The following is a 72,089-nucleotide window of genomic DNA, read 5'->3' on the forward strand; positions in this document are numbered from 1 at the left end:
CTTTGAATAAAAAATGCACTAACGCTTTTCAGGCGGAAGAAGAAGATTCTGAAGATTCAGAATCAGAAGAAGAAGATGAAGATGAACTGTCCATGATCTCCAGAAGGGTAAACCAACTCTGGAAGAGTAAACAAAGGAAGTTCAAGAACTTCAGAAGTTCTAAAAAGCCTGAAAGAGGAGAATCTTCTGGACTTAGAAGATCTGACAAAAAGAAGGTCACGTGCTTTGAGTGCAAGGAGCCAGGACATTACATGAGTGAGTGTCCAAAGCTTCAAAGGGAAAAGCCCAAGAAGAAGTTTCGGAAGAAGAAAGGCCTTATGGCAACTTGGGATGATTCAGATTCATCAGAATCAGAATCAGACTCTGAAGACGAGCAAGCCAACATAGCGCTCATGGTCACTGTTGATGATGGATCAGAATCTACATCAGAATCAGACTCTGACTCTAAAGAGATATCCTTGGCAGCAAAGAAGACAAAGAAAAACATGTCATGGTACCTGGACTCTGGGTGCTTGCGGCACATGACGGGAAAAAGGTCTATGTTCCAAGACCTGGTGCTTAAATCTGCTGGAGAAGTAAAGTTTGGAGGGAATCAGAAGGGCAAGATAATGGGCTCTGGAACCATAAGTATTGGTAACTCTCCTTCCATATCTAATGTACTTCTTGTAGATGGATTAGCTCATAACGTATTATCCATAAGTCAATTAAGTGACAATGGTTATGACATAATCTTCAATTAAAAGTCTTGCAAAGCTGTAAGTCAGAAGGATGGCTCAATCCTATTTACAGGAAAGAGAAAGAACAACATTTATAAGATTGATCTTCAAGATCTTAAGAATCAGAAGGTAACTTGTCTTATGTTTGTTAGTGAAGAGCAATGGGTCTGGCACAGAAGATTAGGCCATGCTAGTTTGAGAAAGATTTCTTAGATTAACAAACTTAATCTAGTCAGAGGACTCCCTAATTTGAAATATAAATCAGATGCTCTTTGCGAAGCATGTCAGAAAGGGAAGTTTTCCAAACCTGCATTCAAGTCTAAGAATGTCGTCTCTTCCTCTAGGCCGCTAGAACTTTTGCACATTGATCTGTTTGGCCCAGTCAAAACAGCATCTGTCAGAGGGAAGAAATATGGATTAGTCATCGTAGATGATTATAGCAGATGGACATGGGTAAAGTTCTTGAAACACAAGGATGAGTCTCATACAGTGTTCTTTGACTTCTGCACTCATATTCAATATGAGAAAGAGTGAAAAATCATAAAGGTCAGAAGTGATCATGGTGGCGAGTTTGAGAACGGATTCTTTGAGATTTATTTCAAAGAAAATGGTATTGCCCATGATTTCTCTTGCCCTAGAACTCCACAACAAAATGGAGTTGTAGAGCGAAAGAATAGGACTCTACAAGAAATGGCCAAAACCATGATCAATGAAACCAATATGGCTAAGCATTTCTGGGCAGAAGCAATAAATACTGCATGTTATATTCAGAATAGAATCTCTATAAGACTTATTCTTAATAAGACTCCTTATAAATTGTGGAAGAACAGAAAGCCCATCATTTCTTATTTTAATCCATTTGTTATATTCTGAAGATCATCTGCATAAGTTTGATTCTAAGGCACATAAGTGTTTCCTTCTTGGATATTCTGAACGCTCAAAAGGCTACAGAGTATACAATACTGAAACTTTGATTGTTGAAGAATCAATCAATATCAGATTTGATGATAAGCTTGGTCTTGAAAAGCCAAAGCAGTTTGAGAATTTTGCAGATATAGAAATCTCAATTCAGAAGCTGAAGAACCCAGAAGAAAAGTATCAGAAGATCAAGTTGCTGCTTCATTAGAGAATCTCAGAATTTCTGAAGAGCCAACTATCAGAAGATCTTCTAGACTCAACTCTGCTCACTCAGAAGATGTTATCATTGGGAAGAAAGAAGATCCTATCAGAACAAGAGCATTCCTTAAGAACAATGCAGAATGTTAATTTGGTCTAGTATCTCTTATTGAGCCAACTTCTGTTGATCAAGCTCTAGAGGATGCTGACTGGATAATTGCCATGCAAGAAGAACTCAATCAGTTTACAAGGAATGACGTATGGGATCTTGTTCCAAGACCAAAAGGATTCAACATCATTGGAACCAAATGGGTCTTCAGAAACAAGCTAAGCGAAAAAGGAGAAGTTGTAAGAAACAAAGCCATACTGGTTGCTCAGGGCTATAGTCAGTAAGAAGGTATTGACCATACTGAAACCTTTGCACCAGTGGCCAGGTTAGAATCTATTCGCTTATTAATTTATTTTGCCACTCAACATAACATCACTTTATATCAGATGGATGTTAAGAGTGCCTTCTTAAATGGTTATATAGATGAGGAAGTATATGTCCACTAACCTCCTGGTTTTGAAGACTCTAAGTCTCTAGAACATGTATTCAAATAAAAGAAATCATTATATGGCCTGAAGCAAGCTCCTAGAGCTTGGTATGAAATATTAAGTTCTTTCCTTCTGGACAATGGTTTCACTAGAGGAAAAGTGGATACTACTCTCTTTTGTAAAACCTTTAAAAAAGGATATTTTAATATGCCAAATTTATGTTGATGATATTATCTTTGGAACCTCTAATGCTACACTTGGAAAGGAGTTTGCTAAGTCTATGCAGGCTGAGTTTGAAATGAGCATGATGAGAGAACTTAAGTACTTTCTTGGGATCCAGATCAATCAAACTTCTGAAGGAACTTATGTTCATCAGACCAAGTACGTGAAAGAACTTCTGAAGAAGTTTAATCTTTCAGAAAGCAAAGAAGAAAAAACTCCTATGCATCCAACGTGTGTTCTAGGTAAGGATGAGGTAAGTAAGAAGGTAGATCAGAAGCTCTACAAAGGTATGATTGGATTTCTTCTATATCTTACTGCTTCTAGACTTGATATTCTATTCAGTGTTTTTATGTGTGCAAGATTCCAATCAGATCATAGAGAATCTCACTTAACATCTGTTAAGAGAATTCTGAGGTATCTGAAAGGTACTACTAATGTTGGTTTAGTCTACAGAAGATATAAAGAATACAACTTAGTAGGATTTTGTGATGCTGATTACGCTAGAGATAGAGTTGAAAGGAAAAGTACTTCTGGAAGTTGTCAATTTCTTGGAAGTCACCTGATCTCCTGGTACATCAAGAAGCAAGCTATGATTGCCCTCTCTACAACAGAAGCAGAATATGTTGCTGCTGCTGGATGTATTACACAGATGCTCTGGATGAAGAGTCAGCTAGAAGATTATCAGATATATAAGAGTAACATTCATATCTTCTATGATAATACTTCTGCTATATGTTTATCTAAGAATCCAATCTTACATTCCAAAGCTAAACATATTGAGATTAAACATCATTTTATTAGGGACTATGTTCAGAAGGGTGTTCTATCTTTAAACTTTGTTGATGCAGACCATCAATGGGATGATATCTTTACAAAACCCCTTGCTGAAGATAGGCTTAAGTTCATTCTGAAGAATATCCGTATGGATTTATGCCCAGAATGAAAGGATGAGAAGTTCTGATATATGGATTAGATTTGAAATGATAAGTCTTATTTTCTTATAAGAAGTTCTGATTGTTGATCAGTTAGATATTTTAATTCTGTTATTGCTAACGTTTCATATGTCTAAGTTGATTCAGAATCTCTTTTAAAGCAAAACAGCTGTCACCAGCTATTCCAGAAGATGAACACGTGTTCACTCTAATTGGAGAAGCATGCGTGCAGTTGATGAGACGCCGCCCTAGGTAACTGTGCAAATCATTTCAAATATCACGTTTTACCCTAACGTCACTCAACATTAAATGCATTTGATTTTCTGCATTTTGTAACTGTTCATTCTCAGAATTTAATTACATTTAGTTTTCAAATTCGTGTCTATTTAAACCGCCCTCATCACATCATTTTCTCTTTTCACGCATTCATTCTCTCTCTTGTGTATGCATTTCTACAATCTCTTTACCCTTTTCTCATACCCTAAAAAGAAACCCAGAAATCTAAGTAAAGTGTCAATGGCTGCTTCTTCATCTCAAAATGCTGGTTCTTTGTCTCAACAACAACAACAACAAGAACTCATTCCTAAGATCACTTGCTCGATTCCTCGGGATCAGTTGGAAGTTATATGTGAACTGATGGTGGATGTTGATAATCTGGAACAACATCAAATTCATATAAAAAATAACTTGGTTTTTCAAGGATGGTCGTCTCTGTTCCTTGAATTTTGTGGACCAGTCTATCCAGACCTAGTGAAGAAGTTATGGGTTCATGCTTTTGTTATCCCTAAAGCCATTGTTTTGTTTGTTCATGGAAGATTCTTTCCCATCACTGAAAACACATTGAGAATGTTGTTTGATTTGATGAACACTGAAGGTGAGACTGAAGCAACTCCAAGAACAGATTGGGATGCAGTCTACGCTGAAATCTTTACTGATGGAAAGAAATCAACTGAAGTAAAGAATCTGAAGGACAATTACAAGATATGGACCAAGATCCTTCTGGGTTGTCTATATCACCGGAAGTCAACAAGTTCTTCTAACTTCATCAACAAGAACCAACAATACATCTTGTATTGTCTTGGTACTCAGAAGAAGGTGGATGTCCCTTACATCATTTTCAATCACATGTGGCATGCTGTAAAGGATTCAAGAGATGAGAGCAGATTGAAGAAGAAGAGAACTGTTATTCATTTTGGGAGGATCATCACCAATCTTCTGGTTTAAACCAAGATGGTTGAAGAACTGGAAACTGATGGAGTTATCAAGGATCCTTACACAATCATTGGGAGTACCTTGAATGCTCTTACTTTGAGGAAAATGGGTCTAATTCAAGCTGTTGGTAATGCTCCTCAGGCTATTCCAGCAGTTAGAAACAGAAGAGGTCCAGTTCTTGCTGAGTTTGAGATGTTCTTCTTAAATGAATGACCAGGAGTTAAGGTTCATTACCTTAATATTCTCAAATAAGATGGTTTTGTTGATGCTCCTATTGGGGTAAGTAAGCAGAAGCTTCCGACTACCAAGGATGGAGTAGAAGAAGTATTTCCAAAAGCTGATTCCCATAAAGAAAGAAGAACAAAGCGAAAGCTAGATCTTCCTTCTATCAGTGAGGATAAGAGAATTGAAGAGAAAGTTATTGAAGAGAAAGAAGTTGTTGAAGAGAAAGTTGCTGCAGTTGAAAAGCAGAATAAGAAGAAAGAAGATGGTGTTGAAAAGAAAAATGATAAGAAAGAAGAGAAGGTTCTTGAAAAGAAAAGAAAGAAGAAGGATAATGAGAAGGATGTATAGAAGAGGAAAAATAAGAAGAAGAAAAAGAAAGAAGAAAAGAAGGCTGTTGAAGGAGAACAAAAGAAGGACGAAGAGGAAAATAAAGAATAAGCAAAGAAGAAGGAAATTTATGAAGGAAAGAAGGTTGCGATTCAGAAGAAGAGGAAGGCTATTGGAGCTGATTCTGAGAGACCTCACAAGAAGAAATCTTTAGGTATTCACATCTCTGAACCTGATTCTGTATCTGTTTTAAATTTAAAATATGTACCAACATAAGTTCCCCCCATCTCTGAACTAGAAAAAGCCAAATCACCTCCACCCACAAAAGTTCTTACTCCTCCTTCTTCACCCAAGACTCAAGGCACTTTGCCTGATCTTGCTTCTGACCATCCCATTTCTGACCCTATCCTAGATATACTACCCCTTAAAACCATCTTTCCTCCTCACACAAATATCTCCACTTCTCAGCCTCCTCCCCATTCAAACTATGAACTTGTTACCTCCCCTGTTCCCAACAATGCCAATGCATCAGAATCTCCTAATTCTGATTCTTTACAAGAATTATTCCGTTCCTGCAACTTTACCCCTAAACCTCGTCCTGACCCTGCCTTTGTTAACTTGGAATCTGAGGATGAAGCAGAATCATTGCTTTCTCTTGATAGAGAACCTGAACCCTACTTCATTCTGAACCCAGATTCTTCTTCCACCCTATTCAAAACCCCTAACCCTGAACTATCTGTTGGTGTAAGTTTTGAATTTCTGAAGCAAAAGGTACAGACAGGACTAGAAGCCTTCAAGGTTGCACATAATGCCAGGACGGATTATGTTGCTACAAGAGGTCTCTGGAGAGCTTTCAGAAGGGAGGTCAATTCTAACTTTCTGAAGCTTCATAAGAAATGTGAAGCAGAAGCTCCTGGCCCATGTGGATTTCTAAGGGATTTTGAAGAAAGCTATTTCTTTCCCATCAGAAGCTGGAAATCTCTTGAAAAGAAGGAATTTTCTGATGAGCTTGAAGAAGTTCACTCTCTTGCTATGGTCGTGTGGAAGCCTAGCTATCATGTTCTGACTGGCGACTTTCAGTCAATATTCAACTGGTTAAGGGAGAATCCCTCTGCTAAAGCACCAAGTATGGTATATCCAGAATTTGAATATCCATCAGAACCAGCTGCTCCTACACCTCCTCAGAATTTGGCTGAAATTCTTCTGTCTCTAGAGAATCCAGAAGCTGAAATCCCTTCTCCTGTGTTTGCTGAAGTTGCTTCTGAATCAGAAGCTGGTGCTGGGAATCAAGATGCTGAAACTCAAGATGCTGAGAATCATCCTGCTATGCAATCTCCTGCTAAGGAAAATCAAGCTGATGTTCTCATGGTTGATGCTGCGGCTGAGAATCCTCTTCTGAGCAATAGCTTTGATGCTTCTTCTGCTGGACCTTGTGTGCTGGTAAACACCATGAAGGCTCTTCAACAGAATCAAGCTAATCTAGCTTCTCGTTTGGACAAGCATGAGGATACTCACAATGAGTTCAGATCTTTCATGAAGACGCAGACAGAAAGCACTATTGAGATTAAAAACCTTCTGGCCAAGTTAGCTTCTAAGCTAGGCTAGTCGTAGTCAGTCTTGGTCTTAGATGTTTTCTTGTTTTATGCATTTGTTTCTTGCATCTGCTTCTATCCCTCTTGTACTTCTGATATATTTTGTTGATTAATGAAATCATTATCTTCTTCACTTTATGTGTCTTTTATCATCTGAATCTTTTAATGCTTTTTGATGTTATGACAAAAAGGGGGAGAAACTTAATTTGCAAGTTCTATGTCTGAGATTTTTGCAGGATTGAAGATATTCTGAAAAAGCTCAACATGAGAAGCAAATACATGGGAAAAGCAATTCTATAAAGAAGCATGTTCCTGGAAAATTGAAGCAAGCTTAGTGCTGTGAAGCTTCAAGATCAGAAGGAAGAAGAATGTTCTGATATTCTCTTTGTAGAATATGCTCTAATACATTTTCTTCTCTTAAATTCTCTGATACATGCTATTTATTAAGAATGCTCGGATACACTTATGTTCTAATATTTTGTCTAGTATGTTCTGAAACATTTCAGGATGTAAAGATGCTCTGATAATGCCCTGATACATTCAAGAATGTTCTGATTCAATCAAGCATGCTATGATAACAAAGAAGAAATTCAAAGCTCTGAAGCTGTCCTATGGAAGCAAGAAGCAGAATCTCTGAATATTCTGAAGTTCTAGGCAAAGTGAACGTCTCTGCTGAAATGGAAAAATACTCAGGGAAGTCTTTTATTTATAAATTCTTCTAGTATTTATTTTAGGGGGAGATTGTTAATCTCAGGGGTAGACATATCCACACACTCTAATTATATGCTTATGCTATATATGAGTAATTGTCTTTTGTCATCTGATATTCTGATTGCAAATTCATATCAATTATATATGTTTTTGTCATCATCAAAAAAGGGGGAGATTGTTAGAACAAGATTTGTTCTTATCAATATTCTTGTTTTGATGATAACAATGTATATGAATTTTGTATAAGAAAATGTGGTACTCTAATCCTTTGCATTTTCCATTTCAGGAAATATATAAAGAGTACGCACAATTCAGCGCTAAGAAGCACTGACTCAGAAGGTTCAGGATTGCAACATCAGAACATGCTCTCACAAGACATCAGAAGATGGTCAAGCAGAATCAGAACATGGTCTATGAAGCATCAGAAGAACATGAGATCAGAAGCAGAAGCACTGAAGTTCTTATGGTATCACGCTCAAGCTCTTCAAAGTCAGAAGACAAGAAGATGCTCTGCATCAAGCTGTGACTCTGATTATTCAAACGTTGTATTCACAAATTTGAGATCAGAAGTTAGTACTAGATGACAGGCTATTAAGTCTAATCTCTGACTCACAAAAGGAACGTTAGAAGCTACAAAAGGCAAAGTCAGTAAAAGCAGGAAAAGCATGGCTCGAGGTAGTTGACAAAACAGTGAAAACATTAAATGCAAAGTTGTACTATTCACGCAATGCATTAAATGCAATTCAACAGTCATCTTCTCAAATGCCTATAAATATGAAGTTCTGATCAGAAGCAGTAACAACAACTCTTGCAAAAATACTGAAACGCTGCTGAATTCAAATCTCACGAACTTCATCTTCAAACTCACAAACTCTTGTAATATTTAGTGAGTGTTAAGCTTAGAACTTAAGAGAAATATAACAGTTGTGATTATAGCTTACTAAGAAGCAATTCATACTCTTGTAAACATTTAATTTTAAATTGATTGTAAAAGGTTCCTAGAGTGATCAGTGAGATCAGTAGACTCTAGAAGACTTAGAAGTTTCTAAGTAGTGATTTCCTAGAGTGATCAAGTTGTGATAAGTATACTCTACAAGACTTAGAGGGTATCTAAGTGGAAAACCATTGTAATCAAGATTGATTAGTGGATTAAATCCTCAGTTGAGGTAAATCACTATAAGGGGGTGGATTGGAGTAGTTTCGTTAACAACGAACCAGGATAAAAATAATTGTGTTCATTGCTTTTATCTTAAGAGTTTTTAAAGTAACACTTATTCAAACCCCCCCTTTCTAAGTGTTTTTCTATCCTTCATCCTTGTGCATCCGACACTAAAGCAGGACTCGATGTCGACTGACTTCCAACCATCAAGGAATAAGGCATTACATACGTGGGGTCAGCGGTTCCAAAACGAGGCACATTAGGTCGAAAAGGAGTCCCTCTAGCCCCAGTTCCCCCTGGTGGTATCTGTAACACCCCATTTCTACCCGGCAAATATATATAAATCAGAGTTTTTCAAAATTTCTCAATAAACAAATGAGGCGTCACATAATCAAAACAAAACAAATCACCTCGTCGCATAAAGCGGATACATAGCACCTTTGAAATAGAATAACTTATTTTATTAAAACACAGTGGAATCACTTAAGAATGTATTCAATAAAATATCTTCAGTTAACTTAACATTTTGTCCAACCAAAATGAAACAATTAAATAGCAACATCAATAATAGTATAAATCGTTCCCCCTAGAGTGCTACGTATCAGAGCGACAACCGACTCGAGACGGCAACTAAATCTTCATACTTGAATACCTGCACGTTGCCAATATAAAGGCAACGGCGAAACAAGAAAAAAGGATGAGATATCAAATCATATAAGTGGGCATATGATAAATTGCATGCTAGGATTCAGACATATAAAATCATCACATCACAAGTATCAATAGCTACTATACACATCATACTTCTACAGTTCATTAATCTCACATACTTTTCATCACACAACAAGTCATAATCATGTAAATAGTATCATCTAATAAATTTCATATATTCAAGTAAGCACAAAATTCAATAGTATAATACTCAAAGATTCAATACTATTATCCCAAATATATACACAATCCATCATTATCACATATTCACACGTTTAACCAATTATATATCAAAACATCACCAATTTCAATTATCACATCTCATGTACACATGACAATTACATAAATGCATATATTCAAACATCACTTAACCTCAATGTGACTCAATGCAAGACATGTGACTCTATGCATGTGGTACCCAATGTGGACCCAAAGTTCCACCGCTTCCGATTCATATAGAATCTAGCCACGCTTCAGATCCGGACAAGATCAAAGCCACCAAATGTAAACATATAGTTTACCGCTTTTCGAATTCACTCTAGAATCTAAGCCCCGCTTTTGTTTCAAAGCAAACCACCTTTTTTTCAAGGCACACCATGACATGAATGCATGTACAATGTTGACAAACATATGCAATTAAGATCATCTCTACCATCTTAATATTTAGCATATCACAATAATTCAACTCGATGAATTATCTACCAATTGTACACAACATCACAACACATACATATCATTCACATATAAAAGGCCAATTAATCAATTACGATTCACAAAATCCAATTAACAATAGTAACCATACTATCTCATGTTAATTCTCATTTTGCCAATTATATATGAACATACACATTTAAAATCAAGCAATTAATCATTAAAATTAATGCTATCCAACAACATCATTGACATAATAATATATATTTCTCAACATACATATTCAAGTCAAAACACAATTACGGATAAATTCTGAAAATATCGTAATTTACCGACAAACCAAATAGTTAATCTAATTCCAAATTATATTCTAATCAATTAAACACATTGAAATTAATTCAACTATTAATTTAATCAACCAATTAATAATCACACTATATTAATTTAATTCACTTCTATTTCTACTCCATCTCCAATTTTCTAGCATTCTATTGCTCAAGACCATTTTTATAAAAAGAATATCGTGCTAGCTTTCTAACGCCTCGAACGGAGACTCAAACGGAGTTACGGTTCAAAAGATATGAATTGTTAAAGTTCCAATAAAAAAAACAAACACCGACATTATACACTGACAACTCTAAACATGTCAGAATTACTCAAAACAAATAAAAGTATGACTCTTTATAATTCAAAACAACTCTAAAAACTTATTGTCAACTCTAACAACTCTATTGACAACTCTAACAACTTTATTGACAATTCTATTAAATTATTATAGTTTATTTATAAAGAACATTTAAACCAAATGAAATTTCGGTCAACTAGTAAAATATCACAATTTCAACAAAATAACGCCACCACGTTAATCTACTAATTAAATTTAGCTATCATGTAAATTTTTATTAAATTCCGGACAACTAATTATACCGCTTAACTCAGCTATTTCGGTCAAACGGAACTGTTTAGAATTACATTTGTTCTATAATTGCTTCTGTTTCACCATTTATTTTCATTCAATAAATAAGGTTCTATTATATATTATAGTTCCATTTTCATTTCTACATGCCATTATATAATTTCTTTAAATATTATATGAAACATGATACAGAGCATATATGTCAACAGTAGAGGAACAACCTTCAGCGCACAATTATTGAATGGAAAAGAAAACAAACTCACAGTAGCATGGAAATGAAAATGAAATATGGAGCTGAATGTGGTTCCATTTCTATATTGTATATCATTATATATATATATATATATATATATATATATATATATATATATATATATACACACACATTACCTATATGCAATTAATGAAAACAAATGCTAGCACACCATGAAGTAGCAGGAGACAAAATGTATGGCCTAAGTGGTGTTCTTCCTTTCCCTCTCATGTTGATACTACTAAGTATCTATATTAGTTAATAGTATGAAAATAATAAACAGGGCAATATATTTGGAACAAGAAGACAACCAACGAAACAACACACTGAATTGCAACCATTTTTTTCCAAATCCAATTTCTATTCCACACAGCATTTCAACATTAGTTCCCAATTTCAATTTTCTATGAACAACAACAATCAACACAAGATAATGCAATAAATCTACACACCCAAATCCCTACATATAATTGTTCATAAGCCCCATTATAGGAAGAGAACCCCACCCTTACCTTATCAATTGAAGCAACTCAATGGGTCTCCAATTGCATCTTCAATTTGACACCATGGATGAAGACTCTAAGCTTGTTCTTCTCCTCCAAAAACTTGCCTCTTTCTCTTCTATTCTTCTTTCTTCATTAAGACAACTCTCCTCTTTCTAAATCTCTAAAACCCTAATATAAAACTAATTGGGCTTAGAGTTTAAACTTTCTCTTTATTTAATATCCTCCAAAAATCAATTTAGGCCCAATAAAATATATTACTCAAATAATCAATTATATCACCTTTAATTAATATTCCAACAATATAATAAATTCCGACTTGTAAATAATATTATTCTTAATATTATTTTTTCGACTTCAATTTAATAATTCCAAATGTGCCCTTAAATAACACCGACAATCCAAATTTGACAAATATATCATATTTCCGGTCTAATCTTAATTACTCAGAAAATTCTGAAAACTTCAAACATTATTCCAATAATATTTCTAATACTGAAAATATCAAAACTCTTGATTAAATATCAATCCGCTATCCCGAACTAATACCGACTAAATCGTCTCAAAATACAAAAACTTCACTAAACACTCTGAACGTCTAGATTAAGCGAATAATTGAATTTCCGGGTGTTACAGTATCACAGGGATATCTGTCGTCCCCATTCTCAGAACTATAGCATATGTCTCTGCACCAGTCATTGGGTCGACTGGAGTGAGCACTATATTTGAGGAGTCCAGAGAGTGAGAAGGGACTTCATCAATGTTATTTGGGTTAGGGTTTTCGTCATCCTATACCTAACCTTTTTGGGTGGGTTTTGATATTGTTTCCCACTTCTAAGTTTCATACATATGACGAAACGAAAAAAACTAGCACGGTGGTCCCACTGGGCGTGCCATTTTGTTTACTGTGGAAATTGGTAAACAACTGTTGGTCCTCCCAAAGCCTCGAAACTAAGGGTTACTTGCAAGATCGACCAGTTGATCTTAAGACCACATGCTAAAGTTCTTTAGGATTGTATCTGTCTCGTCGAAGTGTTTGCCTAAGAAACGGTTTTCTAAGGCTAGTGACAAATACAATGTTTTTCCACGCTAACTGTTAGATTCGACCGACAGGTGACTCGTGACCGACGGGGCGGACCTAGACTTAGATTTTGTAGTATTATGATTATTCTGACCCTAACCTTCTGGGGTGACTTGTGACCACCAGATAGCATTGACTCAAGGGTGGTTTTCCGATGACAACAATCAATTTTGGTTTACTTTGTTGAAGCAATGATCAAAAGACAAAATAAATACTGGTCAAAGAACACAATATAAATGAAAGCTTCGAAGCATATGATTAAAAAGTAAAAGGATTGCATTGAAAATAAAGATGGTGATTCACATACATCAGAACTCTTAGCAACTCTTGTTTCCTGAAGGGCGAAAAATGGGCAGAGTGTAAGCAAGTAGTTTGATCGTAATAGTGAACACACTTTTCTACATTATTCTAGCGTATTTATAGGCTTTACATGAAGTAACCACCTAGTACAATATACGGCTAAGATTCAAATTATCAGCAACCGCCTCACAAGATCTTTCTTTGTGTTTGGCGCCTTTGGCACACAATTCTGGTCTGGTAACCGCTTCCTTAATATTTCAAACTTTGAATTTTGAACTCTCGCGCTTCACTTGTTTCTGATAACCGTCTTCCGTCGAAACCGCGTCCCACTATCGAACGCTTAATCTAAAAATCTTCTAAGTATGGAATCTCCAGGTTCGACTTCTGTTCTTGCTTTAACTCTTAATAATTTTGACATCATCTATTGTCGATATTTGCTTTGTTTCTCTTTTGTGCAGGTTTCTTGTTAGAATGAGGGAATCCTCAGATGAGGACACGTGTCTTGTTTTGCCTCTAAGAATTTTCTTAGGGTAACAACTGGTACTAGTACATCTTCTGAGATCAGAAATATATAATTAGAGTACCATGTGTGCTTATACAAAATTTATTTGCTTGTTATCATAAAAACACTAAAATATGATTAGAACCAAACTATGTTCTAACAATCTCACCCTTTTTGATGATGACAAAACATTTACGTTTTGTTTAGAAATTTTGTATATGTGAGAAATATCCTCCCACTGAGATGTGAAATCTCCCCTTGAAATAAATGTTTAAAGAGAAATATAATAGATAACTTCCCTAAATAATTTTCTCCTTGACTTGATTCTTCAGAAGTTTGATGGATGTGACTATTCATACGCGCATCTTCACAGATGTTCTAAGAATATAATTCCTGCATTCTTTTAACAACAGAAAGTTATGGTAAGCAAGTTATTGAAGATTTATCTTTGATTCCTAAGACTTGTCTAGATAATGTTTAGCTCGTTCAGGGTACTTGATATAAAATAAGATTTACCCTTTTCTGATTCTTCAAAATTTCTAAGAGATTTTAATTAACATGTTTGTTTCTATAATTATTCTCCCCCTTTTGGTCATAATCAAAAAGTGTATGATGATGTATGAGTTATTTTAGTCAGGTAGGACTGCTATAAGCATTAAAAACATCATTTTATCCCAGACAGAAACAGTAAAAAGAAAATATTCATTGATCAAAAAATGACAGATACAGACTCAAGGAACACAGACTCCTAGTTAAATTCATAATACCCTCCATGAAAGAAAAAACGATCACAACGCTGAGCATACAGTGCTTCCCTCTTGTTCGGAAGTTCTGAGGTGCGAAGTGTGTTCACTATTCCCGCAAATTCAAAACAAGCTGACAGGACTCTTCCATAGGGTATGAAGAATTCTTGACCACACTTGAAAGCTATTAGAGACTCTCTCAAGTGTCCAAAGATGATCGCAGCAAGCTTTATTGGTTTATTTGATTCCAAGCGATTGATCAAGAACCTCTATCTCTAGCACACATGATTTTATGGAATTTTCCTCGAGGAATGAGGTTTGAGAGAATCGACCTAAACGAGACTTGTTTGGATGAAGAAAGGTAGTAGGGGTTGTTTCTGAGACGACGAGCTAGTTTACTCAAGTCGTTTGGAATGACAAAAGCATTAGCATAGTCAAAGATAATGAGACATGCAACATTATTCCTGGCTGAACATCCAATTACTTCAGCAATGGATGCTTCAGAAATTGTAAGATGAATTCCATGAATGGAGGAACTAATACTCAGGTTATCTTCACTGACTGAAGCATTTACCCAGAAATTATTGAATAGATTTGGAAGGACAAAACCATTCAGGAGAGAAATGTAGGATTCCCACCCTTGTTTATGGCAGAGGTTTATGTAATAGTTGTCTCTTTTGGCTAGCCATAAGTTTTGTTCTTTTATGACAGCGAGGGCTATTTGTGATGTCATGGTGGAAAGAAGTTTTTGAGTGAGAGAACAAACTCACGCAAATTGGATAGTTGGATGTTAGGAAATTTTGACACAGGAAGACTTTTATAGAGGATTGATGAGGAGAGGAAACGTTTGGCCTAGGTAATCAATGCATAGACTCGCATGCATTATGGAATGAAGAGAAAAAGAAAGAAATGTTTCAATGACCAAGAAATAGTAGTGTTTCGATTAAATACATTTTAGGGATAACATAGAGAAATTAATGCAACAGTTACCAATGACTTATTACTCATTTTACTTTACACGCGCGACCTTTCAGACATTGAACATGTGCTCAAATTCTCAGATTTACGTGGATCGGCAGTTTTATCTACTGAATTTCTGACTCATCTTAGAAAACAAACTTCTGAACCGAGTGGGCCAGATATTTCTAGATGATAACTTGTAATAAGTTGTACTTCAGATAGTTCAACTATAAGCACAATAGATGATTTCGTTCAGGACACAAATCCATACTAATATTCTTTAGAATGAACTTGAATCTATCTTCAGAAAGTGGTTTTGTGAAAATATCAGCCCATTGATGGTCTGTATCAGTAAAGTTTAAGCTTAATATCCCTTTCGCAATATAGTCCCTGATGAAATGATGGTTAATTTCTATGTGTTTAGCTTTAGAGTGAAGAATAGGATTTTTAGAAAGGCATATATAGCAGAAGTATTATCACAGAAAATAGGAATCTTACGCTCATAGATGTGATAATCCTCTAACTGACTTTTCATCCAAAGCATTTGAGTGTTGCAGCATGCAGCAGTAACATATTCTGCTTCTGTAGTTGAAAGTGAAATGGTGGCTTGCTTTTTGATATACCAGGAGATTAGATTATTTCCTAGAAACTGACAGCTTCCAGATGTAGTTTTACATTCTATTCTATCTCCAGCAAAATCAGCATCACAATAACCTACTAAGTTAAACTCTTTGGATTTTCTATAACATAGCCCAACATTAGTAGTACCTTTCTGATACCTCAGAATTCTCTTGACAGCAGTCAAGTGTGATTCTCTAGGATCTGATTGGAATCTTGCACATAAACACACACTAAACAGAATATCAGGTCTAGATGCAGTTAGGTAGAGTAGTGATCTGATCATACCTCTGTAGAGCCTCTAAGATGCAAGTAGGTAATTTAAATTTCTTTACTTTCTGATAATTTAAATTTCTGATAATTTAAATTTCTTCAAAAGTTCTTTGACATACTTTGCTTGATGTATGTAAGTGCCTTCAGAAGTTTGGTTTATTTGAATTCCCAGAAAGAATTTTAGCTCACCCATCATGCTCATTTCAATTTCTACCTGCATTGACTTAGCAAATTCTCTTCTAAGAGAGATATTAGAAGTTCCAAAGATAATATCATCCACGTATATTTGACAAATTAAGATATCATTTTTGAATGATTTATGAAAGAGTGTTGTATCAACTTTCCCTCTTGTGAAACCTTTATCTAAGAGGAATGAACTAAGTCGTTCATACCAAGCTCTGGGAGCTTGTTTAAGACCATATGAAGATTTCTTTAGTTTAAAAACATGTTCAAGATATATAGAATCTTCAAAACTAGTGGGTTGATGAACATACACCTCTTCTTCGATATAACCATCTAAAAATGCACTTTTAACGTCCATTTGATATATTGTAATGTTAAATTGAGCAGCATAGGCAATTAATAATCTAATTGACTCTAACTTGGAGACTGGGGAAAAGGTTTCATTATAGTCAATACCTTCTTGCTGACTATACCCTTGAGCAACCAGCCGTGCCTTGTTTCAGATGATTTCTCCTTGCTCATTCATTTTGTTTCTGAATACCCATTTTGTTCCAATAATGTGGAATCCTTCAAGTCTGGGAACTAGATCCTATACATCATTTCTGGTGAATTTATTTAGTTCTTCTTGCATAGCAAGGATCCAATCTGTGTCTTGAAGAGCTTCATCTACTGAAGTTGGCTCAATCATTGACACTAATCCAAATAATGAATTCTCATTATTTCTTAGGAATGATCTAGTTCTGATAGGATCATCTTTCTTGCCAAGGATGACATCTTCTGAATGATGTGTAGTTAGTCTTGAAAATATTTTATGGGAATTCTCTTTGGATATTCTCATGTTCTCCATGGTTGATGTGTTTTCTGATGCATCTTTATCTTCTGAATCATCAGGATTTGAGAGTTGTTCTTCTGTATCTGCAAAATTTTCAGTCTGCTTTGGCTTTTGATGGCCAAGCTTATCATCAAATCTAATATTGATTGATTCTTCAACAATTAATGTTTTTGTATTATATACTTTGTAGCCTTTTGAGTATTCAGAATATCCTAGCAGAAAACACTTTTGTGCCTTAGAATAAAACCTGTTCAGATGTTCTTTAGTGTTAAGAATAAAACAGGTACAACCAAATGGATGAAAATATGAAATGTTAGGTTTCCTATTCTTCCATAGTTCATAAGGAGTCTTTTCAAGAATAGGTCGTATGGACTATAGCATGCAGTGTTCACTGCTTCTGCCCAAAAATGTTTAGCCATATTAGCTTCATTAATCATAGTTCTAGCCATTTCTTGTAGTGTTCTGTTTTTACGTTCTACAACCCCATTCTATTGAGGTGTCCTGGGGCGGGAGAAATTATGAGAGATTCCATGTTCTTTGAAGAACTTCTCAAAGAGATGATTCTCAAATTCTCCTCCATGATCACTTCTAACCTTAATGATTTTAGAATCTTTTTTATTTTGTATTTGATTACAAAAATCAAAGAACACAGTATGTGTTTCATCCTTATGTTTTAAGAATTTTACCCTTGCCCATATGCTGTAGTCATCTACAATGACCAATCCATATTTCTTACCTCTTATTGATGCAGTTTTTTACTGGACCAAACAAATCAATATGTAGAAGTTCTAAAGTTCTGGAGGAAGAAATAACATTTTTAGATTTGAAAGAGGATTTTGAGAACTTTCCCTTCTGACATGCTTCACAAAGAGCATCTGAGATGAACTTTAGATTGGGGAGTCTTCTTACCAAATTGAGTTTATTGAGTTGAGATGATCTCCTCAAGCTAACATGTCCCAATCTTCTGTGCCAAACCCATTGCTCATCATTTACAGACAGAAGACAAGTTACTTTCTGAGATTTTAGATCAGAAAGATCAATCTTATAAATATTATTCTTTCTCTTACCAGTAAAGAGAATTGATCCGTCTTTCTGACTTACAGCCTTGCAAGACTTTTGATTAAAAACTATATCATAGCCATTATCACTTAATTGACTAATAGATAACAAATTATGAGCTAATCCTTCAACCAGTAAAACATTAGTTATAGAGGAAGAGTTACCATTACCAATAGTTCCTAATCCCATGATCTTTCCCTTTTGGTTCCCTCCAAATCTAACGTCTTCGCCAGATTTAAATTCCAAGCTTTGGAACATAGACCTTATACCCGTCATGTGACGCGAGCATCCCGAGTCTAGGTATCATGACTGGTGTTTTGACTTCACTGCTCAGGGCATCTGCAACATAGATCATTTTCTCCTTAGGTACCAATATCTCTTTGGGTCCTTTGATGTTAATGTGCCTGAAGCTTTATTTTAGCTTAGGGATAGCACAATAATTTTCAAAGTAGGATGTATATTTGATATCATGAGTGTGACCATAGTTAAAATGTGTGTGCAGAGGTTTATATTTTATTTCCATATCATCAACCGGTTTAGGTAGATATGGTTCCTTACCCTTAGGTGTTTTATAGCCAATTCCAGTTCGATTGTTTCTACTTACACCATAAATCATAGAGGCTATTTTGCTTTTGTTTATACTTTTAATAAGATTTTTTTGATATTATCATCATATTCTTTCAGAATATCAGACTTTAAAGTACTGTCTGACTTAAGGGTTTGTTTCTCCATTTCCTCTATGAGTTTATGCTGTTATCTTTAAGTTTAGCATTTTCTTGTTTAAGTTTCTTTGTTTCAACTAGTAGGTTGATCTTTAGCTTTTTAAATCTTGCTCTTAATCTATTGTGTCTTTCTAGAAGTTCTGATAAGCTTTCTTCAAGCTCTTTTCTAGTGAGTTCAGAAAATACCTCATTTGTTTCAGCTTCTGAGTCTGAGTCCTTGTCTGTGGTAGCCATGAATGCTATGTTGGCATGTTCATCTTTTGAGTTGTATTCGTCTTTAGATGATTCAGAGTCATCCCAAGTAGCCACCAGACTTTTCTTCCTTTCAAACCTTTTCTTAGGCCTTTCCTTTTGTAGTTTAGGACATTCACTTTTGAAGTGTCCTGGTTCATTGCATTCATAGCATACATTACTTTTTATGATTGACCTTCTGTATTCAAAGGATTCTCCTTTGTATTCTGGTCTTCTGAAGTTTCTGAACTTCCTTTGCTTGCTCTTCCAGAGTTGATTTACTCTTCTGGAGAGAAGAGACAGCTCATCTTCTTCCTCTGATCCGGACTCACTTGAGCATTCTTCCATAGCCTGCAGAGCATTAGTTTCAAATTTTTTAACAGATTTAAGAGCTATAGTCTTACCTTTCTTTTAAGGCTCATTTGCGTCGAGTTCAATCTCATGACTTCTTAACCCACTGATAAGTTCTTCACGTGATACTTCGTCAAGATTCTTTGCGACTTTGAACGCTGTAACCATTGGCCTCCATCTTCTTGGAGACTTCTGAATATTTTCTTTACATGATCAGCTTTCATGTATCCTTTGTTTAGAACTCTTAGACCAGTAGTCAAGGTCTGAAACCTTGAGAATATGGCTTCAATAAACTTGTCCTCTTCCATCTTGAAGGCTTCATACTTCTGGATTAAGTCCAGGGCTTTTGTTTCTTTGACTTGAGCATTGCCTTCATGAGTCATCTTAAGTGATTCAAATATATCATGTGTTGTATCTCTGTTGGTGATTTTCTCATATTCTGCTTGTGAGATAGCACTTAGCAAGAAAGTTCTGGCTTTGTGATGACTTTTGAATTCTTTCTTTTGTTTATCTGTCATGTTCTTCCTTGCTATTTTTACACCTGTATCTTCAGGATGATTGTAACCATCTACCACAATATCCCATAGGTCAGGATCTTGTCCTAGAAAGGAAATTTCTATCCTATCTTTCCAATATTCAAAATTTTCTCCATCGAACACAAGAGGTTTTATGTAGCCATTGTTGTTTAAATCATTCGCCATAGTGTTTTCCTTCTGGATCTTTTTCTGACATGGTTAAATGTTTGCGCCCAGAACCAAGCGCTCTGATGCCAATTGAAGGTTGAGAAAACACTTAGAAGGGGGGTTGAATAAGTGATTCTTTTTAACTTGATGAAGTAAAGATAGACATAACACATTTATTTTTATCCTGGTTCACCTTCTCAATAAGGCTACCTCCAGTCCACCCTCAACAAGGTGATTTTCCTCTCTCAACTAGGACTTAATCCACTATAATCAGAACCTGGTTACACTTGCACGACCAACTGCCGTGACTCATAATACAGTGCACGAGCCAAACTACTGGTGACTAACAATCCTGCACAAACCAACGGTTTGTGACTAACCAACTTCTAAGACTCAACTAGTCCTAGACTTCTTGAGACTTCTGACCCAACTGGTCTCTCAAGAACTTAGTTACCACGTAACTTCTGATGACAGTGTATAGTATTGCTTCTAGAAAGCTGTAATCACCACTGTGATATTTCACTAAGATTAAGTACAACGTAATGAACTCAGAGTATGAATATGAGAGTTTTGCTTCAGAGAGTTTTTCTTCACACTTGATGATTTTTCAGAGTAATAATGTTCTCGTGTGTGATTGTTATCTTTTGATTCAAGAGATCATGAGTATATATAGCCTCAAGATTTTTCCCATTAACTTCAGCTCCTTTTCGCATCATTAAATGGTTTGCGTGTTGTCTCAGCTTTTGTTTTCTTCCAAGGATTTGCATGTGGATAGCTTCTTCAATCAACCTTAGGAATTGCACTTTTGGAGTGTTGCAGCCATTTTACTAATGATTATGTCTTTAACGGCATTATTTTGAATCAGTATTCGTGATCTTCTTACCAACCTTGTATTTCAGCTTCTGATGTAGATGTATGCGCAGCGGTTTGGTGCAGTATCAGAAGTTCCGTGAAGACTTGAGTATCACTTGCATTTATCTAGCTTTATATATTCCAAGTTCTGATTGTGTTGGTACTGGTACATCTTTTGAGATCAGAAATATATAATTAGAGTACCATGTTTGCTTGTACAAAATTTATTTGCTTGTTATCATCAAAACACTAAAATATGATTAGAACCAAACTATGTTCTAACATACACTACTTTCTAGCTTCTTCTTCTTCTTCTTCTTCTTCTCTATCGCATACAGTCATGTTCATATCTTGTGCATCAATGGCTGCTACCCCAGCTTGCTCCCATGACTTATATGTTCACAATATAAGTTGAACAGAATATGCAGAAACAGAAATCAAAACGCAACAGAGAAATTGAAAAATAAGAACGCAGGAGAATTGATTATGGAGTTCAATCCATTAAGACTGACTTCACGGGGAAAGAGAAACACATTCATTGTCGACCATATTGAATTTAAAGCTTCATAAAGTTCACTTTGGAACTAATGATAGCGTCCAATTTCAAAACTATTAAACATCACAATGACAACAATAATTTATGTCTTTATATTGAAAAGAAATTCAAACTTGTGTCTTTTAAAGTAAAACAAAAAAGTTATCTATTACTAGTTTAAAGATCTATCAACAAGCTATGATGTGAAACTTTGTTGAAGGAGAGTTTTGGAGCAAAATTCCACAAGTAAACCAGGTATGCATGAAGACTGTTTCATTTTTACTTTAAGCAACTTCAGGTTACACAAGGAGGGGAGATGAACCTTGAATAAGTCAGGAACTAAAGAAAGAACCTAAGCAAAAAAGGTGAATTAGTATGAGTTAAAAACAAGTAAAATATTTTAAAAAATTTATAAATACAATTGAAAGGTACATATGCCATAAAGTACCAGAAGAGTCGATGAAGAAACTGTCATTGACTTAAAATTAACAAGCTCAACCAGGCAGTTGAGTAGAAACAACGAATACTCCACAGAGTCTGACATCCATCTAAGATCAATGTCTATGTGTTCAATAGAAGACAAATTGCTTTTGCTCCCATAGAGTTTGTGAAAAGGAGAGCCAATAAAAGAAAAAAATACAAAGATTTAGAGTAGATAACTCGATTTAACAACAATGATCGGGAGGATAATCACGGGTGACTATAGTTAAACGGACAAGTGAGTTACTCAATATGCAAAGGTTTTGTACTTGACAATTATCAATGATCAAAGTATTCAACTTGGGTAATGCCGAAAAAAGGCTCGGCACGATCATCGTTGCCAACAGGAAAGGCGAACGCATGCAGATGTAATTCACTTAATGATGGCAAATTGAGAGAATAAGAAAATATTTATCTAATAGCATAAAAGTTAGGGTGAAGAATTTTAAGAGATGTCTGAAGGAGTGAAAAACACTTAGAAAGGGGGGGATTGAATAAGTGTAACTTCTCAAAATGAAAGGTAAAAACAATGAACACAATTATTTTTATCCTAGTTCGTTGTTAACCAAACTACTCCAGTCCACCCCTGACAAGGTGATTTACCTCAACTGAGGATTTAATCCACTAATCCAACTGATTACAATGGTTTTCCACTTAGATACCCTCTAAGTCTTCTAGAGTCTACAGATCACAACTTGATCACTCTAGGAAATCCTTTTACAATCAATGTAAAAATAAATGTTTGCAAGAGTTTAACTTGCTTCTAATAAAGTTGTAATCACAAAGTGATATTTCTCTTAAGTTCTAGTACTTAACACTCACTAAAATATTACAAAGTTGTGAGGTTGAAGATGAAGTTCTTTTTGCTTTTCAGTTTGACAGCGTTTCTGTATAATTACGCAAGAGTGTTGTAAGCTGCTTCTGAATAGAACTTCTATATATAGGCACTTGAGAGGAAATGACCGTTGGGAGCATTTAATGATTTGCGTGAATAGTACAATGATGCATTTAATGTTTCACGCTTTTGTCAACTACCTCGGGCCATGCTTTTGCTGCTTTTACTGACTTTGCCTTTTGTAGCTTCTAACGTTCCTTTTGTCAGTCAGAGATTTGACGTTATAGCCTTTTGTACTTGTACTTTCTTCTGGACTCAGAATGTGATGAATAAACGTTTGAATATCAGAGTCTCCAGCTTTGGTGCAGATGTAACTTTTGTCTTCAGACTTGAAGTGCTTTGAGCGTGATACCATCAGAGCTTCAGAGTTTCTACTTATGAATGCCATCTTCTGATGCATTCCAGTTCACGTTCTGATTCTGCAGGACCATCTTCTGATGTATTGCCAGACCATGTGCTGATGAAGCCATCCAGAACTTCTGGGTCAGTGCTTTTGAACGTTGATTTGTGCTTACTCTTTTATACTTTTCCTGAAATGGAAAACGTAAAGGATTAGAGTACCACATTCTCTTATACAAAATTCATACATAATGTTATCATCAAAACTAAGAATATTGATCAGAACATTTCTTGTTCTAACAATGTCAAAGTGTGAGATGAAAATTAGATTTCGACCCATTTAGAGAGAGGAAAATAAAGTTGCGCATAACACAACTAAGGTTTCAGTTGAGATTGAAATTGAGATAAATCTTAATGTAAAATAATCATTTTAAAATACACATTAATTTAATATCACGAACAAAACTACACGCAGAGTCGTCTTTGAGGACGTGCAAGGCGGGCTACCGCACATGATCTCAAAATTTTCACGGTTAAACCGTATATATTTTTTTTATAAGGACCAAAATTAAATTTTAATAGTTTTAAAGATAACAAAAACATATTTAAACCTTATTTATTTTCTCAAGAAGTAGAAGTAGTTGTATGGTCTCTTTTTCCTTTTCTTTGCAAGAAGTTTTTTAGGGTTAAGAATTTTAACATAAAATGCACATTTATTAAGCTAAAATAGTACAATATTTGTTTCTAATGATAATTATTAATCAGTAATAATTCAAATGCATCATGTAAATAGTTAAGTTTTACATTCATAATGAATTAAATTAACAGAACTTAACCTTATTTTTCTAGACCTTTCTCACAATCAATTATTTGGTGAAATTACATTGAAAATCACAAAGTTGAAAAGTTTGCAAGCTTTGTTCCTTTCACATGGTTAATTCACATTACTAATCCATAACCATATATAATTATAATTATATTATAATCGATTATTAAAATCAATTGTCATAATTTTAAAACTGTTATATTCACAACCAATTTTATAATTAGTTGTGATTTAATTTTTTAAAAATATTTTTTCTCAAGAATTTTTATTTTATTTTTAGGAAAAATCATTTTTTTAAAACGTGCTTTTTTGTTTTTGCAAAAAAAGTATTTTTTTATGCAAAAAACATCTTTTAAAAAAAAAGCATATTTCTTGTTTTTTGAAAAATTTTTGGATTTTTTATTTTCCAAAAAAATGAATTTTTTTTGGAACATTTTTTTCTCCTAAAAGTAAAAAAAATTATATTTTCTCAAAAAAAAAAATGTATTTTCAAAAAATTTTAAAACATTTTTTTTCAGAAAGAAAAGAAAACTTTCTAAAATCGTTTTTTTTCTAAATTTATTATTATTTTAAATAATTTAAGAATTTTTTTTTAAAATAAACTAATTTATTTTTTATTTTGAATAAGGATGTCAAAAAATATGATTTTATCCGAAATCATATTAATACACTTATCATAAGTTATTGATCTCTAACACAATTCGAGTGTCTAGTACCATTCATTCAAAATAATAAAGCACTTTCAAATGAATGCTTTAATTAATCAGAATTCACTGGTTGAGTCAGATCTCCTAATATTGATGACTGGGTGATATTTACAAATACTTTGTTGCTCAACTTAATAAGTAAGCTAAGAAGAACTAAGATATTGAGAGTCTTTAAATAGATATTTCAAAGAGAGATAATAAAATCCAAATGAATAAAAGTTCACATTAATGGAAATCAATTTCTGCTAGTTACTTGTGTAGGAAAAAAGCTTTAACATGTACTAAGATAAAATAGAGGAAATTTTTGTTGTCTAATCCCTTAGAAACCCATTGTCCAGAGTAATTTTTACTGATATCAATTCAAAATTTCTAATAATATATCTCAAAATTGTATATCCATTTAACGTCTGCAAACTATAAATTACTTTTTGAAATATTCAAATTACAGGTTTTGGAATATGATCTTACAAATAATTAATTTAGAGGGTACAATGGAAAAAAACCTACCCCAGACAGAATATTGAAGACTTTACCATAAGAAAATAAATGTAATATTATTCAAAACTGTAAGCTTACGCGCACGGCATGAAACATAAAACTGTAATATTACGCGCACGGCATGAAACAGATTATGCACAACCAGAAATGCGGCGTGCACAATGCAATTGTAAAGAAACGCACACAGACCAAAAATGCATAAATAAAAAATGCATTAAACCAGTACCGGGAATTATTTAGTAAACCAGAAACATTTAATCACGCAACAGTGCAGAATCGTATAAACCAGAAAAATCACGCAACAGCATAAACGCACAAGTGCAGACTATGCAAAAACATAAATCAAAACACAGGCACAACAGAGAAATTGAAATACAAGAACACAAGAATTGATTACGGAATTCAGTCTTCACAGGGAGAGAACAACTCATTCATTGTCAATCATAAAATATGAATTAAGATTACAAAATGAGAACCCTTTGAAATCTCCCTTTCAATGTTCAGCATGAACAACCAACACACACGAGCCATTCAACCGCTCAAATTTGTGACAAAATATTAAACATCACGATGACCCCAGTAGTTTTTATCTTTACATTGGAAATAAATTTAAATGTGTGTCCTTTATGCAGGCAGCATCAAACACACAGTTGCGATCCAGGGAGAAAACTAAAAAGATCTATCTGTCATCATTTCACCAGCCTGCATACCTTCACTGCACAAGTCAAAATGAACAAAATATTTATAAATACAATTATGATATAAGAATTTTATAATTTTTTGACTGAAAGTAATTATAATCAAAGATATTGAAGGATGCATACAAAAATAAAATTACTAAACCAAAAATAATCTCTCCAAAAAATTGAATGCACGTCTAACCTTAATCAATCTATGATGTCAACCTTTGTTGAAGGAGAGTTTTTGAGCAAAAATTCCACTAGTAAATCCGGTATGAATGAAGATTGTTTCTTTTTCACTTTAAGAGACTTCAAGTTACACAAGGAAGGGAGATGAACCTTGAATAAGTCAGGAACTAAAGAAAGAACCTGAGCAAACAAGGTGAGTTAGTATGAGTTTAAAACAAGTAAAATCATTTACAAAATTAATAAATACAATAGAAAAGTACATATACCATAAAGTACCTGGAGAGTTAGTGAAGAAACTGTTATTGACTTTACATTAACAAGCTCAACCAGAAAGTTGAGTAGAAAAACCGAATATTTTGCAGAGTCTAACATCAAGCTTAGATCAATGTCTATGTGTTCAATAGAAGACAAATTGCTTTTCCTCCCATAGAGTTTGTGAAAAGGACAACCAATAAAAGAAAAAATACAAAGATTTGGAGTAGATAACTCAATTTCACAACAATCATCGGGAGGATTATCACTGGTGACTATAGTTAAACGGACAAGTGAGGTACTCAATATGCAGAGGTTATCTACGTGACAATTATCAATGATCAAAGTATTTAACTTGTGTAATGCCGAAAAAGGCTCAGCACGACCATCATCGCCAACAGGAAAGGCGAACGCATGCAGATGCAATTCAGTTAATGATGGCAAATTCAGAGAATAAGGAAATAGTTCTCTGATAGAATAAAAGTTAGGGTGAAGAATTTTAAGAGATTTCAAAGTGTGAGATGAAAATAAGGTCGGAGGAAAATTTTGAATGTTATATGAGACATAGATGTCTAAGTGTTGGACATTATGTGAAATTCCGTAATTAATGACCCTTTTGAGTAGGCGGGGTTGGACCCCACCATCACGGTAAAAAGTGAGAGTATGTAGTGCGGTTGAATTATCTCGAAGAGACAAAAGCTGAGTTACTAATGGAGTGAAATCCTTGAAATACTTAAAGTTGAACGAGTTTAATCGAAGAGTAGGAAGATGCTTCCAGAGATGGTTCCATCTTGGGGAAAGAATGCAAGTCTGAACTGCACGTTCCGAAGGTAAAAATGATAAAATGAGGAGAAGAATGCAATCTGGTAAATCACTTAATCTGTCTTTGCTCTCTAGCCTTTCTCTCTTCATTTTGACGAACAGTTCTATAAGAAAAATGGGAAACAAAAGAAACAAGAACAATGAAGTGTTATTATGAAAGTTGATGATTAATTGATTATAGAAATTAGAATACCTGTGATGAATGGTAAAATAGGATTTCAAAGAACGCAATCTTGATAGACACCTTTCGCCGCTGCTTTTCACCGTCTGAGAGTGCTAACGGGATTTTCCAATGTTTCTTTGTGTTGGTTGGCGGAAAGAGGGAATATTTATATAAGTAGTAATTTTCAAATTTTATATTAAACTATCTATGTTTCAAATTTTTTTTTTAATAAAAATCATGCGTTAGATTAATTGGTGTCTATGTATGAGTCATATGTATGTGTCAGTTTCATTGATGTTTATCTATATTTATTATACGCATAAATCAATTGGTTTATCCAAAATACAGTTTTGAAAGTACGCGCCAATTAGTCTAACGTATACTCTTTGTTGAGTTTTTTTAAAATACAGTTTTGAGAAAGATAGTTATTTTAAAAGTTAAGTTGCGAAATATGATTATTTTAGAAAAGAATATGGAAATCGTTTGTCAAAGAAGGTATTTGACAAAATAATAATTACAAAAGTAAATTATATTCCTTTCCTCCATATTATACTATTTTTATCTCTTTTATTAAATTATACATTCCTCTTCTCTTATATATATATATATATATATATATATATATATATATATATATATATATATATATATATATATATATATATATATATATATATATATTACACTTAGTAGTTTATAATATTTAATATATGTTTTATAAAAAATTAGCAATTGAATCATCACACCATTAACATACAATGATTTTGCATTTTAATTAACAATTTAATCATCATGATGTCATACATATATGCAATATAATGGAATAAATAGAATATGGATAAATGGAACAAAATCTGACTCCTTTATTACCTCACTATTGATATAAGGACATGAGGGATGTGGGGGAAGATAATTAAAGGTGAGGTTAAGGTCAAGGGTATGAGGAGGTTTGGGAGAAGTGATTTGTTGAGTGAAAAGGTAGGGAAATTGTGTTTCAAAGAAAATGGTGTCCCTAGAAACAAAGATTTGTTTGGATTGGAGTTTAAATAGGATATGAACCTTAACTTCTGGTTTCAAAAATAGATGTAAACATTTGCGAGACCTAGGATCAAGTTCCGATCTATTATGTCTAGGGGTGGAGGTGAAGGCTAAGCATCCAAAACTTTATTAATTCTGTAAGTTTGTATGATTGGCATTAATTTTAGTAAAACAAATTAGACAACAACATGTTAGATAGAATGTTTCAACATGTAGAATATATATGCTAAACATTATATTGAACAAGATGTTCTGCCAACTACAACGGGTATAACATATCAAACAAGATGTCTTATAAAGGATCATCCGACATCGCGACTGAGTGATAAGTTGGGCTTTTTTATTCTGTTTAAGTTATTTCAAATGCAAAATATTTGGAGAATATTATGCAATCCAATCTGGCGCAAAGTTTGAGCATAATATATTTTATCTGTTTTGAAGATTTTCATAGTTTCTAAATATGGAGAATATTTAGGAAACTAATTATTGAAGACCTATTTTTATAAAGAAGATGTTGCAGATATTTAGCAGTCTTCATGAAATGTTTTGAAGACCAAATCCAATTCATATGTTTGCTTTAAAAAGAAGACTACAAACCTAATAGGATTTCAAAGAATGCAATTGTGATAGACACCTTTTGCCGCTGCTTTTCACTGTCTGAGAGTGTTAATGGGATTTTCCAATGTTTCTTTGTGTTGGTCGGCGGCAAGAGGGACTTATTTATTTAAGTAGTAATTTTCAAATTTTATATTAAACTATCTATGTTTCAAATATTTTTTATAATAAAAAGCATGTATTAGATTAATCGGTGTCTACGTATGAGTCTATATGCATGTGTCAGTTTCATTAACGTTTATCTATATTTATCTATATTTATTATACGCATGAATAAATTAGTTTGACGCCAATGTGTATTCATTGTTATTTTATTTGTTATATGCATGCGTCAATTGGTCTGATGCTAAAATACAATTTTGAAAGTACCCGCCAATTAGTCTAACGTATACTCTTTGTTGAGTTTTTTTTTTGTCTAAAATATGAGTAGTTCAGTATATACGATAGCTGTTGAGAAAGATAGTTATTTTAAAATTTAAGTTGCAAAATATGATTATTTTAAATAAGAATTATGGAAATCGCTTGTCAAAGAAGGTATTTGACAAAATAACAATTACAAAAGTAAAGTATATTATATTCAGTAGTTTAATAAGATTTAATAATTTTTTTATAAAAGAATTAGCAATTGAATCATCACACTGATAACACACAATGGTTTTGCATTTAATTAACAATTTAATCATCACGATGTCATACATACTTGCACTATAATGGAGTAAATAGAATATGGATAGATGGAACAAAATCGGACTCCTTTAATTTCTCTAGAGAGGTGTGTGTCAGATGTGTGGGGGAAGAGGTTGCAGGTTCAATAGTGATATGAGGAGATGAGGGATATGGGGAAAGATAATTAAAGGTGAAGTCAAGGTTAGTGCTAGGAGGGGGTTTAGGAGAAGTGGTTTGTTGAGTGGAAAGTAGGGAAATCGTGTTTCAAAGAAAAAGGTGTCCTTAGAAACAAAGATTTGTTTCGATTGGAGATAAAATAGGATATGACCCTTGACTCCTGGTTTGAAACCTATATGTAAACATTTTCAAGACCTGGGATCATGTTTCGATTTATTATGTCTAGGGGTAGAGGTTAAGGCTAAGCATCAAAAGACTTTAATAGTGGAATAGTTAAGTTTAGTGTTGTAAAGTTTTTGAAAGGGAGTAGAGAAGTTTAAAAGCTTGGAAGGTAATCTGTTGATGAGATAAATAGCATGGAAAAGGGCATGAGCCCAAAAAGTTTTAGGTAGATGAGATTGTAGGAATAAAGCACGTGTGACATTGAGAAGATGTTGGTGCTTACGCTCTGCAATTCCGTTTTGTTGAGGGGTATCAGGAAAAGAGATTTGATGAATGATCTCATTTGATTGATAAAAGTTTTTAATGAGAAATTCTGGGCCATTGTCATACTTTATTGTCCTGGTAGTTTTTTGAAATTGAGTTTTGACAAAAGGTAGAAAACATTCAATTAAATGGGAAGCTTCAGATTTGAATTTCATTAAATAAATCCAGCAGAATCTGTTGTGATCGTCCACTATGGTAAGAAAATATTTATAACTAAAAAGGGAGGGGTCAAAATAGGACCCCAAATATCCATGTGGACAAGATCAAAATAGGATTAAGATGTATTAATGCTATTATAAAAAGGAAGCCTTTTCTGTGTAGCCAAAAAAAGTATCATAGACAATAGCAGATTTAGAATTAATGTGTAGAGGAAAAACTTTATTAGTATGAGACAAAATGTCATAAGAAGGGTGACCAAGGCGATTATTCCATAAGTCACAATGATTCACAGTGTTATTACAAGTATTAAATTGAATCTTGTTGTCATTTATTGGGTGATTAAGGCGGTGGTTTGTGGGAATAGTGGGGTAAGTGAGACTGTATAAGCCATGGGATAACTCAGTTGTACCAATCATCTTCAAGGTATGAATTTCCTGTATTAAGCAATCAGAAGAGTTCAAATGAATGGTACAATTGAGGGCAGAGGCTAATCTAGGTATATAGATAAGATTAGTATGTATTTCAGGAATGTAAAAGACATTTTTAAGATAAAAATCATTGTTTCAATACACGGTGCCAGATTGGCGAGTTTTAGTGGTGGCTCTATTGGGGAGCTTGATGGTTATAGTATTAATCTCTATTAGGTGTGTGAAAACATAACTGAGGTGGGAGACATGATTAGTAGCCCTAATATCCATAATCTAGGCAGTGTCAATAGAGCTAAGGGATGCATTAGAAGTGTCTGAAGTGGGAGGGTTTTTGATGTGCAGCTGATGGATAGCATTTGGAGTGGAATCAGTATGTTGTTGAAGTATAGTGTCATACCCCAAAATTTTCTCACTATATTTCAACACTTCTCCAACTGTCTAGAGTGACACAAGAAGCAAGCATGCCTATCTTCTCCTAAATAAACCTCTAAATTAAGGTTTTGTTGTTCTTCAAGGAAAGGGGACATCTGAGAATTTAGAAGGACTTCATGGTATCCCATATTTCTCAAAGTATTCTCATATCAACTTCCAAGCTTTGATTCACCAGATTGCCCAGTCAACTGCTCAATTGATCAATAGTCGACTAGTTTGACCTAAAAGTCAACTATGGTTAAAATACAGTCAAAAGTTAGGATTTTTGGTCAACATCAATAATATGAGGTCACATTCATCATTTGATCAAGGGTTGATCATGATTCATCAAGAAAAGCTCCAAGATCATCAAAACTCAAAGTTTCCAAATTAGGGTTTTTTAACTAAAAGTCAACTAAACTTTGACCAGCCATAACTTTCACGTACTTTATCAAAAAAAATCCAACAAAAACTCATTCTCAAGGAAATGTAATTCTCTACAACTTTGATGTTGGGCTCAAGACTAAGAAATATTTCATTTGAGAGATATGGGCCAAAACATTACATGTCCTTCTAGAAGTTCACAAAAAGCCATTTTTTGTCAGAGCTAATATCACCAAAATAAAATCTTCAAATGCAAAAAATGTTCAAAAGTGGGTTGTAGAGGATATCTTGGTATTTCCAAAAAGTATTAGATCACCTTCATGTGATAAAAATTGAAATAGTTATGAATTGCACAAGTTGGTCAAAATTCAAGAAATGCACAAAACCCTAATTGGTGAATTTTGAATTTTTAAGTAATGGGCCTAGAATTTTGAACTTCCCACGTGGATACAAGGTTATAAGAGGACCATAAAACAATTTCTATTTATTTCATGATTTTATTTCATTTATCTTTGGATTTATTCATTTAAATTTAAAATAAATCAAATTAAATCATGATTAAATATTAAAAGATTATATATTTGATTTTCCAAATCATGATCAACTTCAAAATCAATCCAAGGGCTAAAACAAAGAGAGAAAAACGTGAAAGAAAGCATGGAAATAGAATTGGACTAAAAAAGAAAGTTTTAGTTCAAGAATCAAATCAAAATTTTTCCAATCAAGAAAATGATTCATTTCCCATTCTATTAACCCTAATTCATCCCACTATATATTCACAACATCATCAGACCTCAAGGGGGACGAAAATTGGAGAGAAAGGCTAGGGTTCCAAAAATCAAAAGTTCAAAGAAAGAGCAAAAATTGTATATTTGTTTCAAGCGTCCTCAAAGCCAAATAGCTCTTCCATTCCACTTTTCAGGTGAGTTAGAGTAAGTATGCATGATTGGTAGCATGTGAAAGCATCCCTAATTTGTATTCCATGTTCAACATATCCATTACATATTATTGATTTTCGTTTTCCATGCACTCTTGTGTTTTAATGCGTTTTGATTGTTTGGCTGAGTTAAGGACGCGTATTGGGGCGAGATTGAATCATTAAAACGAAGCTTGGGCGCCTAAACCATGTGTTGCCATTGTTAGGGCACCAAGAATGGAAGCTTTCGTGTTCATCAATCCGGGCCATTCTAGGACCTATAAACCTCACCATTGAATTTGTAGCATCAAAATTAGTGGATATGGGCACTCTTGGTCTTTAGCTAACGTGTTATTTTGAGCTTTCATGTTTTCAGATTTTTGTTAAGAGAAATCGCAACTGAATCCGCAGCAAATCCCATAGAAAAATCTGCAGGTCCAAGGGAAGGAGGTGATGAATAGTGCCTTGGACAAGTGGACTACGTGTGTGTTTCCTTCCTATTGGACGGTCAACGAATTCCTCCTTCTCTCATCATCCAATTGGCCAATCAGTGGAAGCGTGGGACCGGTGGAGCATGAAGACCAATGACTTTCCAAGCCTGGGTTCGATCCAGGTAAAAGACGTTTGTTTGTTTTATATATTATTTTGTCACTTTACTAACAACTAACATATTAACATATAATTGAATACAAAATAATAAATAACCACTAACAACAATTAACCCATTAAGCTAGGATTAGTCCTTCTTATTTTTTAGACTTAGTTAACAAATTCATTTTAACATAATTAATTTAGTGATTTTTACCATAAAAAATATATAATTTAATTAGGATTAGGTTTTTTAGCCGATATAATTAATTGGGTTTTAACCCATAATTGATTAATTAGTTTGGAATTAGGGATTAATTAATTAAATTTAATTTAGACTTTTAAGTTTAAGTTAATTAAATAATTAGTTAGGTTTCTACCTTTTAACCCTAATTTCTTTAACGCTTGATTCTTAACCCTAACTTCTTCTCCCCGTCTTCTCCTCAATGATTGTCGTATGTTTGTTTGTATATTATGTTTAAACTATTTCATTTACATTTAAATTCTAGAAATCGATGTATAGGTTGCAAGGGTATTTTTGTAATAGCATAGATTTATTTCCTCGCACTTTTACTTTTCCGCATTCCCCGTTTTTGGATATTTAACCCCCATCCCAAAGCCTTGTAATAGCGTAGGACTTTCTTTTTTGTTTTTTACTTTACGCACCTTATAACTATTAGATGTATGCATAGGATTGTATGGCAAGACTAATCAATTGGACTTAGCTCACTAATTTCAAGATAAAATATTCGAATCCAACACACTTGCACTCACTCGCCTCTAGGGTACTCCCCTCTGTTAGCTGGAGATTTCGACATGATGTTTTCTTCGAAGCCATTTATCTTCGAAGGAAGAATGGCTTTTAAGGGCCATTCATAGATTTACTATATGTCAAAATTAGTTGCTAAGTCGAAGCAAGGGGTGAATGGGTTGTCTTCGATGTCAAAAGATTAAAAGACTTAGGATATTTTGACATCATTTGCGAAAACACGTTGTTTCGCGTCAAAGCATTTTCGAGCGGGAATATTTGAAATTCAAGGTGTTTAGTTTGAATTAACAAAAACACGTGGAACTCCAGGGATTCGAAGCGCATGTAGACAAGCAACGTGGCATCTCATTAGAGTAAGACCGTTAGGGTCGAAATTAGTATAAATAAGGGTCTTAGTGGTAGGATCCAGGGGTGTTCATTTTGTACAAATTACTCACAAATCACTCAAGTATCAAGCGTAAGAGAAAGATTTTTCGCTAAGAAATGTACGTGTAGCACCGTTGTATTTTCAATATTTATCTTTTGTTTTATAAACACAAAGTCATTTAAATACCTTTACATTTCCTGTCGAATTATTTACGTTTACAACCCAGTCATTTCGAATTTCTTTCTGCAGTTTCTTTTGTTGCATTGTATTTTACATTGTTTTTTACATCAAGACATAGATTAGGATATTTTCCTTAGAAGCGAAACTCAGAAGTATGAATTCAACTATCATAAAAGGAAATTTTTCGACACATGTCCTAGGATCAATCTAGTCGATCCTGCGAGTAACCTAAGTATATTTTATAATTTGGAGGACTAGTGGTTGTTTACCGGAAATCACCGTAAACAAATTAGCATGCCCAGTGGGACCGTGTCAAAAGTTATCATTTAAGTATTTATAGAAGTGTCTCATAGGTTTAGAATATATCAAAACCCTGTATGAACCTTAGGAGTGGTAAATCTACAAACAGTTTACAACCAATTCCTAAACGAAAATATAATAGAAAAATGGTCAATTCAACCAATGATTAAGGAGGACAAAATCCTCCACAAGGATCAGGCACTGTCGTTGCAAGTTCTACCAATGCTTCGACTTCTATGTCTGGATCCCAAGCCATACCCACATCTACGGGATCCATGGCTACAAATACCTCTATACCAATGTCCACAGGGACAATACCCAAAATTAGTTCGACCACAGCACCTCCTTTTGTGAGTACAATAGAAATCCCACAAAACACTCAAGCGGTCCTTTTTCTGACAAATTTTGGAAATCAAGTGCAACCATCAACCCCTAGGCCACCAAGTTTCGAGAGTTTTAGACCCTCGAGGGAACAACCGTGTGGAATGCCATCCTCTTATACGGCATGGTTACATAACGAAACAACTACTTACACACAACCTGCCATGGCCACTTTTTCACCAATTCAGAATGCAGGTTTGGCTGGTCGAAGTACACAAAACCATGGTTCGTCGAACAAATTGCCTACATTGACTACTACTAACAATCAGACAGAGTTTAGGCAACAGATGGACGCAAGCAACCATGAAATGGTTGGAGTACTTGCTCGAGAAATGAACACAATCTTTTCTCCTTTAATCCAAAATATCAATAGGACTAATTAGGACAATATTGTGTCTTATCGACAATTATCAGCGCAAATGGCGCGTATAGCAGATTTTTTGGGGCCCCTCAATCGACATGCCATGGTAGGCAAAATCCTATCGAAACCTAAGAGGAACCAACTATTAACCAGGTACAGCCACCCAGGCAAAACGTTATCGAAAGAGACATGGGGGCAGGGGTAGAACAACAAAGAGTTCAGCAGCAAGTCCCTGAAGAACAGCCTTAGAGAGTAGTCATGGTTAATAGGGAACAAGATGCAGAAGAAATGATCCACAGAGTTAGGCAAGATAACATGGTGGCAGAGAATAACCTAACGACCTTGATCGAAAGGATCATGGCCAATAATGTCCTGAAGACAGGGCTTCGACGCCCCAATTTCACCTCCCTGTTGATTCATTTACGTTTACAGCCCAGTCATTTCGAATTACTTTCTGCAATTTCTTTCGTTGCATTGTATTTTACATTGTTTTTTACATCAAGTTATAGATTAGGATATTTCCCCTAGAAGCAAAACCCTAAAGTATGAATTCAACTATCATAAAAGGAAATTTTTCAACACATGTCCTAGGATCAATCTAGTTGATCCTGCGAGTAACCAATGTAACGCCGGAAAAAATAATTATTGGCTTAATTTAGACATTTGTGATGTTTACTGAAATTTTCGCGTTTTGGGGCAATTTAGTCTGTATTAGTTCGGGATAGGGGATCAATATTTACTCGAAGATTTTAATATTTTTAGTATTAAAAATATTAATGAGTTAATGTTCAGCATTTTGGGAATTTTTCGAGTAATTAAGATTAGACCGGAAATATGAGGCATTGAGTGATAAGTCGGTATATTAAAATAATCAGATTTTATTTTAATGGTATTTAAGTGGAAGTAATATTTTTACATTAAGTGTAGAAATTAAATTGGGCTTATATTAGGGTATCTTTTAAGTATTAAAGGTGTATTTTATTATGCCCATTATGAATAGTGACGAAGTGGTGGTGGTGGTATCATTTTTTTTTATAATTGTAAGAAGTAGTAGCATAGAAAGAAAGAAGGAAAACCGAGGAAAAAGAAGAAGAGAAAAGAAAGAGGGGCTAAGGTTATGAAGAGGAGAAGAAGGAGACCCAAAGTGTTGCTCTCAAGTGCCATTTTTCCCCAATCTTCCATTGATTCTCCTTAAAGCTGCACTCAATCCAAGGTAAGGGGAGATTCTTTCTACCTAAATGGGAATATGATGGATTTTATATGGGTTTAGGGTATAGATTGTCATTGAGTTGTTTAATTTTGTTTTCTGTTTGAAATTTCAATTGTTATGTTCATGTTGTTGTTCAATTGAATTTGAAATACTATTAAATCTATGTGTGCCAGGAATGAGAAAAGAAGATTGTGACATCCGACGGTCAAGATTGACGGTCGCTATAGCCATGTTGTATTCATTCTATATGCTACTTACTGTGTGCCATGGCCTTAATTTCATTTTGTTTCACACTGCATTATTAATAGCTTTCTGTTCCATGTTATTATGTGGTTACTTTATGAACATATAAGATGGAATGGAGATGGAACCATCATGAAATGATATATATTTAAAATAGTAGAAAAAATAAAGTGTGGTACAGTAGAAATTATAGAATAAATGTATTTCAAACAGTCCCGATTGATCGAAACAGTCGAAATAAACAGTATAATTAGTTGTCCGGAATTTGATGAAAATTTACGTGGTAGCTAAGTTTAATTAGTAGATTAACGTCGTGGTGTTATTTTGTTGTGATATTTTACGAATCGACCGAAATTGTGTTTGATTTAAATATTCTTTATAAATAAATGTTGGTTTTGTGATGGAAATGGACACAAATTTTAGGAATATAATATAATGGAATTGGAATTAATATAGTGTGACATTAATCGGTTGATTAAATTAAATAGTAGAATTAATTTCAATAATTCTAATTAATTGGAATATACTTAGACTTGGATAAATTATTCGGTTTATCGGTAAATTACATATCTTGAGAATTTGACCGTAATCGTGATTTGATTGAATATTTATGTTGAGAATAATACATTGCTATGCCAATGATGTTGTCTTGATAAATAATATTATGTCTAATTGAATTAGTTGATAGTTGGAAGTTGATTCGGTTTACTTGATAAATTAACATGTTGAGATTATCTTACGAATTGATCGAAAAATTGTGTTTTTGATTTGGATGACTTTGTTAATATGTGAAATTGAGTAATTGTGCCGATGTGCCGAAACGTGATGATAATTGTAATAATCTTGATGATATGCGAATTGTATATTTGTGACGATTTTGTTAATACATGAAGTTGTATGTTTGTTGTGATATGCCGAAGCATGAGGATATATATGTAATGACTTGTTTATATGCGAAGTTGTATAATTGCGATGATGTGTCGAAACATGACGATGTTTTGTGATGATTTGTAATACGTGATGTTGTATATATTTGTGATGATGATTTTGTGACTAAGTGAAGATGAAATATTATCGTGACGTGAATTACCTCGTATAGATGGTAATTGATTGTGATATAGGCTTATGCCTCGTGACGATATGTGATTGTGATGAGTATGTTGTATTGTATTGTTTTTCGAGTCACATTTCATATGCATACTCTGTGACGGCCTGGATTGGCAAACTAGTGACGAAGGCTTATGCCTTGTGCCTCTGAATTTGGCAATTGGTGACGGGGGCTGAAGCTCCGATTGGTACCACATGCATATGCACAAGTCGTGTCTCATGATGTCTTTTGTGATGTATATGTTGCGATGTTTGGTGATTTGACTTGCGACGTTTATAATGCGATGTCTGCGAATACATGTATGACTTATATGATGATATTGATGCTTATATGTTGATTTGTGAAGATGCTTATATGACGATATAGATGCTTATACGTTGGCATTTTGAAAATGTTTATATGTTGATAATGACGCTTAAATGTTGACTTGTTGAAGATATTTATATGTTGACTTGTTGAAGATACTTATATGTTGACTTGTTGAAGATGCCTATATGATAATATTGATGATTATATGTTGAATTATTGAAGATGCTTATATGTTGAGTTGTCTGAGGATGCGTATATGATGACTGGTTGAATATGTTTATATGTTGATATTATGACTATTCATTGATAATGTTATTGGTGTTGATTACGTTGATGTTGTGCAAAGCGGTGATTCATTTATATTCTTTACCTGATATATGATTTATCATGATCCTATTTATATAGTTTGATATCTCACCCTTGCTGCTGATGTTTCCCCTACCATGGGAAATGGGCAGGTACTCAAGTATAGCTGTGGAAGTTTGTTGCTTCATCGAGTTCTGTTGGTGTGTCGCTCTGATACGTAGCACTCGGGGGGTCGTTTATATCGTTATTTCTATGTTGTCAATGTTTTTAGTTGTTGTTATTATAACCGTTGAATTCAAGTTGAATACTATGAAGTGTTTTTTTTATACTTCCAAGTTGTTTTAGTTGAATAAAGCTGATAGTTGATTGGTATTCAAATGATATGTATCATTGTTGAATGAAATACAAGTTGAAGTTTTTAGTTGATATGTTATACTCCAATTTGTTGTTTGAAATTTTAAATACTCTGATATTTTCCGCATTATAATTTCGGGTAGAATTTGGGGTGTTACATTAGTGGTATCAGAGCAGGTCGGTCCGTCCGGCCAAGTTGTTGAGTCAGTTGAGTTATGTGATAGTTAAATGCTGTCAGTGTTTTATCATGTAGTACATGACATGTGTGTGAAACACTGTTAGTACTTTTTGTTTTGTTGCAGGGAGTAATTTGAGCAAAGGGGGGGAGAAGCTTTGCTTCTCGGATATGTTTCAGTCGTAAGTTGTTGGTGCAATGTACTACTTAAAGAGACAGTGCAAGTATTGTTGGAGCTTGTTGACAAGGATTCAAGGTTTTGGTTGTTTAACAAGCTTGGAGCGTCTGTAAAAGGAGAATGATTAATAATTATTGACGTTTACTCTTTGAAGGATGAGAAACAGTGTAGCAGTTGTTAATCTGCAAGTATGGTGCAAACTCATGATGTTTCGGGAAGTAACCGTTAAGTACCAAGAATAAATTCTGGAAGATGGAATTTAGAAAGTTGTTGTGTTCAACATTGTGGATGAACTATGAAGTTTTCAGTGTGATTAGCCTTGTGAAAGGTTCCGATGTTGGAAAAGTGATAGAGTGATGAAGTTGTGGTGGACTTTATGTTGGACTCACATAAGTGATTGTTGGATATCCGGTTTGAAGCGTCGGAAAGATAACGATGTGAATTTTAATACAAGAATGGATGCCGCAGCTGTAAGTACATTTATTTGTGATAAGATGGTGCTGGAAAGAGGTGAAGTTAGCGGTTACATTTGTCCTTGGAAAACGGACTTGTGCGTTGGTATCGCGCAGGACGTCAGTGTCAGAGATGAGTGAATTGAAGAAGAAATTCGAAGATTTGTTGAGGAGAAATTTTAAGATCAAGTGTGCCATTTGAAGAGTTTGAGAGATATCGTAAGGATTATTGCAGCATGACATTGATGTTTGTATTTAGGATAACGTCGGACAATTGTATCTTGAGCTTCGAGTGTCGGATTGACGTACTGTTTGAGCTTACGAAGAGGTGAGACTACACTCTACCTTATAGGAGTGTTATGGATATAGTAGAAGTGAAGCATGTTAAATATAAACGGTTATTGCCGCAATTGTCCGAAACAAAGTTAAGTCGATCATGTTGTTGTGTAAGTAGTCCTGTGTAAGCTGTTAACGAAGGAACAACAATTAAGTGAAGTATTGTTGTAGACCTTGCTATAGGATTTTGGTGAGTGATTGAGACTATGGTAGAAGCTGTCAAAGTTTTTGAAACTTTATGGATAGCGAGTAAGAGTCGGAAATGCAAAGAGATAAGTATGATTTCAATGATAAGAAGTGTTTATATTAGTGTGAAGAAATTTGGTTCTAATGTATCGTTAGAGGTGTTTTAGTAAGTAGCTGCAACACGTCAGTGTTAGCAGGTTCGGATAGTTTTGCAAGTTGTTGAAGAATGGTATTTTGGTGACGTAAATTCAATTTCTAAAGGAACATTGTTATAGTTGGTAATGATGGTTATACTCCGTTATGATTGTTGGCTGTCTTTTGACAAATTGAGGACTTGATCACCCTTAATCTCTTGTCGATAGTAGACGGGATTGTATTGGACGTTACAGATTTATCTTACTGTCTTAATGGTGCGTGAAGTGATGGATGCTAAAGAGAGACTGAAACTTAGTTGAAGCTTGTGAATCGTGTAAATTGATAGAAACTCTAATAAAGGAAAATGGATTAAGATGGATGATCAGAGTCGCGCAGTTGAAGCATGATGTGCCAGAGTGTTGAGTTTTCTTGTGAATAGTGCTGATTGTAATAGAATGTTCTTTTAAGTTGTTGGTCAATGATGAGTCATATGGTTATTAGTCGAGTTATGTTATTAGTTGGTATTATGATACTTTTGCCGTTGTTGCAGTAACATTGTCGTTGGTGCTTCGTTAGTGAATGACACTTGAGTATGGAAAATACGAATCGTATATGTGTATCGGTGTCGAGTACGTTGTTGCGATGGTGAAGCAATGTTGTATCGTCAATTATGAGCGAGTGAAGATTGTTGCTACGTCGTAAGATGTTGTTCCAAGATATTGCTGAAATTATTAGCAAGCTAGTAACGATTATGTTACAAGGATAATTGAGAGATTGACGTATGAGTTTTGGATTCAAGTCGTGTTGAGATACATATATATCGGAAAAGTAATAGGCGGAGTGCTGTCAAGCTCAACTAGAAAATAAGAAAGTTGGATGCGGACGCGATGTTAGGGATGGATGTGTTGGGAGAATTTTTTAGGACAAAAATATCCTAAGTGGGGGAGAGTTGTAACGCCCGAAAAAAATAATTATTGGCTTAATTTAGACATTTGTGATGTTTACTGAAATTTTCGCGTATTGGGGCAATTTAGTCTGTATTAGTTCGGGATAGCGGATCGACATTTACTTGAAGATTTTAATATTTTTAGTATTAAAAATATTAATGAGTTAATGTTCAGTGTTTTGGGAATTTTTTGAGTAATTAAGATTAGACCGGAAATATGAGGCATTGAGTGATAAGGCGGTATATTAAAATAATCGGATTTTATTTTAATGGTATTTAAGTGGAAGTAATATTTTTACATTAAGTGTAGAAATTAAATTGGGCTTATATTAGGGTATCTTTTAAGTATTAAGGGTGTATTTTATTATGCCCATTATGAATAGTGACTAAGTGGTGGTGGTGGTATCAATTTTTTTTATAATTGTAAGAAGTAGTAGCATAGAAAGAAAGAAGGAAAACCGAGGAAAAAGAAGGAGAGAAAAGAAAGAGGGGCTAGGGTTATGAAGAGGAGAAGAAGGAGACCCAAAGTGTTGCTCTCAAGTGCCATTTTCCCCCAATCTTCCATTGATTCTCCTTAAAGCTGCACTCAATCCAAGGTAAGGGGAGATTCTTTCTACCTAAATGGGAATATGATGGATTTTATATGGGTTTAGGGTATAGATTGTCATTGAGTTGTTTAATTTTGTTTTCTGTTTGAAATTTCAATTGTTATGTTCATGTTGTTCAATTGAATTTGAAATACTATTAAATCTATGTGTGCCGGGAATGAGAAAAGAAGATTGTGACATCCGACAGTCAAGATTGACGGTCGCTATAGCCATGTTATATTCATTCTATATGCTACTTACTGTGTGTGCTATGGCTTTAATTTCATCTTGTTTCACACTGCATTATTAATAGCTATCTGTTCCATGTTTTTATGTGGTTACTTTATGAACATATAAGATGGAATGGAGATGGAACCATCATGAAATGATATATATTTAAAATAGTAGAAAAAATAAAGTGTGGTACAGTAGAAATTATAGAATAAATGTATTTCAAACAGTCCCGACTGATCGAAATAGTCGAAATAAACGGTATAATTAGTTGTCCGGAATTTGATGAAAATTTACGTGGTAGCTAAGTTTAATTAGTAGATTAACGTCGTGGTGTTATTTTGTTGTGATATTTTACGAATCGGCCGAAATTGTGTTTGACTTAAATATTCTTTATAAATAAATGTTGGTTTTGTGATGGAAATGGACACAAATTTTAGGAATATAATATAATGGAATTGGAATTAATATAGTGTGACATTAATCGGTTGATTAAATTAAATAGTAGAATTAATTTCAATAATTCTAATTAATTGGAATATATTTAGACTTGGATAAATTATTCGGTTTATCGGTAAATTACATATCTTGAGAATTTGACCGTAATCGTTATTTGGTTGAATATTTATGTTGAGAATAATACATTGTTATGCCAATGATGTTGTCTTGATAAATAATATTATGTCTAATTGAATTAGTTGATAGTTGGAAGTTGATTCGGTTTACTTGATAAATTAACATGTTGAGATTATCTTTCGAAATGATCGAAAAATTGTGTTTTTGATTTGGATGACTTTGTTAATATGTGAAATTGAGTAATTGTGCCGATGTGCCGAAACATGATGATAATTGTAATAATCTTGATGATATGCGAGTTGTATATTTGTGATGATTTTGTTAATACATGAAGTTGTATGTTTGTTGTGATATGCCGAAGCATGAGGATATATATGTAATGACTTGTTTATATGCGAAGTTGTATAATTGCGATGATGTGTCGAAACATGACGATGTTTTGTGATGATTTGTAATACGTGATGTTGTATATACTTGTGATGATGATTTTGTGACTAAGTGAAGATGAAATATTATCGTGACGTGAATTACCTCGTATAGATGGTAATTGATTGTGATATAGGCTTATGCCTCGTGACGATATGTGATTGTGATGAGTATGTTGTATTGTATTGTTTGTCGAGTCACATTTCATATGCATACTCTGTGACGGCCTGGATTGGCAAACTAGTGACGAAGGCTTATGCCTTGTGCCTCTGAATTGGGCAATTGGTGACGGGGGCTGAAGCTCCGATTGGTACCACATGCATATGCACAAGTCGTGTCTCATGATGTCTTTTGTGATGTATATGTTGCGATGTTTGGTGATTTGACTTGCGACGTTTATGATGCGATGTCTGCGAATACATTTGTGACTTATATGATGATATTGATGCTTATATGTTGATTTGTGAAGATGCTTATATGACGATATTGATGCTTATACGTTGGCTTTTTTAAAATGTTTATATATTGATAATGACGCTTAAATGTTGACTTGTTGAAGATATTTATATGTTGACTTGTTGAAGATACTTATATGTTGACTTGTTGAAGATGCCTATATGATGATATTGATGATTATATGTTGAATTATTGAAGATGCTTATATGTTGAGTTGTCTGAGGATGCGTATATGATGACTGGTTGAATATGTTTATATGTTGATATTATGACTATACATTGATAATGTTATTGGTGTTGATTACGTTGATGTTGTGCAAAGCGGTGATTCATTTATATTCTTTACCTGATATATGATTTATCATGATCCTATTTATATAGTTTGATATCTCACCCTTGCTGCTGATGTTTCCCCTACCATGGGAAATGGGCAGGTACTCAAGTATAGCTGTGGAAGTTTGTTGCTTCATCGAGTTTTGTTGGTGTGTCGCTCTGATACGTAGCACTCGGGGGGTCGTTTATATTGTTATTTCTATGTTGTCAATGTTTTTAGTTGTTGTTATTATAACCGTTGAATTCAAGTTGAATACTATGAAGTGTTTTTTTTTATACTTCCAAGTTGTTTTAGTTGAATAAAGCTGATAGTTGACTGTTATTCAAATGATATGTATCATTGTTGAATGAAATACAAGTTGAAGTTTTTAGTTGATATCTTATACTCCAATTTGTTGTTTGAAATTTTAAATACTCTGATATTTTCCGCATTATAATTTCGGGTAGAATTTGGGGTGTTACATTAGTGGTATCAGAGCAGGTCGGTCCGTCCGGCCAAGTTGTTGAGTCAGTTGAGTTGTGTGATAGTTAAATGGTGTCAGTGTTTTATCATGTAGTACACGACACGTGTGTGAAACACTGTTAGTACTTTTTGTTTTGTTGCAGGGAGTAGTTTGAGCAAATTGGGGGAAAAGCTTTGCTTCTCGGATATGTTTCAGTCGTAAGTTATTGGTGTAATGTACTACTTAAAGAGACAGTGCAAGTATTGTTGGAGCTTGTTGACATGGATTCAAGGTTTTGGTTGTTTAACAAGCTTGGAGCGTCTGTAAAAGGAGAATGATTAATAATTATTGACGTTTACTCTTTGAAGGATGAGAAACAGTGTAGCAGTTGTTAATCTGCAAGTATGGTGCAAACTCATGATGTTTCGGGAAGTAACTGTTAAGTACCAAGAATAAATTCTGGAAGATGGAATTTAGAAAGATGTTGTGTTCAACATTGTGGATGAACTATGAAGTTTTCAGTGTGATTAGCCTTGTGAAAGGTACCGGTGTTGGAAAAGTGATAGAGTGATGAAGTTGTGGTGGACTTTATGTTGGACTCACATAAGTGATTGTTGGATATCCAATTTGAAGCGTCGGAAAGATAATGACGTGAATTTTAATACAAGAATGGATGCCGCAGCTGTAAGTACATTTATTTGTGATAAGATGGTGCTGGAAAGAGGTGAAGTTAGCGGTTACGTTTGTCCTTGGAAAACGGACTTGTGCGTTGGTATCGCGCAGGACGTCAGTGTCAGAGATGAGTGAATTGAAGAAGAAATTCGAAGATTTGTTGAGGAGAAATTTTAAGATCAAGTGTTCCATTTGAAGAGTTTGAGAGATATCGTAAGGATTATCGCAGCATGACATTGCTGTTTGTATTTAGGATAACGTCGGACAATTGTATCTTCAGCTTCGAGTGTCGGATTGACGTACTGTTTGAGCCTACGAAGAGGTGAGACTATACTCTACCTTATAGGAGTGTTATGGATATAGTAGAAGTGAAGCCTGTTAAATATAAACGGTTATTGCCGCAATTGTCCGAAACAAAGTTAAGCCGATCATGTTGTTGTGTAAGTAGTCCTGTGTAAGCTGTTAACGAAGGAACAACAATTAAGTGAAGTATTGTTGTAGACCTTGCTATAGGATTTTGGTGAGTGATTGAGACTGTGGTAGAAGCTGTCATCGTTTTTGAAACTTTATGGATCGCGAGTAAGATTCGGAAATGCGAAGAGATAAGTATGATTTCAATGATAAGAAGTGTTGATATTAGTGTGAAGAAATTTGGTTCTAATGTATCGTCAGAGGTGTTTTAGTAAGTAGCTGCAACACGTCAGTGTTAGCAGGTTCGGATAGTTTTGCAAGTTGTTGAAGAATGGTATTTTGGTGACGTAAATTCAATTTCTAAAGGAACACCGTTATAGTTGGTAATGATGGTTATACTCTGTTATGATTGTTGGCTGTCTATTGACAAATTGAGAACTTGATCACCCTTAATCTCTTGTCGATAGTAGACGGGATTGTATTGGACGTTATAGATTTATCTTACTGTCTTAATGGTGCGTGAAGTGATGGATGCTAAAGAGAGACTGAAACTTAGTTGAAGCTTGTGAATCGTGTAAATTGATAGAAACTCTAATAAAGGACAATGGATTAAGATGGATGATAAGAGTCGCGCAGTTGAAGCATGATGTACTAGAGTGTTGAGTTTTCTTGTGAATAGTGCTGATTGTAATAGAATGTTCTTTTAAGTTGTTGGTCAATGATGAGTCATATGGTTATTAGTCGAGTTATGTTATTAGTTGGTATTATGATACTTTTGCCGTTGTTGCAGTAACATTGTCGTTGGTGCTTCGTTAGTGAATGACACCTGAGTATGGAAAATAAGAATCGTATATGTGTATCGGTGTCGAGTACGTTGTTGCGATGATGAAGCAATGTTGTATCGTCAAGTATGAGCGAGTGAAGATTGTTGCTACGTCGTAAGATGTTGTTCCAAGATATTGCTGAAATGATTAGCAAGCTAGTAACGATTATGTTACAATGATAATTGAGAGATTGACGTATGAGTTTTGGATTCAAGTCGTGTTGAGATACATATATATCGGAAAAGTAATAGGCGGAGTGCTGTCAAGCTCAACTAGAAAATAAGAAAGTTGGATGAGGACGCGATGTTAGGGATGGCTGTGTTGGGAGAATTTTTGAGGACAAAAATATCCTAAGTGGGGGAGAGTTGTAACGCCCGAAAAAAATAATTATTGGCTTAATTTAGACATTTGTGATGTTTGTAACACCCGTATATTTTAATTTTTAATTTAAATGGAATTTTAATTAATAATTAGAATTATTAGTGGTTTGTCGGATATTAATTGGGAAAGGATGGTTATGGTGTTGGGCCATGTGTGATGTTAAGGAATGAGGGGGTGTTATGTTAGTAAAGGCCCTATTCTAATTAAAAGGTTATTTTATAAAGTAATAAGGAATTGAGAATAAGAAAAAGGGATGTGAAAAGAGTTTGGAACACGAAGAACGTGAAAGAGGAGCAATGGAGGGAGAGACCAATCAAGAACTCTTGGCTGAGGTAAGGGGGGACTCTTCCGGTTAATTTCTATTATGTGATTGTGGGTAATGGTATGGATTAACGTATGATTCGATTCGATTGGGTATATTGGGATTTGATATTGTTAGGTATGTTATGATTGGGATAATTGATGAATTTGTATAGATTGTTGGTTATTGATGTGTTGTTTTGATGTATAACGATGTGTGATGAGAAATTCGATGATTATATGCCTGTATGCGATGTCTGGAATCGTTTTTGGGTGAAAAGGATGTGAAATCGCAGAGTCTGAACGCAGACCCGTAATTCTGCAAAATTGCCAGGTCGCGCCGCGAACCTCTGTTTGCGCCGCGAACCGTTGGGCAGAAAACCAGGAAGTTGTGATACGCTCAGGTCGCGCCGTGTCCATGTGTTGGCGCCGCGAAGACGTAACTTTTTCTCGTTCCGCGCCGCGAACCCGGTTGGCGCCGCGTGCTGTAGCGATAGTTGTTTTCTTTGAAAAATGTAAAAATGTGTAACTTTCAAACCGTAAGTCCGTTTTAGACGCCGTTTTGGACGTTGTTCCTTAAATTGAATATTCTACCATATAAAATAAATATAACAACAATAACTTGATTTTATTTTGAAAAGTATCGTTTTCTTCAAATGTGGTTTATTCTTGTTTTGCGTAGTTGATGAGGTGCAATGGTTTGTCGTTTGCATAATTGAATATGTGCAATGATGGGGTTTGTTATAATGTGATTGCTTCTGCTTATTATGCAAAAAGATGTTGTTCATGGTAGATGTGGTTATCATGTATTTTGATGAATGGTGATGTAAATACTCTGTTTTGTTGGGTTGATTTGTGGTACTTAGTACACGTTTGTGAGAGGTGTCATTGTTGTTGCACTGAATGGTGAATGTTCTATCTGTTATGATGTCGTGGTGGTAATTGATGTTTGATATACATATATTGTTGAGGTAAAATATGTATTTTATTATGGTTGAGAAATAGCATAATTGTGTGTGGCTATTGATTATTGTGTTGGTTGATGATTGTGACATTTGGATGGTTTATGTGGATGATGAGCATGTTATGGTTGATACATGCATTTCATAATCATTATGTGGTTGATCCTTGGCGATGGTGGATCAGTGGTAGCTAATTCCCATTGTGTGGAATTAGTGAGTGGGTGTTGCCGTATCCTTGACGATGGTGGATCGGTGAGTTGGGTTATCCCAGATTTTGGTACCACATGCATATAGTTGCATTTGCATTAGGCTACTTGTGTTATTATAACATGAATGGAAGATTGTCCAATGTTATAATATTTGATGATGGTGTAATTGTTATGGTGCTGTCTTTTGGTGATGTATTCTATTATTGTGTGAATTGATGAATAATAGATGTGAATCTGAATATATGACAAATTGGGTGAATGATATATTATGATGTTTTGTTGCTTATGAATGCATAACATTGATTAATTGAGAATGAGACTCACCCTTACTGTTGATATTTTCAGATTGAGGATAGCGGCTTTTGGCTCGGTGAGGATTAGCTCATGAGTCAGTTTGTTTAGTATAGCGTCGGTGTCATGCTCTGATATTGTAACACTGGGGGAACGCTAGCTTAGATTTGATGATGATACTCTATGTTGTTGTTATTGGAGTAATTTTGTGAGATATTGCATAGATGATGTTATGCTTATCTGTTGATCAATGTTCCGCTGTATAGAAACATGATTTTGTTAAATGGATGATTTGCCCCTAAGTGAAGCATGACAATTGATTTATGATAATTTGTTTTAAATTGAATTGTGGCACCCTTGTTTTCATGTTTTACTCTGAATTATTTTATTATTTTCCGCGGGGTTTAGAAGGGTGTTACAATGTTTACTGAAATTTTCGCGTTTTGGGGCAATTTAGTCTGTATTAGTTCGGGATAGCGGATCGACATTTACTCGAAGATTTTAATATTTTTAGTATTAAAAATATTAATGAGTTAATGTTCAGTGTTTTGCGAATTTTTCGAGTAATTAAGATTAGACCGGAAATATGAGGCATTGAGTGATAAGTCGGTATATTAAAATAATCGGATTTTATTTTAATGGTATTTAAGTGGAAGTAATATTTTTACATTAAGTGTAGAAATTAAATTGGGCTTATATTAGGGTATCTTTTAAGTATTAAGGGTGTATTTTACTATGCCCATTATGAATAGTGACTAAGTGGTGGTGGTGGTATCATTTTTTTTTATAATTGTAAGAAGTAGTAGCATAGAAAGAAAGAAGGAAAACCAAGGAAAAATAAGGAGAGAAAAGAAAGAGGGGCTAGGGTTATGAAGAGGAGAAGAAGGAGACCCAAAGTGTTGCTCTCAAGTGCCATTTTTCCCCAATCTTCCATTGATTCTCCTTAAAGCTGCACTCAATCAACGGTAAGGGGAGATTCTTTCTACCTAAACGGGAATATGATGGATATTATATGGGTTTAGGGTATAGATTGTCATTGAGTTGTTTAATTTTGTTTTCTGTTTGAAATTTCAATTGTTATGTTCATGTTGTTCAATTGAATTAGAAATACTATTAAATCTATGTGTGCCGGGAATGAGAAAAGAAGATTGTGACATCCTACAGTCAAGATTGACGGTCACTATAGCCATGTTATATTCATTCTATATGCTACTTACTGTGTGTGCTATGGCTTTAATTTCATTTTGTTTCACACTGCATTATTAATAGCTATCTGTTCCATGTTTTTATGTGGTTACTTTATGAACATATAAGATGGAATGGAGATGGAACCATCATGAAATGATATATATTTAAAATAGTAGAAAAAATAAAGTGTGGTACAGTAGAAATTATAGAATAAATGTATTTCAAACAGTCCCGATTGATCGAAATAGTCGAAATAAACGGTATAATTAGTTGTCCGGAATTTGATGAAAATTTACGTGGTAGCTAAGTTTAATTAGTAGATTAAAGTCGTGGTGTTATTTTGTTGTGATATTTTACGAATCGACCGAAATTGTGTTTGATTTAAATATTCTTTATAAATAAATGTTGGTTTTGTGATGGAAATGGACACAAATTTTAGGAATATAATATAATGGAATTGGAATTAATATAGTGTGACATTAATCGGTTGATTAAATTAAATAGTAGAATTAATTTCAATAATTCTAATTAATTGGAATATACTTAGACTTGGATAAATTATTCGATTTATCGGTAAATTACATATCTTGAGAATTTGACCGTAATCGTGATTTGGTTGAATATTTATGTTGAGAATAATACATTGCTATGCCAATGATGTTGTCTTGATAAATAATATTATGTCTAATTGAATTAGTTGATAGTTGGAAGTTGATTCGGTTTACTTGATAAATTAACATGTTGAGATTATCTTACGAATTGATCGAAAAATTGTGTTTTTGATTTGGATGGCTTTGTTAATATGTGAAATTGAGTAATTGTGCCGATGTGCCGAAACGTGATGATAATTGTAATAATCTTGATGATATGCGAATTGTATATATTTGTGATGATGATTTTGTGACTAAGTGAAGATGAAATATTATCGTGACGTGAATTACCTCGTATAGATGGTAATTGATTGTGATATAGGCTTATGCCTCGTGACGATATGTGATTGTGATGAGTATGTTGTATTGTATTGTTTGTCGAGTCACATTTCATATGCATACTCTGTGACGGCCTGGATTGGCAAACTAGTGACGAAGGCTTATGCCTTGTGCCTCTGAATTGGGCAATTGGTGACGGGGGCCGAAGCTCCGATTGGTACCACATGCATATGCACAAGTCGTGTCTCATGATGTCTTTTGTGATGTATATGTTGCGATGTTTGGTGATTTGACTTGCGACGTTTATGATGCGATGTCTGTGAATACATGTATGACTTATATGATGATATTGATGCTTATATGTTGATTTGTGAAGATGCTTATATGACGATATAAATGCTTATACGTTGGCTTTTTGAAAATGTTTATATATTGATAATGACGCTTAAATGTTGACTTGTTGAAGATACTTATATGTTGACTTGTTGAAGATACTTATATGTTGACTTGTTGAAGATACTTATATGTTGACTTGTTGAAGATGCCTATATGATGATATTGATGATTATATGTTGACTTATTGAAGATGCTTATATGTTGAGTTGTCTGAGGATGCGTATATGATGACTGGTTGAATATGTTTATATGTTGATATTATGACTATTCATTGATAATGTTATTGGTGTTGATTACGTTGATTTTGTGCAAAGCGGTGATTCATTTATATTCTTTACCTGATATATGATTTATCATGATCCTATTTATATAGTTTGATATCTCACCCTTGCTGCTGATGTTTCCCCTACCATGGGAAATGGGCAGGTACTCAAGTATAGCTGTGGAAGTTTGTTGCTTCATCGAGTTCTGTTGGTGTGTGGCTCTGATACGTAGCACTCGCGGGGTCGTTTCTATCGTTATTCCTAAGTTGTCAATGTTTTTAGTTGTTGTTATTATAACCGTTGAATTCAAGTTGAATACTATGAAGTGTTTTTTTTATACTTCCAAGTTGTTTTAGTTGAATAAAGTTGATAGTTGACTGTTATTCAAATGATATATATCATTGTTGAATGAAATACATGTTGAAGTTTTTAGTTGATATGTGATACTCCAATTTGTTGTTTGAAATTTTAAATACTCTGATATTTTCCGCTTTATAATTTCGGGTAGAATTTGGGGTGTTACAACCAAACTATATTTGATAATTTGGAGGACTGGCGGTTGTTCGTAAACACCCTCTTGTTTGCCTTACGAATAAAATGGTCACGTCCCTCGAATGTAAGGGTATCATTAGAAAAAAGTCTCTTGATTCAAAATCATCACAAAGATCATAGTCCCTCGATGACCCTCGATGTTGCCTACGAATATATGATCTCGTCCCTCGATTGTTGCCTACGAAAAGTGATGATCGTCCCTTCGAATTTACTAAAGGTACCTCAACGAGTTGCTTTCAATGACCACGCGATGGCCCTTCGATGACCCGCTTAAATCTAATGGAAGGACTACCTACCCAAACAATTGGTATGGATAGTCCATTTCTCTTAAACGAAAGAAAAAGAACAAGAAAGTCCCAAGTGATTAGTTTTGATGATAACAATGTATATGAATTTTGTATAAGACAATGTGGTACTCTAATCCTATGCATTTTCCATTTCTGGAAATATATGATGAGTATGCACAATTCAGCGCTAAGAAGCACTGACTCAGAAGGTTCAGTATGCAACATCAGAACGTGCTCTCGTAAGACATCAGAAGATGGTCAAGCAGAATCAGAACATGGTCTATTGAAGCATCAGAAGAACTTGAGATCAGAAGCAGAAGCACTGAAGTTCTTATGGTATCACGCTAGAAGCACTTCAAAGTCAGAAGACAAGATGCTCTGCACCAGGCTGTTTGACTCTGATTAATTCAAACGTTGTATCTACAAAGATCAGATCAGAAGCAAGTACAAGATGGCAGGCTACGCTGACTGACAAAAGGAACGTTAGAAGCTATTAAAGGCAAAGTCAGTTAAAGCAGGAAAAGCAAGGCTCGAGGTAGTTGACAAAAGAGTGAAACATTAAATGCAATGTTGTACGGATCATGCAACGCATTAAATGCTCCCAACGGTCATCTTCTCAAAACGCCTATAAATAGTGAAGTTCTGATCAGAAGCAAGGTTACCAATTTACAAACAACTTTTCAATCTTGCTGAAACGCTGCTGAATCAAAAGCTATCAAACTTCATCTTCAACCTCACTTCATTACTGTTGTAATATCTTAGTGAGATTAGGCTTAGAACTTAAGAGAAATATCACAGTTGTGATTATAGCTTATTAAGAAGCATTGTAACACTCTTGTAAGAATTTGTTTACATTCATTTGTAAAGGAACTAGAGAAGATCAAGTTGTGGTCGGATTCTCTAGAAGTCTTAGAGGGTATCTAAGCATTGTTTTCCTAGAGTGATCAAGGTGTGATCAGAATACTCTAGAAGACTTAGAGGGTATCTAAGTGGAAAACCATTGTAATCAAGGTTGATTAGTGGATTAAATCCTCAGGTGAGGTAAATCACTCTAAGGGGGTGGACTGGAGTAGTTTCGTTAACAACGAACCAGGATAAAAATCATTGTGCAATTGTTTTTATCTTAAGAGTTTTTAAAGTCACACTTATTCAAACCCCCCCTTTCTAAGTGTTTTTCTATCCTTCAATTGACATCAGAGCGCCGGTTCTAAGGTGCAAGCACTTAACCGTGTTTAGAAAAGATTCAGGAAGAGAAAAATGCTAAGTCAAGATGGTTGAAACTCCACAACCTACATCTACATCTGGCTCTGCTGAGCAACATAATGGAAATGGAAACAATGGCTACACTAGACCACCAATATTCGATGGTGAAAACTTTGAATATTGGAAAGATAGACTCGAAAGTTACTTTCTTGGTTTAGATGGTGACTTATGGGATTTTCTGGTGGATGGTTACAAACATCCAGTGAAAGCTAGTGGTGTAAGGCTGACAAGACAAGAAATGAGTGATGATCAGAAGAAGCAATTCAAAAATCATCACAAGTGTAGGACTATTCTGTTGAATGCTATTTCTCATGCTGAATATGAGAAGATATCAAACAGAGAAACTGCCTATGACATATATGAATCATTGAAAATGACTCATGAAGGAAATGCCCAAGTCAAGGAGTTCAAAGCTCTTGCCTTGATCCAGAAATACGAAGCCTTCAAGATGGAGGATGATGAAAACATTGAAACAATGTTCTCAAGATTTCAAACTCCAACTGCTGGATTAAGAGTTCTTGACAAGTGTAATACGGTGAACTCAATTTTATATCGAAATGTTGCGGTAAGCAAGAGTCGCCACCGACTTTTATTTTATCCAAATTAATCAGAAAGGCTAAAAGAACAGGAAAACCCTTTTAAATAAAAAAAACTGAGTTCGGGGGTAATTATGCAAAGGGAAGGTGTGAGGCACCCTTTGCATCCATGGTTTTCCATGGGCTCTTAATTGCTTTGCTCTTTGTTTTCAGAAATGTAGAAGAAGAGAATACGGACTTTAGCTCGTAAATGAGTGTAGCCATATTGAAGGTTTATGAGAAAGAATATGAAAAAGTTTTTAGAGCAAGGCAAAGCAATCAGGGGCAATTACCTAGTTAGATGAAAAATGTTCTTTTAGTCTTTCAGGGTGAAAGGGTCTATCCATGCCATAAGAGGGCAGGAAGCCTTTCATTTGGAGGTTGAAGGGTCATCGAGAGTTCGTTCGCCATAAGACTGGCCCATTCCATAGAGAGGCAGGTAGTCTAAGGGAAGAACCAGAATAGCCTTTCGTAGGCAGCTAGAGGATACCTCAGCCTTTTCGTAGGCAACTTCCGAGGGTCGAGATCATGTTTAGTGTATCGAAGGCAGCATCATTAGGGACCCATGATCTTAATCGAGGCAACATGGCTGAGGTATCCTCGTATTCGAGGGATATGGCTATTCTGCAAGAAACACAAAAGGCAACGAGGCAACAGGCAACAGGCAGCAAAGAGGTTACCCCAAAAAGTGTGCGTGGGTGCAACAATCACGTGATTTGATTCAAATATTTATCTTATAATTAGTTATTATAATTTAGTTCAAGGCTTGCACTCCCTAAGATTACTAACCACAACAATTAATATTATACAGTTTAAGTGCCTTTAAGGCCAATCAATACAAACTAGAAGCAGATACATAAGAATATGGGGAGGGGAGTAAGAATCCAGCGGGTTTGAAACAAGTAATAATTAAGAGAGAAAATAAAATAAAAGATGAATTTCAGGGTTACCGATCATTGAGCTTTGACTGGTTGGCTAACCCTGCAAAAATTGGAAAAGGAAGAATAAACAGAAAGGGGTGAGTGTATGGCTAATTCAACGACAATTAAAGCTAACCCTAATTGGATGAAAGAAACAAAAATAAAATAGAATGAATATTTAAAGTAAATATGAAATAGGACTTAGCTTTTGATTTGATCTAATATGGTTGGCAGTCGGAGATAGCCTCGAGGTTAACCCTGAAAAATTGGGCATAAAGAAAAAATGCGTGAGTGCAAAAGAGTCCATTGACTTTTGAGGTTTTAACCCTAATAACAATTTTATAATGCAAATAAATATTTAAAGGAAAATAAAGTAAGGACTTAGCTTTATAAAAGGCGTAGCGCACAGTCGGGAGGTATCTGAAGATTGCCCTGAAAAGAATGCACAAGGCTTGAAGGTGATTGTAAATCGTTCAGGGGTCCTTCAAGAACGTGTTGGAATCTTCCACACGACTCGAATCGAACTCCAGCACCAAAAGTGATTTTGATTTTTTCCTCCCTTTGTATGCACTGAGTTAAGGCTCTTAAAATCTGCCAATCCTTTTTTTTTTCTCTCCCCTTGCAAGTCTGCATATATAGTGAATTCAATTAGGTTTCCAAAACATGAACCAAATCTTTGATTGGAGAGATATGGATATTTCATTTGGAATTTGTATAGAATCTTTCCGATTTTGGAAATTTTGACCCATCCTTATGCCTTGCACGATTTCTTCCAATATTTGATGCTTGGGTCTTTAGGTATGATTGGAAAATTAATCTCATGACTTATTCCAATTCTTTATTATTTTACTTGAATTATTAATATTTAAAATGAATAGAATTCATATAAATAAATAAAAATAAAATAAAATAATTGGCCTATGAATAGTTATTTGGCCCATGGACACATTTTGAGATTCAACAGTTAGGCCCAATAATTCAAGACATAAAAAAATCACCATTTTGATTTTAATGCATTTTCACAAAATTGTCCATCTTTAATAATCCATAACTCTCTTAATAATGATCATAGGACGGTTATGGAGTCCACTTGAAGCATCAGAAGTTGACTTGTCTTTGAGAAGAACAAAACCCTAGTTGGAGGGTGGTTGCTTAGGAGAGTGGTAATCAGACTTATTTTTCAGTGCTTTGAGCCAAAAATTGATGGGAAAATTTTGGGGTATGACAACAAGGGATACACAAAGGCTGATCACGTCAAGAAGATCATCAGAAGCTTGCCAAGAAGATGGGGTCCAATGGTGACTGCTTTCAAAATTGCCAAGAATCTGAATGAAGTCTCTCTTGAAGAATTGATCAGTTCTCTGAGGAGTCATGAAATTGAGCTAGATGCTAATGAACCTCATAAGAAAGGTAAGTCTATTGCGTTAAAATCTAATTATAAAAAATGTACTAACGCATTTCAGGCAGAAGAATAAGATTCTGAAGAATCAGAATCAGAATCAGAAGAAGAAGAAGAAGATGAACTGTCCATGATCTCTAGAAGGGTAAACCAACTCTGGAAGAGCAAACAAAGGAAGTTCAAGAACTTCGGAAGTTCTAAGAAGCCTGAAAGAGGAGAATCTTCTGGAAGCAGAAGATCTGACAAGAAGAAGGTCACTTGCTTCGAGTGCAATGAGCCAGGTCACTACAAGAGTGAGTGTCCAAAGCTTCAAAAGGAGAAGCCCAAGAAGAAGTTTCATGAGAAGAAAGGTCTTACGGAAACTTGGGATGATTCAGATTCATCAGAATCAGAATCAGACTCTGAAGGCGAGCAGGCTAACATTGCGCTGATGGCTACTGTTGATGATGAAGCAGAATCTACATCAGAATCAGAATATGACTCTGAAGAGGTATTTTCTGATCTATCTAGAGAAGAGCTTGCTTCCAGTTTAGCTGAAATTCTTGAAATCAAGGCTAAGCTTAGTATCAAGTACAAAAAGCTGAGAATGCTCTTTGTATCTGAAACTAAGAAGCTTGAATTAGAAAATTCTGAACTTAAAGAAAAAGTTTTAAAACTATCCAAAGATGCTGAGTCATCTTCTGGTTCAGAAGAATCTATTCCAAGCTTGAACCATATTCTTAAAGAATATGACTTGAGTTTCAGGAAATTCTTACCTACAAGTATTGGTAGAAGTCATCTTGCTTCTATGATATATGCTGTTTCTGGAAACAAGAGAGTTGGCATTGGCTATGAGGGTGATACCCCATACAAACTTGAACCTGTAGATGATATGAAAATCACATACAAGCCATTGTATGATCAGTTCAAGTATGGCCACTCCCATGATATTAGGCTCACCTCACATGCCAAAAGCTTTCATATTGCACACACTAAGAAGCATGTGACACAACCTAGAAAATATCACACTGCTAAACCTAAGGAATATCATGTTGTACCTCCTGTTGTTTATCATGCTAAACCCAAGTTCAATCAGAACTTGAGGAGAACTAACAAGAAAGGACCCAAGAAGTTGTGGGTACCTAAGGAGAAGATAATTTCTGTTGCATGTATCCTTGGCAGCAAAGAAGATAAAGCAAAGCATGTCATGGTACCTGGACTCTGGGTGCTCGCGGCACATGACGGGAAGAAGGTCTATGTTCCAAGACCTGGTGCTTAAGTCCGCTAGAGAAGTTAAGTTTGGAGGAGATCAGAAGGGCAAGATAATTGGCTCTGAAACCATAAGTACTGGTAACTCTCCTTCCATATCTAATGTACTTCTTGTAGAAGGATTAGCGCATAACTTATTGTCCATAAGTCAATTAAGTGACAATGGTTATGACATAATCTTCAATCAAAAGTCTTGCAAGGCTGTAAGTCGAAAGGATGGCTCAATCCTATTTACAGGCAAGAGAAAGAACAACATTTACAAGATTGATCTTCAAGATCTTAAGAATCAGAAGGTAACTTGTCTTATGTCTGTTAACAAAGACATAACTTGTCTTATGTCTGTTAACTCGTTGAGAAAGATTTCTCAGATTAACAAACTAAATCTGGTCAGAGGTCTCCCAAATCTGAAATATAAATCAGATGCTCTTTGCGAAGCATGTCAGAAGGGAAATTTCTCCAAACCTGCATTCAAGTCTAAGAATGTTGTTTCTTCCTCTAGACCGCTAGAACTTCTGCACATTGATCTGTTTGGCCCAGTCAAAACAGCTTCTGTCAGAGGGAAGAAATATGGATTAGTCATTGTAGATGATTATAGCCGCTGGACATGGGTAAAGTTCTTGAAACACAAGGATGAGTCTCATTCAGTGTTCTTTGACTTCTGCACTCAGATTCAATCTGAGAAAGAGTGTAAAATCATAAAGGTCAGAAGTGATCATGGTGGCGAATTTGAGAACAGATTCTTTGAGATTTATTTCAAAGAAAATGGTATTGCCCATGATTTCTCTTGCCCTAGAACTCCACAGCAAAATGGAGTTGTAGAGCGAAAGAATAGGACTCTACAAGAAATGGCCAGAACCATGATCAATGAAACCAATATGGCTAAGCATTTCTGGGCAGAAGCAATAAATACTGCATGTTATATTCAGAATAGAATCTCTATAAGACCTATTCTTAATAAGACTCCTTATGAATTGTGAAGAACAGAAAGCCCAACATTTCATATTTTCATCCTTTTGGATGTACTTTTTATATTCTGAACACTAAGGATCATCTGAGTAAGTTTGATTCTAAGGCACAAAAGTGTTTCCTTCTTGGATATTCTGAACGCTCAAAAGGCTACAGAGTATACAATACTGAAACATTGATTGTTGAAGAATCAATTAACATTAGATTTGATGATAAGCTTGGTCTTAAAAAGCCAAAGCAGTTTGAGAATTTTGCATATATTGAAGTTTGTGACTCAAAAGCTGGAGAACCCAGAAGCAAAGGATCAGAAGATCAAGTTGCTGCTTCTTTAGAGAATCTCAGAATTTCTGGAGAACTAACTGTTAGAAGATCTTCTAGACTCACCTCTGCTCACTCAGAAGATGTCATTCTTGGAAAGAAAGAAGATCCTATCAGAACAAGATCTTTTCTAAAGGATGTCAGTAAGAACTTATGATCAGAATGAGAAGATGAGAAGTTCTAACTCTGTCAAAATCAAAGTTAAAGCAAAACAGCTGTCACTAACTGCTCCAGAAGTTGAACACGTGTTCACTCTATTTGGACAGGCATGCGTGCAACTGATGAGATGCCGCCCTAGGTAACTGTGCAAATCATTTCAAATTTCATGTTATCCCACCTAACGTCATTCATCATTAAATGCATTTGATTCTTTTGATTCTGTAACTGTTCATTCTCATAATTTTATTGCATTCTTTTTCAAATCCGTCTCTATATATACATCTCTCATCATAACATTTTCTCTTTTACGCATTCCTTCTATCTCCTGTTTATGCACTTCTGCAACCTTTTTTCCCTATTTTCTTACCCTAAAAGAAAGAAACCCAGAAATCGCAGTGGTGTGAAAATGGCTGCTTCTTCATCACATATTGCTGTTTCTTCATCTCTTCCTCAACAACATCAACAAGAAGAAGAACAACTTTTCTTTCCACCAGTCACGTGTTCGATTCCTATGGAAGATTTAGAAGTTATTTGTGAGTTGATGGTTGATTTTGATAACCTTGAAGAACATGAGTTTCATGTCAAAGATAATATGGTCTTTCAAGGATGGTCGTCGCTGTTTCATGAGTTTTGTGGACCAGTCTATCCTGACTTGGTAAAAGAGTTATGGGCTTATGCTTTCGTCATTCCTAAAGCTGTTGTATCTTTTTTCATGGAAGATTCTTCGCCATTACTGAAGATACTCTGAGAATACTGTTTGATTTGAAAGAGCCTGTTGGCGCTTATGAACTTTCTCGTAGAGAAAACTGGGCAGATGTTCTTGCTGAACTATACCCAGATGTGAAGAAAACCAAGAATGTTAAGGATTTGAAGGACATTTACAAAGTGTGGACAAAGATTCTTCTAGGATGTTTCTACCACAGAAAATCAACCTGTTCACTAAACTTCATAAACAAAGACCAACAATACATCATGTATTGTATTGGTACTCAGGAGAAGGTTGATGCTCCCTACATCATTTTCAATCATATGTGGAATGCTGTAAGAGATTCTAGAGATCAGAACATAACTAAGAAAGGCAATGTTATTCCTTTTGAAAGAATCATTACCAATATTCTGGTTCAAACCAAGATGGTTGAAAAACTAGAATCTGATGGTGTCATCAAGGATCTTGTCACTGTCACTGGAAGCATCTTGAATGCTAACACCTTGACAAAGATGAATCTTATTCAAGCTGTTGAACATGCTCCTCAACCTATTCCTGGAATTAGAAGAGGTCCTATTCTAGCTGAGTTTGAAACGTTTTTCAGTAAAGAACTATCAGAAGTTGAGGTTAAGTATCGTAAGACTCTCAAGAAGGGTAGTTCTAATGATGTTCCTGCTGGAGTAAGTCGTCAGAAGCATTCTACTTCCATGGCTGAAGTCTCAGAAGATGTTCCAGAAGTTGTCCCAGAAGTTGTTCATCAGAAGGAAAGAAGAACAAAGCGCAAGCATGATCTTCCTTCTATCAATGAAGAAAAAGACAATCAAGAAGAAGCTGCTGCAGAAGTTGATGAAAACGTGGTTGTTGATATTGAGAATATACAACAAGAAGATGCTGAGAAAAAGAAGAAAAAGAAGAAGTCAAAGAAAGAGAAGAAAGAAGATGTTGAGAATAATGTTGAGAAGGAAGTAGAGAAGAAGAAGAAGAAAAAAGATAAGAAGAAGAAAAAGAAGAATGTTGAAGTTGAAAAAAGGTCAGAAGAAGAAATGATTCAAGAAGAAGTGAATAAGGAAGAAGAAGAGAAGGAAGCTGCCAGAAAGAGAGAACTTGCTCTATAAAAGATAAAGGCTGTTTTTGAGAAGAAGAAGCGAAAGGCTATGGAAGCTGTCTCTGAGAGGCCTCAGAAGAAGAGCTCTTCAGGTATTCATGTTTCTGAACCTAACTTTGTTTCTGTTTTAAATTCAGAATCTGTACCAACAGAAGTTCCTCAACCTTCTCAACCAGAAAATCTACCACAAACAGCCCCCGTTGAACCACCTCAAATTACCAAAGTTCTCACCCTTCCTTCTTCACCCATAACCAACACTGCTTCTGACCATCCCATTAATACACTCGTTCTTGATATTCAACCCCTTCAAACTCTCATTCCCCCTCATAAAAATATATCCACTTCTCAACCTCCACCTCACTCAAACTATGGACCAATCTCGTCCCCCACTCAAAATAATCCTACCATATCAGAATCTCCAAATTCTGATTCATTGGAACAATTGTTTCGTGACTGCAATTTCACTCCTAAACCCCGTCCTATACCTGAGCTTGTGGTGTTAGACACTGAGTCAGAAGAAGTAGATTCATATCTCTCTCTCGATAGAAAACCTCAACCCTACTTCTTTCTGAACCCAGATTCTGCTGTCACCAGACTCAAATCCCGCCGGGGATTTTCTGTTGGTGTACGTTTTGAATTATTAAATCTGAAAATGGAGACAGGTTTAGAGACATTGAAGGCAGCACATCATGCCAGAATGGATGATGTTGAATTGAGAAATCTCTGGAGGATTTTCAAAAGAAAGATGAACTCTGAGTTTCTGAAGCTTCAGAAGGCGTGTGTAGCAGAAGCTCCAGGTCATCTTGAATTTCTAAGATCCTATGAAGAATTCGGGGTCAGTCATCTCAAGGGAAGGTATTGTCTTGAAGAAAAAGCTTTTCTTGATGAGCTTGCAGAAGATGTGTCTGACCAAGCGCCTTGTCTTGCCATGGTCGTGTGGAAGCCCCCATATTCTGTTCTGACTGGAGACTTTCAGTCTATATTCAACTGGCTAAGGGAGAATCCCTCCAAGAAAGCAATAGATATGGTATATCCAGCTGTTGAATATCCATCAGAAGTTGCTGCTCCTACACCTCCAAGGAATCTGGCTGAGATTCTTTAGGCTCTTGAGAATGAAGATTCTGATCTTCGTGTTCCAGATTATGCTGAAGATGCTTCTATGTCAGAAGCTGATGCTGAGAAACAAAGTGCTGAGAATCATCCTGCTGAGAAACTTCATGTTCAGGAAAATCAAGATGATGTTCTCATGCTAGATGCTGCTGTTGAGCATGTTGTTCCTCTGAACGATAGCTGTGAAGCTTCTTCTGCTGGACCTTCTGTTCTGGTGAACACTGTGAAGGCTCTTCAACAAAACCAAGCTGATATTGCTTCTCGTTTGGATAAGCATGAGGAAACGCATGAGGAATTCAGAACCTTCATGAAGAAGCAGACTGAAAGCACTTCTGAGATTCAAGACCTTTTGGCCAAGATAGTTTCTAAGCTAGGCTAGTCGTAGTCCTTTGGTCTTAGTTGTCTCTTGTTTCTTGCATTTGTTTCTTGCATCTCCTTCTGTATCTTCTGATATGTTTTAATGAATTAATGAAACATTATCTTCTCTCATATTTTTTGTTTTTCATCTGAATCTTTTAAATGCTTTTTGATGTTATGACAAAAAGGGGGAGAAAACGTGATAATTGATTTGATTTATTATATCAGTTGCTAGGAGTAAGTCTCAACATTCCTAACAATATTTGCAAGTTCTGTCTCTTTGAGATTTTTTGCAGGATTGAAGACATTATGAAAAAGCTCAACATGAGAAGAAAATACATGGGGAAATGCAATTCTATAAAGAAGCATGTTCTTGGAATTGAAGCAAGCTTAGTGTTGTGAAGCTTCAAGATCAAAAGCAAGAAGGAAGAATGTTCTGATATTCTAGTGGCAGAATATGCTCTAACACATTCTTATCCCTTATATGTTCTGATATACATTCTGTTTAAGAACTTACCAGAGCTTTTGCTCTGATACATGTTCCTTCTTAAAAGAATATTCTGATTCATTCATGCTCTGACTTTTGTCGTCTAGTTTGTTCTGAAACATTTCAGGATGTAAAGATGCTCTGATGATGCTCTGGTACATTCAAGAATGTTCTGATACAATCAAGCATGGAATGACTAAAGAAGAAATTCAAAGCTCTGAAGCTGTCCAATGGAAGCAAAAAGCAGAAGCTCTGAATGTTCTGAAGTTCTAGGCAAATGTGTATGTCTCGACTGAAATGGAAAATACTCAGGGAAGTCTTTTATTTATAAATTCTTCCAGTATTTATTTCAGGGGGAGATTGTTAATCTCAGGGGGGAGACATATTCACACACTATGTTTATATGCTTATGCTATAACTGTGTAATTGTCTTTGGTCATCTGATATTCTGATTGCAAATTCATATCAATTATATATATTTTTGTCATCATCAAAAAGGGGGAGATTGTTAGAACAAGAATTGTTCTGATCAATATTCTTAGTTTTAATGATAACAATGTATATGAATTTTGTATAAGACAATGTGGTACTCTAATCCTATGCATTTTCCATTTCCGGAAATATATGATGAGTATGCACAATTCAGCGCTAAGAAGCACTGACTCAGAAGGTTCAGTATGCAACATCAGAACGTGCTCTCGCAAGACGTCAGAAGATGGTCAAGCAGAATCAGAACATGGTCTATTGAAGCATCAGAAGAACTTGAGATCAGAAGCAGAAGCACTAAAGTTCTTATGGTATCACGCTAGAAGCACTTCAAAGTCAGAAGACAAGAAGATGCTCTGCACCAAGCTGTTTGACTCTGATTAATTCAAACGTTGTATCTACAAAGATCAAATCAGAAGCAAGTACAAGATGGAAGGCTACGCTGACTGACAAAAGGAACGTTAGAAGCTATTAAAGGCAAAGTCAGTTAAAGCAGGAAAAGCAAGGCTCGAGGTAGTTGACAAAAGAGTGAAACATTAAATGCAATGCTGTACGGATCACGCAACGCATTAAATGCTCCCAACGGTCATCTTTTCAAAACGCCTATAAATAGTGAGGTTCTAATCAGAAGCAAGGTTACCAATTTACAAACAACTTTTCAATCTTGCTGAAATGCTGCTGAATCAAAAGCTATCAAACTTCATCTTCAACCTCACTTCATTACTGTTGTAATATCTTAGTGAGATTAAGCTTAGAACTTAAGAGAAATATCACAGTTGTGATTATAGCTTATTAAGAAGCATTGCAACACTCTTGTAAGAATTTTTTTACATTCATTTGTAAAGGAACTAGAGAAGATCAAGTTGTGGTCGGATTCTCTAGAAGTCTTAGAGGGTATCTAAGCATTGTTTTCCTAAAGTGATCAAGTTGTGATCAGAATACTCTAGAAGACTTAGAGGTTATCTAAGTGGAAAACCATTGTAATCAAGATTGATTAGTGGATTAAATCCTCAGGTGAGGTAAATCACTCTAAGGGGGTGGACTGGAGTAGTTTCGTTAACAACGAACCAGGATAAAAATCATTGTGCAATTGTTTTTATCTTAAGAGTTTTTAAAGTCACACTTATTCAAACCCCCCCTTTCTAAGTGTTTTTCTATCCTTCAGGCATTACAGTCCAAAAACAAACTCCACTTCATCAATGGCACGCTACCTCGCCCATTTTATACTGATTTCAACTCCATAGTGTTAGAACAAGATTGAGAATCTATGTTCAGAATCTAGTTTTGATGTTAACAAACATATATTTTGTGAGTAACAAATTTATTACTAATGGTTTCACTTAATGTGCAGATATCATGCTATAAGCCTTCTACAGGATTCATCAAAAGCATAATATAAAGACTACATCAAAAATTGGCTCAGATATGAAAAAAGAATCAAACATCTAGAAGATTGAAGAAGCTAAAAGTCATATATCAAATAAGCCTCAATCAGAAAGTACATTAGAAGATTCAAGGAAAATGAACGCGAAAGATTAGCTACAAGAAGCTTTGCAACATCAGAAGATCATGCACGTAGAAGATCAGAAGTTCTGAAGTTACAAGTTTTGAAGCTACAACGCAGTGACATACAAAATGCAAACAACAAAAGTCACCTGTGAATCAGAAGATAGCCTACAGCTCAACATACAAATTAAATAAAACACAAGAGCTTAGAATCAAGGAGAAAATTGTTACAATCATCATCATTAGCAAAACGGTTACATCAATTAATTGGAATAACTCCCAAGGTTGATTAAAAGAAGCAACCCACTGTTTACGGTGATTTCCGGTAAACAACCGCTAGTCCTCCAAACTATAAATATATACTTCGGTTACTCGCAGGATCGACTAGATTGATCCTAGGACATAATCAAATAGTTGTCTTTTGAGATAACTTGTTTCATGTTTGTTGGTCTTTTGCGTCGAAACTCAGTTATAGTATGAACATGTAAGTAACTTGCGAAATAAACTAACAAAGAATGTACACAACAGAAACATAAACTGGTTACAAATGTAAGAAAAAAGACTTTGACGAAATGATAAAGGAATGTAACTTTCAGAAACGTAAAGTACAGGAATGTAAAGTGCAATAATGTAAAGTGCAATAATGTAAAGTGCAGAATATCAATCGAAGAACATAAGGAAACTTAAATTACAAAAAAAACTAGACAAGAAAAATAAAGGAAACTTAAAGATACTTTGATTCTGTAAGTAGAAATACAAACATGTTAAATGTGTGGTGTCATACGTACATTTCTCAACGAACTCTTTCTCTTAACACTTGATACTTGAGTGATTTGTGAGTGATTTGTACAAAATGAACACCCTGGATCCTATACTAAGACCCTTATTTATACTAATTCGACCCTAACGGTCCTACGCTAACGAAATGCCACGTTGCTCACATGCATATGCTTCGAATCCTGGGGTGCCATCTGTCCTTGTTCGATTACACAGAATATTTTGAAATTCAAATCCTCCCGCCTGAATCCTCTTTCGATACGTGGCAACGTGATCTTTAACGAGAATGCAACAAAATACGCTAAGCTTCAGTACTCTTGTATTTAGAAAAACGCCTAAGTCTCAAAGACAATCTATCTCGATTTAGCTTCGATTCCAGTCATCTTCATCATAAATAACATCCTCGGACATGGCCATAAGCCACTTATTCTCAGGAATGGCCATCCGAAGCCATTTTTTCTTCGAACTCTAACTCTTCAAGAAACATTTTCTTCAATCGAAATCTCCAACTAACAAATTGCCCCCAATAAATGTCTGTTTCGACAAACAAGAGAAATAGGCATTTCTTGTCATGATGAGATTTCGTTTTACTCGTATTTTTAGAGTTCCAAGACATCTGATTAACATCATAATCATTTATGACTTATCTTTCAAAACGTCTTGTCATTTTCAAAAACGTCTCTTCAAAACGTGCGTCCCCACGTTTTATCATTAATTGTGATCATTGCTCCTAGATACTAGGAGTAAGGCTAATAGTTGTTCGACCGCCGTTAGATTAAATCATCTCTCGCCGCGTGTCCTTTTGTCCTTTATTCAAAAGGATTTGAAAAAGTTCTTACTAAACCATTAAATACTCAAGCTTTAGCCTTCAGGGTTTTCACTTTATCACACAACTTTGCTCTTCATTCTTCTGCGATAAAACACACAAAAGACCCTTTTCGGTTTCTAACCTAATTCTTGAAGCAATCTCATCCATGGCGTCTTATATCATCAAAACCTCCACATCGGGAACTTCAAATGCTCTCCAACCGGTTCAACAGTTTTAACACCCTACACAAGTAGGTAACCAACAATACATTCCAGACCCAAACTTAGCAGAAACTCGCGCCATTTACGCTTCTTAGGTAATCATCCCTTTCACTCTTTCTGGAAAAACTGATGCTTTCATGGGTCCTTTACCTGGAGATAGTAGTTCTTCTCTGGGTAAATTCTTTCCTGCTTATTATAAGACTAGGCCCTTAGTTAGCAAGAACCAAATAGACAAAGAGGGTAACTTAATCTTAGCTGAAACTGCCAATGTAGATGATGCTTCGACTGAAGCCACCATAGCCTTAGAGAAAATTAGGTTAAATTATGCGACCAACTTCCTCAAAGTGTTTAGATCAATCCCCTTAGCAAAGGATCCTGAACTGTATTATGCTTGGTTGACTAAGGTAGAAAACAAAAAGGCCTCATTCTGGAAAGAATTAGGGATTTATGACCTAATTCAATTACCCAAAACAGGTTTAGAATACAACCAAGCCATGTTAGTAGCATCAGTATACTTTTGGAATGCTTCTCACAATACCTTTCATCTTCCTTGCGGAATGATTACCCCAACCCTCTTCGACATAGCCGCTATCACAGGGCTTCGACCAACTGGGGAAGTTTTCGATCCCAACCTTATGGACACTGATACCATTTAGTTCAATGAAATCAAAGCCACTTACACGGCTTTTATCCAGAAACATCATGACCAAATGACTACTGAGGTCACAGATGAAGAACATAGTGCATTTCTGGCACTCTGGCTTTCGAGATGCGTTTTTTGTTCTCGATCTCTCCAAGTGGCAAAGAGATACCTTTGTATGGCTAACCAAATAAATGTTGGAAAGAAGTTAAATTTAAGCCAATTAATCTTAGGGTTCCTTTATGAAAATCTTGGCAAAGCAATAGATCTCGTCAAAGACTACAAATCAGGATCTCTTCTCTTCGCTAGACCCTTCTGGCTACTACAGCTATGGCTCAACGCCACCTTCGAAACTTATCTCCCACACAAAGGCATTATGGATGAAGAAGATATGGCAATCCGGAATCGAATAGTCGAAGGGACAAGACTAGCCCACCTAACTCCCAAAGAAGAACCAGGAAAGCTTCGTGAGACTTTTCGAGCGTACATGATGATGTTCGCTAAACGTTATCAGTTTAGTCCTTCTATGGATCCATTCGTGAAAAGAGAAGTAGGCCCTGAATGGTTCATAAGAAAATTTCCTACAACTTCTCCAGATCAACAAGCTGAATCCATTATTATTTGGGAGGCTTTTCTGACACCCAAACTACTGTATCATCGATTACGGTCCCTAAAGAGCCATTGTTGTCTCCTCTGTTACCAACCAAATCTTGTATCAAGACAATTTGGGTTGGTTCAACTCAAACCAAAATGCATGTATGAGAAGAGAAATCATGTGTCTGCACACCATGCATTTATCTGAAGAAGACTATGAGTCTAAAATCTCCAAATATGTCGGCATTACAACCCTCTCTCCCATCTCCTTCGAGCCTTCTTTCTATTCTACCATAGATTTCCATCAATGGTGGACGGAGTATTATACCAAGCAAATCTTCGATGCTGAAAGTCTTTCGCAAGAACTAACTAAAGTTTTTGCTGATGTGTAGGCGAACTTCAAAAAAGGCACTTCGACTCATATTAAAGAAATTCAAGCCTTTCAAAAATTCTTTGAAACTATCTACAGGCCTGATGACCTTAGTCGGACCGTTCGTGAAGCTGCGGTTACTTTACGTGAAAAATTTTCTACTAAACTGGATAAACTGAAATTGCCTACGTATGTTCGACCTGAACAACGTTATGAAGTGGCTTTCAAACTTCATCCTCCAAAATTCCCTCCACTACCTAGTGCTGATTTTGGTGTGGCTCTAAGTCCTCCTTTTCAAGATTGGTTTGTGTGTGGGAATGTCCCCAAAATCCTTTGCGAACAATCTAAAAAACACGCTGAACGAGTGGTTCCGACTAAGCATACCTTGGATAATTTCAAGGGACATCTTCATATAAGTCTTGAGCACGTTCGTGTTTTGACTCCAATACCTAAAGGTTGGGGCTTGGACAATCCTTTGATTAACATTCTTTCCTTACCTATATACTGACTTCTATTCTGTTCACAGTTGTAGGTCGAAAGAAATTTATTAAGGAGGCAGCTGCATAGAAGAATGCTGAAGTTTCGAGAAGCAACAACGCAAGTGGGAGTGATTTTGTCACCACTGGCAAGAAACCAACGGTATATATATTCTCACATTTTAACTTGTGCGTTTACTCTGAATACTATTCACTTTTCTTAGTATGAATATTCTCATAGCTCGAAACCTCCACCAACTCCGAAACGGAAGCCCTCGAACAATAGTGCTTCAAATGATGAAGACAAGTCTCCCCCTCGTACCAGACAAGCTGCGAAGAAAAGACAAAAGGCCACTATTTCTTCAGCTAAAGGGTCTGGGACTTCAAAGCCCACCTCCTCAAGTGATAAAGTAACCTCTGATGAACAACTTTTGAAAACCACTAGTAACATCCCAGTTGTCGAAAGTCACAATTCGAGTCCAGATAACGTCCCTCCCAAGGTATCAAATCTTGGACTTCAATAATCCATTATGCTTAACTTTTCATGCTAAGTTTACATTTTACCTTGCGTTTGTAGGACGATGTAGGCACAGCTACTTCTGATTTCAAAGCTTCAACTCTCAATCTTGACCTTGATAATCCCCAAGGTATACCTTTATATGCTTTGAATCTGTCAATAACTTTCCGTAGCTTTCATCTTAATATATCTTGATTTTTTGTAAAAGGTGTTCCTCAATAAAAATCTCCCAGCCTTTTCCAGCTCTTGAGACTGATTAACCTAGTAACAAGGATGCTTCCCCTGAGCATTCTGAAGATACTCATTCAAATGATGGATCTCCCGTTATCAATCAAGGCGAAGACATGGAGGATCCTCCTCAACATTCTAACACTAGGGAAGTATATGAGCAATCAACGAGGAGTGAGGATACTAATCCTGGGAAAGCAACCATGGATGAGGTCTCTAGTTTGCATAAATCAAGCAATGTCGAAACTTCAACCTTTGGTACTACTGCTACTCCAGCAACCACTTCAACCAAAACTTCTTCTGAACTTACTCTAGCTGAATTAGAGCGACTTAAGACTACTGATCCTGGGAGTTTCCTTAAAGCCATGATGAATGCCCAAAATGCTTCGCCCATCATGATTGAGGCTTCTTCGAACATCTTGGTGGAAAGTGGTACGGGAAATGATATCCCAAACCTCCTTCGCCAGATAAAGAAAAAATTCTTTGAAACCAACCTTATTGAAGTCCTGAGTAAAGATTCCACCAGCTGCTTTGGTTTGAACAATCTTTTAAAGAAGGTGGATCTACTCTTGGTTTCTGACGAAGTTTCACAAGTGATTGTTTCACTAAGTTCTCTGCTCGATCAACTTCAAGCTGATAACCTTCAAAACCAAGATGTTGACCAAAAACTCAGCACGAAAGTAACTTCTCATAGTTCTTCGTGGAAAGCTTCCAGCGAATTAAATGCTAGAGTTGGTGCTCTCGAACTTGAGCACACAAAGCGCCAAAAGGAGTATGAAACCTGTGGGGCGGACATCAAATCTTGGGAGCAAGAAATTGAACGTCTCGAAGAGAAAATCAAAGCTGCCAAGTCTCGCCAAGAAGAGATCAAACAATCTAAGCAAAACGAATTGACCGAAGTGGTGCAAGCGAGGATTCAACACCTCGAAACGGCTCAGAAATTGGTACCAGAAATCGAAGAGCTGAAGAAGTAACAAGCCATAATCGAACGCAACTTGTCTTTATGGGCCTCTCAATACTCCAAAATGAAGCACAATCTCCCTGCTGACTTTAGTTAGTCATAATAATCTTTGTAATGTTGTTGTTTTTTCTTTTGTACTTGTTCCGCCTTTTTGTAATCAGACTGGTTAATGAATATATGTATGATTTGTCTTTTAACTATCCATATATTCTACCATACAATATCACAAATAATATTTTAACGATTCTTAAATTGTCAAAATCTATTTTTTCAACTATCTTGATGACCTCAATAGTGTATACACGCGACATAATTACCTTTCGCAGCCACTTAGTTTTTGATTTGACGTTTCTACCCCACTAGCCGTAACGGTCATTAAATAATGACATCACTTTTTCAAAACGTCTAATTAAGACGTGCGTGTATCAGTTTCTAAAATGATTACACTTCAACTTCCAAGGCTAAAAACGGAGGACTCCATACATTCCCTCGGGGAAACCACACGCGGTCCAATCAGAATTCAAAGTGTAACCACTCTTCAAGACCAACATTTTCTATATAAACCTTACCATTTCTGTTGTATCTTCATCCTTTTCCATATTTTCATTAAAACTTCCTCTTTCTTACACTTTCTTGCAACCATGACACCTCTATCTTATAACAATATCATATCTGCTATCCAGAAAGAGTTCAAACCCTCTGTCGAAGAGTTCGATCAAAACGGCATTAATGTTCATGAACTTTTCGCCTCTCAAAACTTACAGGTTTACCAAGGAATCTTGGAAGGGTATGTTTATCCAAACATGTTGGATGATTTCAAGATGTTTGCATTCCTCCTGATGGATTCAGAAGGAAAAACCACCATTGTTTCTCAGGTCCGTTGATCTAGCATTACCATCTCTCTAACACTTATCTCTGAAGTGATGAGATGTGAGAACTCTGGCATCTTTTTTGTTGACAACTCTTTTACCATGAGTACTTCTGCCGTCTTATCGAGTATCTTCACCAACGATCCCTTCAACGCCCTCCTCTGCAGGATTTGGCATCAACTTCTAGTGGGCAACTTTCGTCCACGAAAAGAAGATCAGGAAAGCATTATGGTGGAGGATTTGGAGTTCATGATCTGTGCTCTCCAGAAAAACAAAATCAACATACCGCTGATGATTTTCAAACATCTTGCCGAAGCCGTCGCTGTTGCTGCCTCTCGCCAAGGCAAACCTTCTTGTCTTCCCTACGGAAGATTGCTATCCCATATGTTTGTTAAACAAGGGATAGTAAAACAGTTGCGCAAGGAAGGATCCCTTGATCCTTTTGAAGCGGAAAGTTTTCCCCTGCTAAACTTAGAGGATTTGCAGAACAGGGTTAAACGAAGGGTGCGAGAGGCATTGTTGGAGGCATTGTTGGAGGCGTTGTGGGTCTTGGTTTTTATCTTTTCTATCCATACTTTTGAAC

At 35.3% G+C, this 72,089-nt stretch overlaps 2 protein-coding genes across 2 annotated transcripts; both read right to left on the reverse strand.

Annotated features, from left to right (window-relative positions):
* Positions 1-19,071: 19,071 nt before the first annotated feature.
* On the reverse strand, positions 19,072-20,339 carry LOC131642702 (uncharacterized). The gene is made up of 3 exons (XM_058912922.1): positions 19,848-20,339; positions 19,620-19,638; positions 19,072-19,439 (listed from the first exon to the last, which is right to left on the reverse strand). Exons 1-3 carry the CDS (start codon positions 20,337-20,339, stop codon positions 19,072-19,074), a joined length of 879 nt encoding a protein of 292 aa, XP_058768905.1.
* Positions 20,340-26,340: 6,001 nt separating this feature from the next.
* Positions 26,341-27,486, reverse strand: LOC131642703 (F-box/LRR-repeat protein At4g14096-like). The gene is made up of 2 exons (XM_058912923.1): positions 26,599-27,486; positions 26,341-26,502 (listed from the first exon to the last, which is right to left on the reverse strand). The coding sequence occupies exons 1-2, from the start codon at positions 27,484-27,486 to the stop codon at positions 26,341-26,343; spliced, it is 1,050 nt and encodes a 349-aa protein (XP_058768906.1).
* Between the last annotated feature and the right edge of the window lie 44,603 nt (positions 27,487-72,089).

The sequence above is a fragment of the Vicia villosa genome, unplaced genomic scaffold, assembly GCF_029867415.1.
Source record: "Vicia villosa cultivar HV-30 ecotype Madison, WI unplaced genomic scaffold, Vvil1.0 ctg.005641F_1_1, whole genome shotgun sequence".
In the NCBI taxonomy this organism is placed as follows: Eukaryota; Viridiplantae; Streptophyta; class Magnoliopsida; order Fabales; family Fabaceae; genus Vicia; species Vicia villosa.

Excerpts from the sequence above, each read along its gene's own strand:
- LOC131642702 (XM_058912922.1), bottom strand. The coding sequence starts at position 20,339 with ATGGCGAATGATTTAAACAACAATGGCTACATAAAACCTCTTGTGTTC.
- LOC131642703 (XM_058912923.1), bottom strand. The coding sequence starts at position 27,486 with ATGAAGAGAGAAAGGCTAGAGAGCAAAGACAGATTAAGTGATTTACCA. Across the intron at positions 26,503-26,598 it reads TTTCTTCACTAACTCTCCAG|GTTCTTTCTTTAGTTCCTGA; the intron begins GTACTTTATGGT and ends TTGTTTGCTCAG.